A 70,223-nucleotide genomic window follows, 5' to 3' on the forward strand; every position below is an offset into this window, starting at 1 on the left:
AGTGGGTCAGAATGCTTTTATGCATTTACCTAAATCCCACTGAACTCAATGGGACTTATTTCTCAGTGGACGTGTATAGAATTTCTCTGTTAACAGTATAGTTCTTCTTAACCAAAAGCCCCCCTCCCCCCAAAAAAACATGCAAGTGGTTAAATTAGAATAGAAAATATTTGTGTGTGTAGCTACACATTTCTCCCTCCTTTTGTCCTAGTGCATATTGCTGCTATGAATTAGCAGTCACATACTGGCACCCATTTAAAGGCACAAATCTTAAAATACATGTCCTTAAAAGAATCAAACGTTTGTTTCTGATTCATCAAGGAAGGAAGACAGTTGTTGGGGCTTTTTTAAGGGATTCAGTTAAGTGGAAAATGTAGGCCTCCTTTCCATAAAACCATCCAATACTGAAGATTTACTGCTATGGACAGCTCTGTTGAAAGACAAGCCCCCTCCCCTCTGCCCTTTTAAAGAATGGTACCAATTATAGCTATCTTTGATGCTGCTGACTTTTCTTCCTCCCAGTGGGTCCAATAAAGAGGAGCATGCTCAGATTGATTTCATGAGCTCTGCTGCAATATGTGTTAGTCTTGCTCAAGTGCATCTGCAACTTCATGTCAAAGTGAGCATAAGAAAATAAGAGGTGCCTGATCAGATCAAAACTAATGGTCTCTCTAGCCCAACATTCTGTTTCCTACATCAGCCATGCAGATGCTTCCAGCCAACACATTACAAGGCATGAAAGCATCATGTCTGCCCCACAGCTTGTTTCCTAACCATTCATGCTTAGAAATGTAAGATGGATGAACCACTCAGACCTATTCCAGCCTTTCCCAAACTGGGCGTCCTCCAGATGTGTGAACTTCAATCCCCATAATTCTCAGCAATGGCCCTTCTGGCAGGGGAATTCTAGAAGCTGAAGTCTATACTTTGGAAAGGTGCCCAGTTATGGTAAGACTGAACTATTCAAATGACCTATTTATTATCTGCTGCAGGGAAAGGAGACTTTTTGTGGCTGAAAGGCATACTTTAAAAAAAAGTCTCCAAAGTATGTAGTTATCACTGGAGTAGACAAGGTAGACATATTCAGTCCGTTTTGTGCTTCAGAAGGGGGAGTGTTTCAAGGGTTTCAATTCAAACCAGGTATATTAAACTTAGCAGAGGCTTGTTGAACGTTTACTATTTGCTTGTTTGTTTACTCAATTCATACCTTATCTTTTCTCACCAGCAAGTTCTCAAAGCAGCTAATTAAATTTTCATCAGGGTGGGCAACACATGAGCACACCATCAGTGGACTTTCAGCACCCCAAAATCATGGCACCAAAATGACTGAATTTGGTTGACACTTCAAAAAAAAATTAAAGAAGGTTCCAAATCACATTTTCATGGTCAATTTTGACTCATTTCTTTGCATTTTACCAGGGTTTAAGGGTGGGAATGAGAGACAGAAGTCTCTGGAGGCAAACTACTGTCATTGACACCCTTAAATCCTTCAAGAACATCCCCCAAAACAAAACAGAGCCAAAATGTTATCTCTGCCTCTTCCAGTGTGATGTCGCCATATCATTAGATGGCCTCCACTGCTCTTCGAACAGTTTATAAAGTTGAGTTGCATCCCTGACCCCTCAAAGTTTGCCTGCCCCTACTTTAGATAGTGAGGTCATGGGCAAATTAAGACTTTAAACATTCCACTTAGTATTGTTCCCAATTAACAACTGGCCAACAGTGATGATCTCTCAGAAATGGCATCAAGTGATCACTGTAACTCACAATGGTAAGTAATCTAGTAATTGCATTTGCAATTTTTGGACAATTTTTAGCAGTAGCTTACATAACATGTATTACAGTAGTCAATATGGGTTAGAATCAAGGTGTGGATCATTATTACCAAAACTGACTGGATCAGAAATGTCCCAGCTAGTGGACTAGGTGTATCTATATGAAATCTATATTTGCCACAGCCACCATCTACAAATCAAGTAACAACAGAAACCTAAATATTGGACCTGCTGTTTCAAAGAGAGTGTTTTCCTGCCCCAAAGTAACTAAAGCTCAGTCTCTGAGTCCAATTTTCTATTTACCATCAGCATTTCTACCTTGTTCTCCTTCAACCACCCATTATCAATGTGGGCAATGTTCAAGGATACCAACTGCTTTCTTGGAGAAAGATAGTAAAGCACAGTAGAGTTGATACTTCATCTCTATGATGATATCTCATTCCAAAGATCTGAATGTCCTTCCTCAGCAATTTCCTGTAATGTTGAACAACACTGGGGAGGAAGGGAGGAATACTACTGGAAAATACCTGTATTTTGAACAGTAGTCTCCCAATCCCATCCTTCCGGATACAACTGAAGAGAAAGGCACAGATCCATGTCAAAACTGCCCATTAAGCCCAAACTTGTCAAGCAGTCCAGAGGGATAACATGATGGTACTGAAAACCTCCAGGAGTCCAAAAGGCCCCATTCTACCTCTCCTATTCATTTTCTGGAACAGTTCATCTGCCATCAAGGTGACCAAAGCAATATCAGTATCATCTGAGCCGAAAGCCCAGTTATCTAAGAATCTAAAAATCAGTTCCAATGAAAATAAAGCGACTGTTTCTGCCACTGAATTTTGAAGAGAAGACTTTGGGGTTGCAAAAACAGGGTCTGGTCACCAAATATCAATGTTTGGCTGTCTAAACTCTGTTTAAAGTCACCTGTTTAAACCAGTGACCTAGAGATCTTTGCCACAAAGGTACTGGGTAGTACTTCTGCTGAAACACTGCTTGTGAGTGAAAGCAATATACAAGCATTCTTGAATACATCTCAGTCCGTCCCTATTCTTCGTTTAGTTAACCAATTAGGTAAAAAAAAATCTCTGGCCAATTAGCTACTTTTGAAATATCAAAGTAGCCCACACATTCTTATTATTTCCAGAGCAGCATCAAATGATGTCCTGCTTTTGCAGGCAGGCAGCTCTGTTTCATTGCTTCCACACTTGAGGTGGTCTTATTTTTGTACATATAAAGGTGATGGAGAAGGCTAAGAATGCATTCTGTTTATGGTTCTGTGCCTGGAGTGATCCAGGAGTCTCCCAGAAAAAGAAAAATCTCCCTTGGAAATGGGAGGATATGTACCCCTGCTGCTAGGATTAGCTGCCATATAGGGACAGCTAAATCAGATACTCCAACCTTAATAGGATTACTCACTTGGGAACTCCAATCAACTCAAAGCTCACCAGACGGTCTTTCAGCTCAAAGCATCTTTCTTTGCTGACTGGGATGCTGAAAACTTCCCCAAACATGAGACACAGTCACTTTCAATTGAAAATGTCATAACAAAAGGGGATTTGATGAACATTTGGTTTGGATATACAGGCAGGGAGCAGGAAGAGCAGCTTGAACTCCTATTATGTTCAGGTGGATTAAACCCATCTTTCTGTGCACAAGCAACATGAAACATCTCTCCTGCCCCTTTGCGAATGAGGCCCTGAATACAAGAGCTAGAGGAGAGGTGATTAAGAGAGATAAACTGTGCATATTTCACTTTGTTGATAGTCTGTACAGTATTATAGTCAGAAAATCACACCATGCAAAAGGCAAACACCATTGTCCCAAAGATTATTCTTTTCAAGAGATATACATGCCAACTGTCCCTCTTTTCTAGTCCGAGGTCTGGCAAATCAACTGTCCTTGTCATTTTAGAAGAGGGTGGAGGGTTTTTGCAGATGCCACATTAAAGTTTCTTTGAGAAACTTGTTCATTTAAAATGTATTACATCAGTTACATTATGCAAAATGGCAATCCGTGTTTTGAATGAACAAGATCTTAGAATGGTGGTGGTGGTTTTTTTCCTAGCATTTTATTAGCTTTCTCCTCCTCCCCCCTCAATTTTTTAATTTCCCTCCAAATTTAAATACTGATGCAGCTTTAAAATTAATGGGGTATTGCAAAGGAGCATTCTCCACATGGTTTTGTTCATAGAGCAGAGCCCCAGTGTCACAAACTTTCTACTATAGTAGATTTATAGTAGCAGCTTACAATAGGAAAGGCAAGCAGGAAAGAGGGAGAGAAAGATCTCAATAGCTATATCTCAATAGCATGAATAGTATAGTTTAATTCATTATCATATTAATAGGTCTGATATCTTTCGATTAGGCTTCAAGTTAATTATGAACAGTAAGTTTGTGAATGTGAATGTGTGTGAGAGAGAGGTGGGTATATGCATCTGTACATATATATGTGAATGAGGGCTGTGCAAAGCTTTGATTCAGAGACAAAATTATAAAAAAGGAAAAAAGAATATAGAAAGAAATAAAAACATACTAAACATATATTCATAGGTACAGATACACAAGCATTTCAATAAATGATAGCCATATTTCATTATAATGTGCATTGATAATTGTTCATATCAGGGTGTGTTATAAACAACATTTTTGTTTGTTTATAATATTAATTCTACAATGAGATGAGTTGAATTCCTAAATGGAATTAGATGTCTGTTTTGTAAACTGAATGTCTCTCTTTCCTGAATTTAATTAGAAAACTAATTGATCCAAACTGGTTTGGAGCCAAACTGGGTACCCTTAATGGGTATGTATGTTGATTATAGACTCCACATGTTTTTAAGAAATTCCAGGGAATTAAATTCCACTGTATATGGGAGCTGTTGTTAATATTTCTCTTTACATTAGTGTTATCCAAATAGTATACTGTACACCAAAATGCGAATCAAGAGGATATGCCTAATTAACCAATTAGTTAGCAATACAAATCTAAGAATGAGTCATTCTCTAAAAAAGTTTGATGGCTGAAAATTACAATACCTTAATAGATCAGAACTTCCACCAAGGCCTTAATCAAAGCCTTCTATGTATAGCAACCCAGAACATGGTTCTTTGAGTTTTCCAGTTCTACAAAAATTGGTATTTAATATTATCGAAGTCTCCAGTTAGTTGCACTTCCAGCCAGAGCAAATAGTTGAGATCTTGACATGGAGAGGCTGAAAAAATATGCTGCTTTGATTATCCCTGATAACTATATATTGCCAGTTGGAAAAACAATTGACTCAGTTTGAAGAAAAGTACAGCTACCAAATCTGGTGAAGCATAGCTGGCAGCAAAAAGATACAAACTCAACCCCTGGCTGATATCTAGTGGTGATCCAGATTTTTGCAGCCCAGCTCTAGTAGGAAAGATTCATCCATTTAGCAGAGCAATAGATGCCTGGCTCTGTGGGGAAAAAAAGCAAAACAAAACTTTGTGGGTCAAATTATGATAAATTCTGGTGCTTTAAAATGACATTCTTGTTACTGAATATGGCTGGATTCCCATACGGCTAATGAGGTTTTATGGATTTTAGCATAGCATCTCCTGTAAACCAATCCACTGTGTTTTATTCAACATGCCACAGCTTAATGCAATGAGTAATCTAGCCATAAAATCTGTCTTCTTCTTCCCTAACAGAAAGAAACTTATAAGAGGGAAGTTCTTCCCCATTAGTATACTTAGAGTTGATTCTCATGCTGTATCTTACTAAGCCTTAATATCATTTATTTCATTTTGATTAACTATATAAACTCAGTCATTATGGTATAAACCAATGTATGACTTCACATGCTATATGAACCCAATCTGTATTTTAAGCTCCTTGAGATATCTGTACAGACTATATATTGACACTGGTTAAACAGGTTTCACAGGTAGTGGATGTAGTAACCTTTCAGGGATATCCAAATCTCTGATAACCGTAAGTACAAAATTATAACTTGAACAACTGCTCAAATACCTTGGGTTCACCATTAGAGTGAGAATACATCAAACAGCAGATCTTTGAGACTTAGAAGGAGCCTTGCATATGTTCAACTCTCTGCAAATCTGCCTCCGATATGAGAGAAGTTTATATTATTTTTTCTGATTGTTATGGTCTAGATTGCTGTTTTTCTTGTATATGAATCAGATATCTTACAAGGAAGAATGGCATAGGATACTTCATAAAATAGCGCCCATGGGTAGATAATTGGTGCAATCTATTCACGCAAAAAGAAGGGAGTCCTATTGTTGGATAGGTCTCTGATCTTTCTCCCTTTTCATTCTGTCTAGGTGTTCAAGGACAATTTTATTTTGAGATTTGAGCATAGTCCGGTTAATCCTAGTGGACTATCCTGAGATGGAAAACAATGGATTTGTGATATATAGAAATAAGATAAAAGGGGTTTATTGAGGGGTTCATTTAATTTCCATGAGCAGAGGTGGGAAGCAGACAGTAAGATATCATATACTGTCCCTCTTCCCTAATCTCCATATGTGCAGTTGAAGGGCAGAAGTTGAACAGAATTTATACAAATGCTACAATAAGAAATTAGATCTTTTTTTAAAAAAAAAGCTTCAGATCAGTTGCCCTCTGGATTCAAAATCGATTGCCTTTTAGATGTGATGGGAGTCATAATTCAATATTCCTGGAGAGACCAGGTTAGGTATATTAATTTTGCTGTATTGATTCTGTAAGGAAAGCAAGCATGGATTCCAATAGAATTCTGTATTTGAATTAGATATTTTGCATATATTCAATTTAGATTAAAAAGAAAAAATCAATATAATTAATCAAAAGTAATGGGAAGAATGTTTGTTAATCTTAGATCCACAAAAATCTGGTCATTTATAAAATCAGACTTGCTGATTCTCTTATGCCTACAAATGTGAATTTAACTCTGAGTTGTTACAAGAGAGTAAGAGCCATTGAGTCTCATTAAGTATCTGTTTTTCTCAGTTTGCTTCTGTAATGCCCAACCAGAAGCTTATTGGAACTAGCTCATCAGTTGTATAATATGCTCTTGTGGATATCACCCAGCAACTTGAATTTTAAGAAGGCTGTGTCCTCCCATACATGGCCAACACAACTGCTGGGAAGTCTTATTCTCCAAGATTTGTCTAAACCCATTTTGAAGGCATCCAAATTGGCAGCCGTCACTAGCTCTTCTGGAACTGAACTGCTCTGCTTATACAAGTAATGAAGGACAACAGTTTATTAAACTTCTCTAAATTCTAGGAAGATAGCTCTTGAAAGCAACACATGACAATATTTTTGTCCAGGCCTCACACAAACCGTATCCCATGAAATTCAGAACTTGTCTGATAATTCCATAATCTGCTTGTATCACTCTACTCCTAGTTTTCTCCCTTTCTAAAACAAATGTTTACAATAAAGCATGTATTCAGTTAAACTCATGAGCTCACCACACAATGGACCCTGCCTACTGAGAAGGAGAGACCTACCACATTACACTCAACCCTGGATATTATCTTGACCAGCCTTCTTTGTAATTAAAAAGATCTGCCACAACCCAATAAATGTTCCAGTCTCAGCTTTCTCTCCCTCCTGCTGTCAAGAAGGCTTTGCAAAGCTTGAAAATCATTATGCTGCATTCTGGCCATTGCTATGGCATCACACTGGGGTACTATCACTTTAAAAATGGGAGAGCAAATTAACTTGGGAGGCTATTATCCCAATTCCCCTGTTTTAATTTCTGATGCTATTACGATTTGCTCTCAAACAGCATTATTGTGAGGCTGCCTATGAGGTAGTCCTAGACCACGTTTGCCTGTCTAGTGTCTAAAACTTTATCCTCCACAAAGACAGAAAGAAAACAGCAGGACCAGAAGCAATCACTGATTTCAAAATTATGAGAGATAGCACTTGATTTGGGTACAAATAAACATCACCATGCCTAGCTATGTGATCCAGACAAAGAGATCTCAAGATCATAGAAATATTCCATTCTAAGGGGCCAATTAGACCATTCAGTCCAATCCTTTGCTCAAAGTAGAAATCTAGAACAAAGCACCCCTGACAGATGGTCACTTAGCCTGTGCTTAAACACATCCAGTGAAGGGGATTTCAGGTAAAAAAGATGTAGAAAGAAACCTCCCACACCTCCAGCAGAAGTGTCCTACAGTATCTGTTTTGTCCAGAATAGTGCACTGATTTGATTTTTCACTTGCAACTATAAACATCACCCTAACTTTAATAGTAAGGGGACTCTCAAGTAGAGAAACCAGGTGCAAACGAGGATCAGGCTCTACACTTTGTTGCTATTACATAGTTATGCTTGCTAAAAATTTCCTTTTTCTCTTGTAGCATTAACAACCATTCATCCAGAGCTACAACATGACAACTTCTATTGATTTAGACATAACACTGCTAAATCACAGTTCAGCATTACAGGAAATGCATTCTTGTAAATAAAGATGATGCTGGAGGCAGGCACTTGGCTTTATAGCTTGCTGCATGCTAACTTCCTTTTTGTCTGTTTTAGTAAAAGAATTGAAAAAATAATTAAAGTTAAGTGGAGCAGAAAACTGGATGAATACCCAGGGAGATGCCTGAGAGGACATTGTTGCCTATGGGCACTGTATGGCCTGTTCTGGCTTATATCCACAAACTATTGTGAGTTCCTAGTTTGACTATAATGAAACACTTCAATTATTTCAAATTAGGAAATTGATGCTTCCAGTTCCCCTTTTGCAGCCATGCTGGAAAAATGGGAGGTGATACAGAGCATATTAAGTCAAAAGCTGGATTCACACATGACCATGGTTTACCAACTACAACAGTTGATTTCATATAACAAATTAAATTAAAACTAAAGAAACCACAATAAAGCTTATGGGATGTGTGAACTAAGCCCAAGGCTTGTTCCTGTAGCATTAATTTACAAATTGTTGTTACATCAGAAAAGTGGGCTATTGTCTGTATTCTACATCAGCCTTCCCCATTTGAATGTCCACCAAATAAGCGGAATTCAACACCCAGAATTTTCAACAGTGGCCACATCAGCTGGAGAAGTGCTACCATGTCTAGGATTTAAAAGTCCTGATGGAGGCAAAGATTTGGCATTATCTGTGTCTCTCTGCTGCCCCATCTAATGGTGGTCCAGACATTTGCAGCCTAAATACAGTATCCCAGCCACCATCAACCTTGGAATTAGACAGAAAAGCCCATATATGATGTCATTCCAAGATCTGACACTGGCCTAGCAGCTTACAGTTCTCCCAGCTTAACTGACGACAGACAAATTAAGTTAGTTGTACCATTCATTCCCAACATAGCAGTACACTTTGAAAAGGAAAAAAAGAACAGAGCACTCTCTTCTCAGTCAGCCCCATATTTTATCTCTAAGTTTTACCCATCCTGATCACATCCAACCCTTGCTTAAAACAAATCACAAATGTCTTCCGATGCAACCTGTGTTTGGAGTACAAGTTCCATCAGCCCCAACTAGTACTGGAGTGGTCAGGGATAATGAGAAACATAATCTGAAGTATTTGAGGGACCCAAGCTAAGAAAGCTGGTCTACTGAACCCCTGCTTTAAATATCAGAAAACATCTGTTCTGTTGTCAGCCTCTGAGTACTGAGATGGGGTCTTCCAACCAGCCTTAGTAGGGTTGTGCCAAATATCTTCTAAAGAAAACTTTCAACAAGTTGAGGTGCAAGATAAATGGAGGGGGGGGGAGAAAAATGTGAAGTAGGAAGCTTCAAATTACTTTGGAGGTGCTTATAAGTCTGCCTAAATGGCAGCATCAAGCTGACCTTGGCTGATCTTGAAAATCTAAGCTGGGTCAGACATGTCCAGTACCTGATTATCAGGAAATCCCAGACCAGGGGACAAGACTGAGAAATTGAAAACGAAGCACCTGCAAGAGAGCAATGGCACACCACTTTTATCTTGTTATCAAGAACACTACATGGATACGTCTGTGAAATCTTCAGAAGTTATGCTCAGCTTAAAGGAAACTTAACCTTTACGTCAGTGTGTGTGTATGTGTAGAACAGTATTTTTCAAACTTGGCAACTTTAAGATGTGTGGACTTCAACTCCAAGACAGCATGAAAAACACTGGGGTAGAGTATTGGCATAATCAAAGGCTCCTTTAAAAATGCTCTCTCCCCCAATTTCATGCTTGCGTTATGCAGGTTTTGCTTTCCCACCATAGCTATACTCCTAAACCATCTGAAACTGTCTTACCACACAATGCATCTCAAGAAGGATCTTGCAACCAGCATCCTCTGGCAGGTACATTGGGAATGGTCTTAAATGATATCTAACAGAGGAGGGCCGCTGCCGCCGCTGCTTCTAAACCACAACAACTGAGAAAAAGAAGTCTCAGAATGTGCTGCTTTCTTTGTAAAAATGCGTGTTTCTCCACTTGCAGCTTGCATTTTTCCAGCTCATTCTCCACTTTACACATAGGGCTTCCTCACAAGAGAACGCACGAAGAGGGAAGCATTTCCTTGCCATTGCTTTGTGAACTTTGTGAGCCCTACATGGCATGGGGCCAGGTTACCTATGGGACCGCCTCTCCCCTATGACTTCAACCCGTCCCACCTGGTCACACAGAGAGGGCATGCTTCGGACCCCCTCAGTAAAAGAACTCCGTCTAGCGGGATCCAGAAGGTAGGCCTTCCCTGCGGTAGTCCCCGCTCTTTGGAACATTCTGCCCCCGGAGGTGCGATTGGCCCCCTCACTCCTGGCCTTCCGAAGGGACTTGAAGACCTGGCTCTGCCACTTGGCCTGGGGTGGGGAGGGAACATCGCAAGCAGGGGGATGGCTAGCCCCGTAGTGGCTGGCTGTCCTCAGCCCGATTTTCCATCTTCTTGGATTTTCCTTTTTTAATACTGTTTTTAAATGTATTATGTATTTTATATATATTTATGGTTTTAATGTTTTTGTAAGTTGCCCAGAGTCCCGCATTGGGGGGAGATGGGCGGGGGAGAAATTTGATTAAATAAATAAATAAATAAATAAATAAATAAATAAACTGCTATGAAAAATGCAATAGAAGAGTATCTCATAAATGTTCTAAGTAAATTAATTCAATGGCATAAACCTATAATCAAAGAGTGGAGGATGGGTGGTTGAGGTGGAGATGGACATAATGCTCACATTGAGCCAGAACTTAATGGTTGAATCAATATAGGGCAATGCACTGATAATTTTTATATATTCACTCATTCAGTATAGAAACTCCCCTTCAATAATAGAGTTTTCAGACAGTAACAATGCCTCTGAGCATGTGTGAAGTATAACTTGCTAAATACTGCATAATTCTGTCTAGCTTCTGTATGCCTTAGATTAAGAAAAGTGATTTATTCATTAGCCACCTTCTAGGAAACCCTATTCTTCAGCATCCAGAATCTGATTATATGATTATGAGTTTAGTTACAAAAGCAGGTCCTGGCCTGAGATAAGCTTCTGATCTGGAGATCCCCATATGTTCCATATTCCCCATATGTCCCCATGGTTTGCCTATTTGAAAGGGACTATTGCTCTTCATCCTACTTGCTTCCCTTGAAGTCCAATGAGCCAACCTTTCCAGATACTTACATATCTAAGCATGGTATATATTTTTGCAGAATCTAGTATCCAGCTGCTGCTAAGATTTTTTTTTTCTGGTTCTGGAATGCACAGCAGTTTCTGCACTCTCTGCTTGACACCTGGTGTGCAAACCTAGGAAGAAGCCTCTCTGGGAAATTCATTCCTAGGAGATTAAAATCACCTTAGCTGGCTGAACATAGTCATGGTCTAAATAAGAACAACCCCCTTCATGGATCACTGCCTTGTCGTGGCGAAGGGGCTTGCGTAACTCAGTGAAGCCATAAGCTATACCGTGCAGGACCACCCAAGACGGACAGGTCATGACAGAGAGTTCTGACAAAATGTGGTCCACTGGAGAAGGAAATGGCAACCCACTCCAGTATCCTTGCCAAGAAAACCCCATGGACAATGTTAAAAGGCTAAAAGATATGACGCCGGAAGATGAGCCCCTCAGGTCGGAAGGTGTCCAATATGCTACTGGGGAAGAGCGGAGGGCAATTCCAAGTAGCTCCAGAAAGAGTGAAGCGGCTGGGCCAAAGCCGAAAGGATGTTCAGCTGCGGATGTATCTGGAAGCGAAAAGAAGGTCCGATGCTGTAAAGAACAATATTGTATAGGTACCTGGAATGTAAGATCTATGAACCAAGGCAAGCTGGATGTGGTCAAACATGAGATGACAAGATTGAACGTCGACATCTTGGGAATCAGCGAACTGAAATGGACGGGAATGGGTGAATTTAATTCGGGTGACCATTATATCTACTACTGTGGGCAAGAAACCCTTAGAAGAAATGGAGTTGCACTCATAGTCAATAAGAGAGTGGGAAAGGCAGTAATGGGGTACAACCTCAAAAACGACAGAATGATCTCAGTGCGTATCCAAGGCAAACCATTCAATATCACAGTCATCCAAGTCTATGCCCCAACCACTGATGCTGAAGAAGCTGAAGTTGACCGCTTCTATGAAGACCTACAACACCTTCTAGAACTAGCACCAAAAAGATGTCCTTTTCATCATAGGGGATTGGAATGCTAAAGTAGGAAGTCAAGGAGTAATCGGAATAACAGGCAAGTTTGGCCTTGGAGTACAAAATGAAGCAGGCCAAAGGCTAATAGAGTTCTGTCAAGAGAACAAGCTAGTCATAGCAAACACTCTTTTCCAACAACACAAGAGACGACTCTACACATGGACATCACCAGATGGTCAATACCGAAACCAGATTGATTATATACTTTGCAGCCAAAGATGGAGAAGCTCTATACAGACAGCAAAAACAAGACCAGGAGCTGACTGTGGCTCAGATCATGAGCTTCTTCCTGCAAAATTTAGGCTTAAATTGAAGAATGTAGGGAAAACCACTAGACCACTCAGGTATGACTTAGATCATATTCCTTGTGAGTACACAGTGAAGGTGATGAATAGATTTAGAGGATTAGATTTGGTAGACAGAGTGCCTGAAGAACTATGGACGGAGGTCCGTAACATTGTACAGGAGACAGCAACTAAAACCATCCCAAAGAAAAAGAAATGCAAGAAAGCAAAATGGCTGTCTGATGAGGCTTTACAAATAGCTGTGGAAAGAAGGAATGCGAAAAGCAAGGGTGAAAGGGAAAGATATAAGCAACTGAATGCAGATTTCCAGAGAATAGCAAGGAGAGATAAGAAGGCCTTCTTAAATGAACAATGCAAAGAAATTGAGGAAAACAATAGAATGGGGAAGACTAGAGATCTCTTCAAGAAAATTGGAGATATGAAAGGAACGTTTAGTGCAAAGATGGGCATGATAAAGGACAAAAAAGGCAGGGACCTAACAGAAGCAGAAGAGATTAAGAAGAGGTGGCAAGAATACACAGAAGAACTATACAAGAAAGATTTTAATGTCCCTGATGTCCACGCTGGTGTGATCACTGACCTTGAGCCAGACATCCTAGAGAGTGAAGTCAAGTGGGCCTTAGGAAGAATTGCTAACAACAAAGCTAGTGGAGATGACAGTATTCCAGCTGAGTTATTTAAAATACTAAAAGATGATGGTGTTAAAGTGCTGCACTCAATATGCCAGCAAGTTTGGAAAACGCAACAGTGGCCACGGGATTGGAAAAGGTCAGTTTATGTTCCAATTCCAAAGAAGGGCAACGCCAAAGAATGCTCAAACTATCGCACAATTGCACTCATTTCACATGCTAGCAAGGTTATGCTCAAAATCCTACAAGCTAGGCTTCAGCAATACATGAACGGAGAACTACCGGATGTACAAGCTGGGTTTCGAAGAGGCAGAGGAACTAGAGATCAAATTGCCAACATTCGCTGGATCATGGAGAAAGCACGAGAGTTCCAGAAAAATATCTACTTCTGCTTCATTGACTATGCAAAAGCCTTTGATTGTGTGGATCACAACAAACTGTGGCAAATTCTTAAAGAGATGGGAGTACCAGACCACCTTACCTGTCTCCTGAGAAATCTGTATGCGGGCCAAGAAGCAACAGTCAGAACCGGTCATGGAACAACCGATTGGTTCAAAATAGGGAAAGGTGTACGACAAGGCTGTATACTGTCACCCTGCTTATTTAACCTATATGCAGAGTACATCATGAGAAATGCCAGGCTGGAAGAATCACAAGCCGGAATTAAGATTGCAGGGAGAATCATCAACAACCTCAGATATGCGGACGATACCACCCTAATGGCAGAAAGTGAAGAAGAACTAAAGAGCCTCTTGATGAGGGTGAAAGAGGAGAGTGCAAAAGCTGGCTTGAAACTCAACATTAAAAAAACTAAGATCATGGCATCTGGACCCATCAATTCCTGGCAAATAGAAGGGGTAGAAATGGAAGCAGTAACCGACTTCATTTATTTGGGCTCCAAGATCACCGCAGACGGAGACTGCAGCCATGAAATTAAAAGACGCTTGCTCCTTGGGAGGAAAGCTATGGCAAGCCTAGATAGCATATTAAAAAGCAGAGACGTCACCTTGCCGACAAAGATCCGCATAGTCAAAGCTATGGTTTTTCCAGTAGTAATGTATGGCTGTGAGAGCTGGACCATAAAGAAAGCCGAGCGCCGAAGAATTGATGCCTTTGAACTGTGGTGCTGGAGAAGATTCTTGAGAGTCCCCTGGACTGCTAGGAGGTCAAACCAGTCAATCTTAAAGGAAATCAACCCTGATTGCTCATTGGAAGGATCGATAATGAAGCTCAAGCTCAGATATTTTGGTCACCTAATGCGAAGAGAGATCTCTTTGGAGAAGACCCTGATGCTGGGAAAGATTGAAGGCAAAAGGAGAAGAGGACGGTAGAGGATGAGATGGTTAGATAGCATCACTGAAGCAATGAGCATGAAACTGAGCAAACTCAGGGAGGCAGTGAAGGACAGGAAGGCCTGGCGCAATATGGTTCATGGGGTCACGAAGAGTCGGACACGACTTAACGACTAAACAACAACAAATAAGAACAACAACAAAAAAGTGTTGCTTCGTACTGTTTGATAACTACATCAAATCCCTAATGAGAACCTGGCCTGGAAGTAGCTATATATGTGAACACAAAAGGCCACCTGGCTTCTGAATGGCTGCTGAGAATATTTTGCACAAATATTTGCTTGGGGAAAGTCTGAGCTGTATCAAACTAGGACATTTTTTTCTTGAATTATCTTTCCTCATCTTTGGTAGCAACTCCTCTGTTAGATTCTTCAAGTAAAATGATCCATGGACATATAGCAGTAACTGGATTCATAAACATGCTAAGCTAGAATGCAATTTATTTTTCTCTTAGTATGTTGCACAGACCTAGTCATGATGGTTTTCCATCTGTAGCTGATGGCTTCGCATGATGTATGAAAGTCACTGAAACATTCCATACACCATCATTTAAAAATTTTCTCTTCCATAAGCCATGTTCAAGGTACCTTTTTTTTCTTCCTTTAGCCCCAAATTTTTTAAGTTAAATTTTTACGTCGCAAACTTTAGAATGGGCTAACAGGGCTATTTCATCCACTCTGCTAAGCACGTCTACCTGGACAGCATCCAGCTGATCATTATATGATAATCATTATTTAAGAATTAGTACCCAAGCTTCTTTTTTTTCCCCTCTCCCTGATCCTTTTAGATGATAAGGCTTTTATAAGGGACTGTTTTGTTTCCTTGTTTTGTTTGTGTTGATTGAAGGGAATCAATCAGCAAAAGTCTGTAAATGAGATTAAACATGAGAGAGAGAATAAATGCATCAAGATTCAAATGAACCTTCAGCTGAAAATCTGAATATTAAAGGTACTTCCCTTAAGTAAGTGATCTGGATTATGATAATACTGTATATCTTTTGTCTTCTGAATCCACAGTACAGAACTATCACAACAAAGGATTACAAGGGATAACAGTCATCTTTATATATTCTTCACTTTGGGGTACAAATGAACAACATCTTTTCATTTAATATAAATATACAATACTATCTGTATGTGGTTCCCAGCAGCAAATACCATTCCCCTCACCTCTTCCTCCCTCAAAAAATCTTGACAAAGTTCTTTTTAAACAATATTTTTATTGTACCTATAAAAATGTATAATCTAACCTGGTACTTATACATTGCTCAGGGTAGGTAACAATATATGTAACAAATTGTTTAAAAAAACTTGATTAAAAATATACACCTGATAAAATAAGGCTTTTTACCTTTTAGTGAAATACCTTAAGAGAAAATGCCAAACCAGCCTTGAGGCAAGGGATTTGATCATTCAGATGGGGTCCTGAAGAAAATCCATTTTCCTCTTGCCATCAACTGCATTTCTATCAATGTCGGGATATACAGGAGAGAATTTTCACCAGATCTTGGGTACAGGCAGGCTGATATGAAAACAGTTATCTCTCTGGACAACAGATAGTATCCTAAATGCATCTCTGAGCTATCAAGACTACATAGTCCCATTTATAACTCATCCACCACAATGATTCCTATCTCAAATGTGATCCTAATGTGCTATATCTCAAAATGACACATAAAAGAAAATCTGATATTACACTGACTATACAGTTATTGTAGAACCCTAACTTCAGTGAAGTGTACAATTTGAAGTCCTGTCCTTAAACAAAATAATGTATTGTGTTGCTGAGGTTGCCAGCAAAACAAAACATAGTCACCAACAGCAGAGCCACTGTCCAAAACCTCAGCCAAATCAAGTCATCACCTTCAATGTTGATGGAATGTGGAGAAACTCTGAAGGAGCTGACCTTTTATGAAAACAGGGACTTTTAAAGTTAATGAATCACAAAGCATTTGAAAGCGAGCCTTGTTTATTTACACACACTTGCTGTTCATGTGGAGCAAATAGGCCCCCATTTGGTACACACCACTAATTTGAATGAAAGATCAAACTGCGGCAAGCAGAACCATGTGAGGCAGTTAAAAAGGCAAATGTTCTCTCTCCTGTGGCCTCTGCTTATAAAAATTGGGCCAGATTCTGAATCATGTCAAGCATCACTGGAGACAGTTCCTTAGTAATGATGCCAAACAAGTGAAAACGTGCTTTCAGCCTCAGTGGGAGGTTCTTCTTTGTTTACAAAATCCTATACAAGACACAGCATAGACCAGACTGCCAGGGAAAGCTCAACATATTGTGAATATATTCTGGAAAGGATCAATAAAAAGAACAGGAAGCCATTTTTCTGTTGGGGTTGCATTTCTTTGTGGGTTATCTGTTTGCTGACAGAAAGTGGGATCAGTATCAAAATGAATGGGCCGTCCCTTCCTTTAATCTCTTTTTTTATATATATATAATAATTTTTATTAAAGATTACAATTAGAAAACATGAAAACTAATACAAAAAATATAAGAATAAAAAGAAAAAAGAAAAAGTGTAAAAAAAGAATAAAGAAGAAAAAGAAAAAGAGAAAGAGAAAGTATGTAAAGAAGTAACTTCCCCTTCATCACAACAAATATAAACAATTTTAGTAACTTATAATGATTTCTTAAAACACAAGAAAAACTCTCTTTATCCCATATCTCATCTCTTCTATAACTGATGGTGATCAACTGAAATTGAAATAATCTACTACTTTCAGATCAGCCCCCACATCTCATCTCTTAACTATAAACAAAATCCAAATAACTTGTCATTCATTCCTTATCAGCAAGTCCATTAAGAGTTACCAGAAATAACTATCTTAACCTTGATCAAATAAGCCAACCATATATTCCTTCCCTGTACTTTTAACTACCTTGGTTTTTAATCCCTTCAAATAATGTCCTAGAACTTGATTTCACCTGTCTCAGAAAATCCTTCAAGATGTTAACAGATCTCTTTTGTACATCCAGTAAGAAAAGGTTATCCAAATCACTCTTCTGATTTAATACTTGTATGTCCCCTTTAAATATTAAAACATCAACCAGTTTCATTTGTATGTCCAGTATATCATCTTGTTCCATGACATTCTTATAACTTGTCATATTTAAATCCACATCCAAATCAATTTCAGTCTTATCCGGTATAGCTTATTCTTCTTCTGTGATATTATTAACACACCATCTATCTATGGCATCAAACTTACTTAAAATTAACTTTTGAGTCCATTGTTCAAAAACATCCTTCAAAATATCCACTATTAAAGTATTGTGCTCTGTTCTTTGTGTGGAGTCAAAATATATATTCCTCACATTTGTTAACGTCGAATTTAAATATTTGTCTCCTTCAATTGTAAACTTTATTTTCTTCTAGTTCCCTCTAGTCCTTCAAAGTCCCATTCAGTCATTTTTTTCCCCCAAAGAACTCAAACAACCACAGTTTCCCACAGGAAGGATTTTTATAATTAATTTTAAATTTTTATTTCAAATTCATCTGGACCCTTAGTCCATTTTTAACTTTCCAAAATCAACACTCTAAACACCCTTTTGCTATTTATTCCAAAAAATAATATTTCCCTTAAAATCACATTTAAAACTTCTTTCTTTAAGGAGAAGGAGACTCACTCAGTGAATGCAATAAAAACTTGCTGTTCCAAAGGGTCTTAATATTTCCAAAGCAGTAAAAAATAATTCCAAAGGTGATTCAGAAATGAGACTCAGTTGAGTTTTTTGCCCATAAGGGGCTGTGTTACAACTGTGAGCTTAGATGGAATCCCTCAACCCTCAGCCACTCAACTCAGAAGCTGACTGCAAAACTTTGGTTCCTGCAGCCTACACATGAGGAATGGCTGTCCTGAGTGTGCGTGGGCAATCTCATGATCTCACCTCTCTCTGGAGAGATTTCGCCAGCCAGGATCCAGCGTCTAGCCACTGATCTCCACTGTAAACACCGTCCTGCTTCAGCATCTAGCTTGCCATGGTGCTCACTAGAAGTCCCCTTTCCTTTAATCTCTGTGTAGCTCACTCTGACTTACTTTTCTTCCACCTCTTAGAAGCTCATTACTTTGATCCTTTTAACCTGTTCTAAATGTGGGAGTTCCACTACATCTACGGAACTTCCATTTGAATATTGTTGCCATTTGTTTCAATGGAAAAAGTAGTCCTTGCCATCATCATCATCATCATCATCATCATCATCTTGGCATAAAAAGTGCCTTCACTGTGTGAATATATGCACACAATTTATATGTTCTTATATGTTTCAGGATATAAGACCATTTATTTAAAATATACAGGCTCTGTATAAGAAGGGAGAAAAGAAGGGAATACACATCCTCTGAAATGTTCTCCTTATCACTCAAAATTCTAAGAAGATGGGCAGAATGTTTGATTCATCCTAAGTTTCCTTATGATTTATAGCAGTAGGGAAAAAAAATGCTTACTTTCTTCATATTCTTATCCTATAATTTTCTCTGTACAAGGATAGCAAATCAGAATCTTGCTGAGTTGACCTAACATTTCCCACAGTGTGGGAATAAATTTAATAAGGTATTGCTAATGGTTAAAAAGTGAAATGGTAAAATTCTACTCCTTTTAGGTCTTGTTTATTTTTTCCCTCTTTTTTTAGTCAAAGCAAAAACTTAACAAATATTAATCAGAACATAATTAAATGGAAAGCAACTTCTTGTCTTTGAAACTACAGCAGAACATGACTGTTTACTAAAAAAGGAGAAACAAATAGATGAATAAATCATTGAAAGGCTATAAGTATAGTGAGTTTGGTTGAGTTCCTGGCTGTTCTGTTTGATCAGCTTACAAATGACTCTTCTGAGGGTGAGAAGCAACAATGGGTTGGAAGAGAATCTTTCTTGCGAAAGTCTTGGAAGAAAGAAATAGTGTGAAGTTTGCACAGAAACATCATTAAAATTGATTGAAAGTCTTAATAACAGTCTACCAATTATACCTGCATAAAGACAAATTGAGTAAACTAGGTGTAGGAGGTTATATGAAAGCACATTCCCTGTTCATGTGGAAATGTTTCTGGGGTTAAAGAAATTTGAACACTCTATTAAAAGACAGGAGAACCAATAATGATGGAAGAGCTGGCAAATATCCCAAGGGGATAAGTAGAGTTCTCTGGGCTCCAAGGCAAACTGATGGGAGCCACCAATAATGAGACAACCAAGTGCTGAGCTACCCCACTCCCAAGGCTTGGTAGCTGAGAATGGAAAGAGAAAAGAAAGAGGAAGATCAAATTCTCCTCCTTTTTCTTCACTGCAGCAGCAGCAGGCCTGAGCCCTGACAGGGTCTCACCTCATCTACTCAGTCACCCAAAGTATGTCTGCCACCTCCTGCTCAACTTTTGCCATCTAATTAATGATTACTCACTCAGGAGTGGCAGCAGGGAAGAAGTAGTAGCAGGTGGCAGTGGTTCTTCCTTGCTCCCTCCTTCCAGCTGCATGTCTAGTGGTCACTTGGATGTTTGCAATCCAGACATGGTATCCTATACTGCGTGATCAGGTTCATTGAAGGAGAGAAGCAAGGAGTGAGTAGCAAGGGGGACCCCAATGGGCCCCTATGCCTATGGGGTCCAAGGCTGCTGCCTCCCCTGCCTTCACTATATTTATAGGCAAAAACCGTAAATAAAGATAGATTACAAGAAATACTGAAAAAATGTGTGAGAGGCCAAATACACAAGAAATGCAAATGTATTCAATGAAGTACTTTTGCAGCAGCAGCAGCCTTGGGAGATTTTGAATGGCACTGGGTTGATTAACCAAGGTCTGCTTTTTAATTCAAAATCATCTCCCAAAATTTATCTGCAAACATGCAAGAAAGGATAGGGAAGAGAAGAAAAGCAGCTAATGAGACAGGCCCTCCCCATGCTGTTATTTTGCTTAGCATTCCATTTTTAATATTAAAATGTTATGAGGATTTCATTATATGCATAATGGCCTCAGGCTATTCAACATCTACCTCTGATTCCCACAAATCAGGCAATGAAAAGACAATGGGATGGAGTAAAACAACCATGATTGGAGTCATTGTACTACACCTGAAAGTCTTGTTGTTTCTTTTTCCACTGTCACCCATCCTTGATAAGTTATTCTCACTGCTGCTTTCTAGAACTCTAGTCTTCTGGCCATATATAAAGAATAATATAAACATTACAAATTCCATTTAGAAATTTGGCAATATAGCTTTCTCATGATTCTATCAGGATTCTTAACTGACGTGAGACAAAAGTTCCTTCTTTGAGTGATGCAGCTACCCAGAAAGATTTGAGAGTAATTTCAAAGTATAGTAAGGATATGCTAAATCTGTGGCAATCATCTGGGTTTATTAGTGTGATAGTAGGCCTGAGAATCAGAACAGGTTCTAGAGGAAAACATGTTAAGCCCAGTTCTTCCTCTTTCTCCTTCCTGTTTCATCTAGATTTTAAATCTTTTTGATAAGCAGCATTGTCACTTCTAACATCTATACAGCAGCACTTTCCACACTGGTGGTCTAAATCAATATTCAATAGTGTAATAGTCTAAAGACATCCAGAGGATCACTGCACATTGAAGTAGCTTCCAAACAAATGTCCAGGCTTTAGTCTATAAATATCAGTCTTCTCCTATCACATGCTCACCCTTGGATTGTTTTATAAATAAGTTGTTACACAATCACTCAGTTGGATCTCTAACAAAAGCACAAAGTCCAAAAAGGTTTTGCTTTCTAGCATAGTAAATTGAAGAAACTTAATTGGATTATAAGAAGTGTTGGTTTCTGGTCTCAGTTTCTCTAGGGCCAAATAAAGTCATTATTCCACCATAAGAATTGGACTAGGAAGAAGGCCAAAGATTTGGCAAAGGAAGAAGCCACAGATGCCAGAATGCCTGCTGATACTGAAGCTTGCAATCCTGAGAAATTAATTAGGCATAAAACACAATGTTACTCAGCAGAACATTAGCCTTACAAAAGCTAGAAAAGCACCTGCTTGCCTCCTAGAGACTAGCAAAGTTTGTTAATGAACCTCAGGACTTCAAGTGGTGGGCACAGCACCTCCTTAAGGCAAGCTTTGAAAACAGAAAATAATTTTGCTGAAGGTATTAGACATGTGGCATTTTGAACCCAGCTCAGGGGATGCCACCAATTGCTTAGAAGTGCTAAAAGCAGGGGATGGGGCGGGGGGAGGGGGGGGAGAAAGAGAACATGTTGTTTTACTTAAGTGACAGAACTCAGCTGGCTTATCAGTTCCAGTAGATGAATAACAATGGAAAGATGTGGCATGAAAATATGGTAATGTCAAAGGAGAAAAGGAGTAGATGCAAGTTCAGGGAATAAGTTCTAAGTGTATATACAAAGGAGGAAACTGAGTTTTGCATTGGCTGAGTTCACACAACAGCCTAAGTCATAAATCATGACTTACAAATCACTCTGACTGGATTCACATAATATTCCAAGTCAAATCCAGACAACTATGTTATGTTTTAGCATATTGTGTGAACTCAACCAGTATCTGGGGTGTTTAGTCATAAACTAGGACATGGGGAGGGGTGATTTAAGCATATAGAATCTAATTTGCTTTTTGATAGAACTCCAAAATTCATCAGTTGTAAAAAAAGATGTTATTTATGAGCCAACCAAATATTTGGAATTAAGGAACAGGGTATTCTTGGATGCCTGCTGAGTTCATGTACTTATTTATTGTGCTCAATTGAATGAAACATCAGAGATATAGTAACAAGAACAACAAGAACATAGGTGAGGCAAGAGATACTGTAAGGTGAATTTCAGTAGTAGAGAAGTAATGTGGAAAATAGCTCATTAAGGAATAATAAATAAAGGATTAGAAGATATGTATGAAAAAGAGAAAATGTATAACAGAGTTGTTCAGATCTTTGATTTCATTTCAACAACGGTCCCAGCAAAGCATCCCCCTGAAGTGATTGTTTTTGAAGTAATGCAGCCCTCTTGCTTCTGAGATATAAGTGAAGCAGCTGCATTGTTTTGCTTGCTTGCTTCTGCTAGTTTTTGCAATATTTTGGAAGAAGCTTCTACATATGTGGAACACATGTACAGAAGCTTCTTCTGGCTTATCCAAGTGCTTATCATGACAGGTAAATTGTGTCTTTCCTGCAGTGCAAAGCTCTTTGTTGACATAAATCATAGCCACTCCACCCCAGCCTAGAGCATTATTTTATTTATAATATTAATATACTGCTTCCCCTTAAAAATCTCAAAGTGATTTACACTAAAATTCACACAGTTTAAGAAAAAAACTGATATAAAAAATCAAATGTTATATAAAATGTACAAGACAAATTATCAATTAAATAGAAAATAAAAACAGCAGCAGCAAGTTAAAATATTGCAGCAGTGTAAGTCCTGCGAGAATGCAATGGAAAGCTAGTGCTGAAAAACTAAAGATGGTGCCTGGCATTCCCTCCAGACAGAGTATTCCAAAGGTAAGAGCTGCCATTGAAAAGGCCTGTTCTCGGATAATCACTTGTCACACAGCAGATGAAAATGATTTATTGAAACGGGCAGGAACACATCTTCAAATACTCTGAAGGGTTTTGGGAGTTAAACCAGCACTTTGAATCTGAAGTGCCACCTCATCTTCAATCTGGTGCTCTGCCAGCAGGATGGATGCCAACCCAGCCATTAAGTTCAATGGGTGGCCTAGGGTCTCTCACATTGCCTTGAGTACCTAGAGCAAGAGAGGGGAGAGTCTTGTGGAGCTCCAGACTCCAAGATTTATCAGTCCCAAACTCCTGTCCTAGAAGAAAAGCAGAATATAAATATAATAAATAACTAAACCATGCTTCTGGGTTGGCACAATGGGAAAAAGGGGCTAGAATTCTGGGGATAAATTCACACTATACTAAGCCAAGATTTGCTTAAACAAGGCTGGATTCACACCACCCATTAAGCCACAAACCATATTTTGGCTTAGCACTCTGTACATACACATCCAATAAGGTATTAAATGTCAAGCCTGGGTTTGGGTTAACCCCCAGTTGCGTGCTCCCTCCCTTGGGGCTGAGAGAATGGACAACTATAGGAGGCACTAGGACCAGTGGAGAAATGGGATGTCGGGGGAGGCTGTCTGAGTCTGCCAGCAAGGGAGAGTTCAGCACCGTCTCTGATCTCTTCTGGCTTTCCTTCTCGGCAGCAGGTGGTGCCTGGGAGGGAAAAGGTGAGAGTATTCAGCTAGCAAGGGAGGGGAAAGTAAACCCCGATGAAGAAAAAACCAGCAATAGAGAGAGCACAGTCCCAACTGCTTGGCTGGGCTTGATCTCCCCCCACTCCACCCACAGCCTTGTCTTTGTGCCTGGGAGTTTTGCCCAATGAGAGTCCAAGGAGGTGTCCATCTCCCCAGCCTGCCCCCAAGCCCACCCCTCCAGCGTGTCCTCCTCATCTTCATTCCCAGCAGATGCCGGTCCTTAGGGCTGCTCCGCAGACGCTCCTGCCAGCCCAGGCGACGGCCAGTCCATCTCAGGAGGCAATCAGCCGGCCAGCCCAGCAAGCGGCCGCCCGCCCTGGGGTTTAGGTTAGTTTGAGTTGGCCTCCTTCCGAAGCCATGCCTAACGCAGCAGCCCTAGTAAAAGAGCCGTGACTGCCGCCGCCAGGGATAACCTAGGGCCGCCTCCGTTTTCTCTTCCCCACAACAGCCCCCCTCCCAACTGGAGATCCAAGAACCCGTCCTCTTCTCTTTGCGATCTGGGGCTTGTTCTTTCCTCCTCGGCTTCCCGCGAAAGAGAATTATGCTTGGCTCAAGCCGCCTGGCAAGCTCCGTTAGGATTGCTAGCGCTCCCGGAGTCACCAGGCGGGCGTCCCAGAGCAGGCCAGCCCGCTCCTTCCTCGCGTTGCCTTCGCTGCTAACTCTGCTGATTCTCACGCCGCGGGTGGACTCGTCGTGGTGGTAAGTCCGCGGGGTGAAGCGGGAAAACAGGGAGGGACGGGCTGCCCGGAAACTTTCTCTCGCGGCTGGGTAGAAGGTGAGATGCGGCAGCTGACTGGCGGTGCTCGAGTGGGCTCAGTTCCAGGGTGTCTGAGATGTCACAGCTGGTGATATTTAAGAGAAAGAGTGCGCCTGAACATGTGCAGAGCGCCTTGATTCAGCGATGGACAAGCTGGAATCGTTGGGATTCGGAGGATGGGGAGGGTTCTCAGCGACTTCTGCGACGCTTTAAGCTCCGGAGACATGACACCAAAGAGATAGGAGGTTCCTCTCCCAGACACAGCTGGTGATGGGACCTGGCAGCTTCAAAAGCCGGCGGGAGGTGACTGGACCAGAAGCACACGCTTCCTTTCAGAAATGGTTCGATCCGAGAGAAGCTGCCTAAAATCCGGGCGGGCTTGGCATAGAAAGTGGGGTCTGCTGAGAATCAGGAAATGGACCAGACCAGAGATCTCGGAACGGGGATGCGGGCGGAGAGCTGTCAAACGGTTTAGGTTTACTAAGAGCTTCCCATCCGCTTCCATCACCTGGGGTTCGGGGTTCGCGCAAAGCACTGAACCAGAAACTAACCGAAAGGGTTGGCTCCGGAGGACGCACTAAACATACAAGACCTAAACACGATTTACATGCTACAAGTTTCGCGTGTTCGGCCCACAAACCTGTTGGGACTCGACAGCAACCGGCGATTATCATCGGGGCGACGAATCCTAGAATCCAGTCCCTTCCCTGTCGCCTCCAAGGCTTCCGCTTCAAAGCAAAGCCCGGGCCAGCGCCTGAGCAGCGGGGCCTCCGGAGCCCCGCAGTTTTATCCGGAAGCCTCGGGAGACCCCACCGTTGGTCCCCACCTGTCGAAGGGCCTGAAGGCCTGGACTTCTGGAACGGGCTTCAATCTGCAGTAGGCAGCATTTGTACCCCGAAACAAAGCCCTTTAACTCTCGCTAGATCGCACTCAGGCTTCGGTCCCCTTTCTTTCCAAGGGACCATTCCTCCTGCGCTCCCTCGAAACCAGCGGAAGCTTCGGAGGGATCTTGGCGAAAAGCAACGCCATTCCCCTCATCCCGGGACTGGCGCGTCAATTTATAGTTTGTCATTCCGGAGAGACGCGAACGCTGCCGAAGCTCTCGCCCGCCACTTTTCCGTAGATCCACCTGCGTCGCTCCCACCGCAGAGAGAGAGAGAGAGAACGACCGGCTCCCACCTCGCGCTGAGCCAGGAGGTGGGTCGCTTGGTTTTCGGCGAGCCCATTCCGCGGAGAAGCGCGCCTTGGCTTAGCGCGATGTGTGAACCCAGACACGGAAAGGCGCACTGACCGTCCGGTTAACGGAATTCTGGTTTATCCCGTCCAGTCCACACACTGAACCATAATCTAACCGCAGGGCCTGGGCGCGAACAGCACGCTCGGCTAAAATGTGGTTGTCCAGCTGAGGCCACAGGCTGTCGCGGGAAAACCACCGGGAAACAGGCCAAGGGGCGCAAGCCGGACGAAGGCAGAGCAATTGACAGCAAGGGTTCTCGGCTTGTCGGCTGAGGCGCCCTAGCTGATGCGGCGGGCGTAGCTGTTTCCTGCCCTCTCCGCCCTGAGGTGGACATCCTTCGACCTTTCTTCCCGCCATCCCGGCTTGCGCTGGCCTGTGGTGGCTGAGGACAATGGGATTTATAGCCCCCACATCTGGACTCTTCCTCCCTCTCCTGAGCGAGTGATTTTGCCGTACTTCCCAGGTATTTCCTCTCAGGTATTTCCTCTCCTGTGGCGAGGGAACGGGCAGCTCTATCCCTCGCTCCCGAAACTTCGTTTTTCTCCAGCCCTCTTGCACACCCAAGGTAGACAGCCTCGGAGATACCCAGGGCAGCCGTCGACGGAGAGGGCATTCCTTCCAAAGGGGCGGAAGAGCTGCTCTGGGCCTCTGCCCAACTCGCGGGGCTGCCCGAGCCCACGCCGCGTTGATCTCGGCCTGTCACGGTTAGCGCCGCTGCGGGCAGCAGAAAGGCGGCTTCACGGCAGAATCGTTTTCTCTGAAAAGTGTTGTTATTGGTTCTCGGGAGCGGCCGCTCCCTCTTAACCGGCCACAGCTGTCAGTCTGCTTCTCCCAGCCTTCTACTGCCTGCCTGCCTGAGAGTCGCGGCCCGTAGCTGCCGGGAGTGCCTTTGCTAAGGAAGTGAACCGACAATGGTGGCTGAGGGCTGCTGAATCCATAAGTGCACGCTTGGCATTCAAGGACTGTGGCAGCAAGTAAAACTTGTGCGTAGAATGGCCCTATTTCCAGGAATAGGCTGAAGCCTTCTCTCTTCTCCCTTCCTCAATGCTCAGGCTTTCACATGGAATCACCTGGAACAGCCAGTGGTCCTCTGTCATCCACCCCTAATTCATAAGACCTGTTGCACTGATATTGTTTGTTCTGGTACATGAAGTCAGACAGAGTGAACTTTCATGTTCCTTAGTCCAATCTTCTCAGTGAGGGGATTTTTCTAAAGCCAATTCACACATTCAACTAATATTTATTTATTTATTTATTTATTTATTTATTTATTTATTTATTTATTTAGTAGACTTATCCCCACCCATCTCCCCCCAATGGGGGACTCTGAGTGGTTGACATCAAATTAAAACAAATAAATACATAATTAAAATTTATAAAGAAAAACACAAAATGGAAGGAAGAGAAAAAATCCAAGAGGCCAATGGAATTTTTAACCGTAATTTTGGCTGCTTAATTTAGACAACAGTAAATTACAAACATTCAAATGTACAGCAATTTATCTACAAATGAATTGTAGATAGATAAAGCTCTGTGAAGCTTACTTTTTACTGTAATAAACATTATAACTGCACTGTTAAGTTGTTAGGTTCAGCCATTCTGAACCTAAAGGTTCAGCCATCCTGATGTAAAAGGCTTTGCAGGGAGGGGGAATATGGCTCTTCTTTTTCCCTTGAAAGTGGCTTGCCAAATACCCGATAAGGGGGCTGGGAGAGAGACATTTACGATGGATGGATGATGGGAGCCAAAGAAAGACATCTGTTTGCTTCCTTGGGATATCAGCACTTAGCACATATTTAGCAATAAAGAAAGTGGGAGTTCAAAATTTTAAAGCTTAAGATAGGAGCTTATTCCAACTGGATTGTAAACAACACTTGAACTACTGTCTAATTTCAGCTGCAATTGACTGCATACTTGCCTAGGTGTGTGATAATACATCCCAAAGGAAGAAGGAAATCCTGTGATGGTGACACAACATTTTAGCTTAGTACATGTAGAAAACTAGTCTTGAATGTCATTATTTTATTGCTCATTGTGTCATGCAAACACCAAAACCATAAGTTAACCATGGTTAAGTCAACCATGAAAAAGTGAGTCATACCTATCCAGTCCCTGTGTTCTACTGTTTTCTCTCACAAAAGTATGAGTGTTCACTCTGGTTTATTCCCAAGTAAATATTGCAATTTAATCTCATTGCACACAATGGTATATCTTCCCAAGTAAGTTTGATCAGAGTATATAAAGTTTTTTTTTCTAGTTTCCCATCTTTCTGGGGGGGGAAATTGCTTTTCTTTCATTACATACAATCTTTCATTACATTCAATTTTAGAAACCCATTTCTGGTCGAATCCATATCTGTGTGCTCAATCATTACCTGCATTCTGAAAAGCTGATGATGTTAAGTCAGTACTTCTTAGAGAAGCTGAAGAAGTTCATTTTTATCATTCAGTCATGGATCTGGGGAAAAGGAGGGAGCAGTGATTCCAAAATCCTTCCCTATAAATAGCGGGGGGGGGGGGGGGGCGGCAAGAGTCAAACTGCAGTGCCTCAAGTATTATTTTATTAGATGGTGACATATTTATCTTACTATTTATAAGTCCTTGATTTGTAAAGTCTTCTCAGAGCAAAATAGATTGCAGTCTTCTGCCAGGTTGAAATCTAGGGAATTTGCTTCTACAGTGTTGTACTTAAACCCCATTGAAAGCAAACTTTCTTCAGTAGGCCCAAAGGGGCAGTACCACTAATGTCACAGTACCAACTAAATGGAATATTATTTCATTTGGTTTGCCAAGGCTTTGAGGGAAATGATGGGTGATCTCTCTAATTGTGCCTAAAGGAAATGCTTGTCCTTTTCTTCTATCAGCTTTGTGAAGCCAAATCCTAGAGTACATCAATTTCAGTTCTCACTATGCATGAAGAGGAAATATCTACCATATTTTTCTAAACAGCAACCATTTATGAATTTTCACTTATATCGGGGATAACACAGATTGTTTCACAAACCCTGCATGAATTGTGGGAACTCTACAGCATGGTGGTTTCTAAATGGACTGTGTGTGTGCATGTGTATCCTAATAATTCTAAATGAATATTACTGTAGCTCAGTTTTTTAAAATCTGTGATTGTTAAGTCCTATGGGGTAGTTACAGAAGACCTAGCTGGGGAATGCTATCTTGTTATAGTGGTTTGGGTTTTGAAATGGTTATGCAAATAGGAAGAGAATGATGACTTATAGAAAGTACTTTAGAATATATAACAAAGACTAATCAAACGTTATATTCTTAAACTTGAATCTCTAGTTCTGATGTTTTCTTTTGGTAGATCACAAAATGCAGGATTAATAGAACAATTTCATTGAGTCCAGCATGAGTTGTTTACTCCTGTGTAAGTTGGGAAAAGATTGTAGCCTTAGCAACTAGATTCTGAAGGTAAGCCTTAGTTGTTAAATGCTAGATTTATTGGTCAAGGAGATTTTTTTTAATTGAGGTACAAAATTGACATACCTTTCACGGTGTTCATACTATATGATTATGATTGTATAGATGGATTGAATGAAAGAACACCAGCAAATCACAGAAATCTTAATCATTATGTTAAGAAGTAATTCTATGCACATTTACCATGTGTATAGAATTGTACCATGTGTAAACCTCTGAGGTATTACTTCAAAGTCTACCTTCATCAGCTTGTGCTACATGTCTATTAAACATATTGCTTAATTATTAAAACATTCTGAAATTAACAATATGTTTTAGTAAATTCACACCTATGTATTAAATTAGAAGAAGCATGCAGACAAGCCTATCTCATTTTAGGTGAAGTATGTACTTGCTTCTCTATTTGTGTATGTTGATTCTACCCACACTAGCCAAACAAATGTGTATGAGGAGCTACAAGCAGGATATGAGGAGGCAATAGCACCTTCCTCTGCAACTTGTATTCAGAGGTGTATTTCTCTGATTCAGGAGGAAATATATAATTATCTTGCTTCTCACGACTTACATTTCCCAATCCATATCTTGGAAATAGCCTTATACATTATAGGGGAGCAAACTATATAATATTTGGGAAGTAATTAGAAGGTTTCAATAGCCATGGGGATAATTTTTCAAGCATGGTTTGGGAGCTATTACTCTAAGGCCATAACTCTATCATAGAACATCTCTTTTACACCCAGAAAATTCTGAATCCATTAATTCCGCAGTGTCTCTATGTAGAAGTAACTGTCACTTTCAGATATTTGGGGTATAACCTCTGAAATTTCTTGCCATTGGCCATGCTGACTGAAATGCAAAACAACTAGGAGGTACCAGGTGTCTGCTTTTGCTCTAATTAAAAGGATTTCTAGAATCAGAGCTGAGAAATAACTTCTTGTCAGCCATTATTGCTAAGAATGGATAATACAGAGACAAGCAAAGGACCAGGGTTATACTAAAACATCATACATTCAAGGCAGTCAATAAACATTTTAAGGATCTGCCCTAAACATTGGCCGCAAGCTTTGCTTCAGAATTCTTTGGAGCAGATTAGAGCTATGTGGCTTCCAAACATAATCTGTACGATAAACAAGCTTGGTGTAAATAACTAAGTAGAGTTTACTTATAGCTGAAAGTAAAGTGAGCAATTACAGAATAGGAGTTCATTTTAAAGCTAAAAGTCTGGTTTAAGTGAGCCACATGCAAGCACATATGTTTGAGACTGCACTGACACCACACACCAACAGGAATGCAAATACATTTCCCCACCTCATGTAAACTCTCTTTCACTCAGCTCTTTAACTGAAACCACTGTTCTTCAAAGGATCCACTTTTTCCCAGCCTGCACCAGAACAAAGATCAAATTTTCTTGAGTATATATTTTACAGTGTTCAACTTTCCATAGAAGTGCATAAATATGTATAAGTATAATCACTATGATATATACAGAATTGCCAAGATCCATGGTGCTGATGATGTGATTGTACCAGAAATTAGGAGCCCAAGAGTATTATTCTTTCATATGACAATGTGGTGGGGTTATAACTGAGTTGAGAAACATTGCCATCCAGTGAGTTCATAACCAAAGTAAGAATTAAAGTGACATCCTTCCAGATTAATAGTTCAAACTTCCAGTCAGAAGGATAGTAGGACAGAAGCAGGGTTGTAAAAATAAGGGCTTGTTATTTAGAGGAAGTAAATAAGATCTAGTGTTGATCACAAACTCTGGGAATAAAAAAGAAGAGGGAACTATTAGGATTCACAGTCTGAAGTGGAAAGACAGACAGGCAGACAGACAGAAAAGGGGAAATGAACAAACCAGCTATGCCTTTGGCCAGTTTTCCCCAAGCTAGCACACCCTTCGTTCTTCAAGATTGGAGAAGGCTGCTCTTGGCTGCCCATATTGCAGATGCCACACCTATCAAAGGAAGACCCTCAGTGACAGACAAGACACTCTATCACTATCCTAAATGGAAGGGGAAGGGTATGACCAGAAAGATGATGGTGATGATGATGATTACAGCTTATTAACTTTATTATTTTACTTTTCTGACTGTTTTATAAATTGTTTTGAAATGATAAGTGAATTCCCTATATTATGAGGTTAATTTGGAAGTTCAAAGTTCTTGACTGCTATCTATCTCTATATCTCTGTATCTCTATCTCTATATCTGTCTATCAAATTCCTAAGGCTACTCAACTTATTAATAGTTTGGGGTGGCATATGGAACTAAAAACAAAGTTATAAAACAATAAGCACAAACAGAAAGGAAAAAAGGTCATCTCAGTGGAACAAAACCTGTAAAAACTGTCACATACAGCCTATATACCACCCTAGACCAAAGCCTGGGGGAATAGTCAGGCATATTTAATGGAAAGCAGGGTCAGTTCCATCTGAATCTCTGGGGGGGGGATGCTATTCCAGAGGGCAGGTGTTGTTCCAGAGAAATCATATTCCTGGGCCCCATCTGATCACATTGCTTAATGGATGGGATTCAGAGAATGTCAACTCAGTCAGAACCTACAGGATGGGCAGAAGCAATGGGAGAGAGAGATGGTCCCTCAAATTAATAGGTTCTATGCCATATAGTGCTTTGTAGGTGACAACCAGCACTTTGAATTGCACCCAGAAGCCTACTGATAACTAGGGCAGTTTGTGTGGTGGAGATGTACATAGACATACAATGTGATGCCCATAATTGCTCATTCCACTGCATTCTGGATGAACTAAAGTTTTTGAGTGGTCTTCAAGGTCAGCCCCATGTAGACTGTATTGTAATAGCATATATGCAAGGTGACCAGACATGTGACAAAGAAAAGGTCCTCCCAGGTCAGGAGGGGGAACAATTTGCATACAAGAAGAATCTATGTGAAGACCTTCTTTGAGCAGGAGCTAAGAACCTAGGAAAAACCCCTTAATTGTACACTGACTGGAGAAGTGCATCCCCATGCAGACCTAAAGATGGAAGGTCCCGAGACCTTAATGTTTCATGCATCGACAACTGCTCAGACTTACTAGTGTTGATCTTAAGTTTGTTCTTCCCCACCCAGACACCAACTGCCTCCAGGCACTGGGACAAGACTTTGACAGCATCACTTTGACAGCAAGGTGTCAAGATATACAACTGACTATCATCAGAGTAATGATATCTGATCCCATGCCAATGGATTACCTTACCCAACAGGTTCATATAGTTGTTAAATAGGAGGAGCAAGAACATCAAGCCTTGAGACACCCCACAAATCAAAGGTTTCAGGCTTGACCTCTCTTCCTGGAACCAGATATCTGCCCCTGGAACCAGACACAGACAGGGAGGCCTGCTGTGAGAACTAGGTGTGGCTGTGCATGGCTAGTTAAGTGGCTATAATAAACATTTGGTGGTGTATGTGATGCATATTGGGAGTAAATGGATCCTTGGCCTGGAAGGAAGATGTGAGAGGTGGGAGGGATCTGCAGGAAGAAGAGGGGGTGGGCAGGAGCATCAGAACAATGACAAGCAGGGGAAGATATGGCAGGATCTGGGGGTGGGCTGTACTTGGGGATGTTGGACTCTCTGGCTGACAGTAATCTTCCCTCGGGGCCAACTTATCAGATCCCCAGTGGCCTTGGAGTCCAACTGCTGCTATTGAATGCCAAGTCACTCTGCAATAAGTTTGCTTTTAACCACAATTTGATTGTGGGTGAGGCGGCCAACTTGGCTTGCATCACCAAGACCTGGGCGGGTTCAGAGAGGGGTGTTCCCCTCTCAGAAATGTGCCCACATGAGTTTTGGATCTGGTACCAGCCAAAACTTCAGGGGAGGGGAGGGGAGGGGTGTGGCAGTTGTCATCCATGAGTTACTGGGGGCTTTCAGAGCCTCTGCTCTGCAGACAACCAGTTGCTAGGCCCTTTGGTTGAAATTGAGGTTGCTGCTGGTACTCTCCCTGCTACCCATCATCAACCTGCCTGAGTTGCTGGATCCCATTGCTGAAGTCCAAGAGGTCCCTGTTCCTTACGCTTTCCCATCTGGTTTTATCTAACCACAAATGAAAGGATAGGTTGAACTGGAGGATGTCATTCTTGATATAAACTGAATTAGATTCTTTTTAAAAAAATCAAATGTACATTAGTATGATATTCTGAAAGTCTTTGAAAACCGGGATATTCTTCCAGACCTTGGGGTAGGGCAGTTGCTGACCCCAAGTAGGTTGTTTTGGGATTGTTTTATTTGTTGTTGTTGTTGTTGTTTTCTCTTCTGGACATCAATTATTTGTTTCTTACTTTTATTATTCTTGCTTTTAAAATACAAGCTGCCCGGAGTCTTTGGAGTCAGGTAACCTCTAAATTAAATAAACAAATAAATATAATATTTACACTGGGCCTACTAGAGATGGCAGCCAATATAGATGGAATAAAATTAGAGGTATGGGCTATAATTGATGAACCCTAGGTAACAGTCTAGCAGCATCAATTGTGCTTTTAAAATCTCATGTAGAAAGAATTGCAGCAGTCCAGGGCACAATGACAAATATATTACATTTGTCTTTCATTGGAATTATTTAAAATAGTTCCAAAATCATCTGTAGATGCAGAGTACATTTGGACTCATTTAGAAATTAACTAAATGTCTAACTGTGAATATCTTCTTTCCTTATGTAAGCATATTGTCATAGAAAATTCACAACAAAAGTCTGACTTCAGGGGTTCCAGTGATGGGCTGATTTGGGAGTATTTTCAGTATTATAAAAATAAATTATTCTAAATATGTTTAAAGAATGAAGGAGCAAGAAACAAATATAGCCCTTACTGAAATTAAACCAGGTGATTTCAATATATGACCAGCAGCATCAGTTCTGAACTGTAACTATACATGAGTAAATTAGCCTATTAAACATTTCAGATTAAGGCAGGCTAAAATGGCCTTATTTCTATAAAGGCTTTACAAAATATAAGAGTCTGATGCTGCTGTTTATGGAACACTTTGCATCTCAGGATGCTGTACAGCCCATCTGAAACTCAATAGTGAACGCAGAAGAAAGCTCAAAAAGCATTTAGTTGTTTCTCATGCAGAGTGCAAAATGTATCATGTCTTTTCTCCAGTCAGGCTAGCACTAGCAGCTATAAACAATTGAATGACTCAAACAGCTAACTAGAGCTTCTCTACTATAATATTAACATGTTGTCTTTTCCAAGTCAATGGACAGGGAAACTAAGAAAAAAATGTGGCCCATTGCCTAGCAATTGATGAGTGTTTTCCATAGTTCCATGGTCCCCATGTCAACTTTGGTCATCTGCCAAAGAAATAGAAACAGTCAAAGCCAATGTGAAGTTGAACAATTAGAAAGCTTGGAGAAGCTTTTACTAGACTGAATAAATAAAATTAAGAATTTTAAAATAACAATTTATTAACACACTTCTCATTTTTATCATGTAATGTGGGAAAAAATATTTCAAGGGGATTTTCTGAGAGTTTAATTAATAGGCATTTTGAAGGGTTCTTGGGCAGAATGGTCATTTGAGTTCCACCACCACCACTACTTTCTTCCTACTGCATGTTTGTTGTCCTCTTATATCAATGACCCAGTAAATGAGAGGGTGTGGAGAAAGTCCTAGAAAAAGACTGCTTGGATCATATTGTAACTGATTAATTTTATTGCATCACATGACATATATAAATCCATTTAATCATTTCAAATACTGAGACAGATTTTGAATGGAGCCCCGTCCTTTGCCCAAGGCAATTACTTATTCCCTTGAAAAGGACTTGATTACTATAAGATTACCATTTCAAGCAGTTCCTTTATTGGGATTTCAGTGGAGATAGTGGATCACTTCACAAGTCAAACTAAACCATAATGGAGTTTCCTTGGTTTTGATTAAATATATTGAGTGAATCCAGCTGCTTGTGATTTATTCAGTATGGTTAAACAACTGTGGTATGATGTGTGAACTCAGCCAATATGTTTAGTATCAAAGTGACATGATCAGACAACATAGCTGAATTACTAGAAGATGAAACCATTGTATTTCAGGTGACAAAATCTGGGAAGAGGGCATTTTCCTGCCTCTAATCTTCTTGTGGCCTCCAGCCCCAATTAACCACAAATTGACACTATCAATCTTAACACACACAGCCTGCATTTGAGAATCTTAATGATCAACCAGGTCAATACAAAAGTGGTGTCTCAGGAATTCTGGTCCCAAATTTTTTAATGCCTTCTATGTCAAAAGCAAAGCCATGAACCTGGTTTGGTAGCTGTAAATGACAAGTGGTCCCTGAGCTTTGCAGAAGATGTGGTCTTCCCTAACATAATGCATAAAACAATAACTCATGCCATATGTGAGATATTTAATTAACTTTAAGCCTTTAAATAACTTCCTGCAACCTGTTTAACCACCTATCAACCTGAAGTTTAGAAAAAAATCCTGTATATCCTCTTGAACTTCACCAATACTAAATCAGTGGATAAAACTGTAATGTATCAACTTTTAATTATGATGGGATTATATGCTTAATATTTCTTCTAAAGGACACTATGAGTAGTGGTTCAGAGTACAGACCACAAAACACCACAGGCAGTCATTCTCTGTTCTAACACTGGCAAAGAGCAATACCACTGACATTTTAAAAAGTATGTGTGTGTAAAATTAGTCTTATCCAACACTAGATTAGCGGAATGTGGGAGGACAAGAAGAAAGGAATTTTGGTACTTGGAGGCAATTCATTGTATCAATAAGGCATTCTTGATTTCACTGAAAGCTTACTTAAAACAGGAGTGACTCAGTGCGGGCTGATTTTAGCTATGATAGTAATAGGATTGTGCAATCACATCCACACCATATACTGACCACCCTGCATAGGCAAACACCCTTTGTTCTACAACCAGAATAAACAAAATAATCCATGAGAGAGATGGCTATCCTGTTGAAGATACTGTTTATCTTAACAACCCATATGGGTCTTCCAAGTGCACTAACCTATTTGCAGTATAGGAAAACAAACCATCATGATCATTACCACCAACCACAGGCTTAGAAAAAGATTCCTTCTCATATCCAAATTGAAAAGCTTTGTTTTCCATTTTTAATTTTTATACACTGAAGATTGACTTGATTGCATTCTTTTTCATTGAGGTTTCAATGAGACTCTGAGACAAGAATCATAAATAATCTCCTGACTCAAAGTTTAAGAACATTTCTTTGATTGTATCTGGCTGCTCATAGCTGACAACTGAGATAGCTCTTTTATGGAACCAAAGTGATCATTATATGATGATTAACTCCTAATGATTTCTCAATGGGTCTATGGTAAATGTATGGCAAATATTTTCTCTAGAATACTAGAATTTTCTTTTTCTCCTGATTCAAAGAGTGAGCTTAAACTCTCATATCTGGCCCAAAATTTAGGTAGAAGTCATTAGCAGATGCAATGGAACAGAAGTAACAATATTTTGGCTGTTCCTCCAAAGCCTTGAGACCTTCACTGTGACAGCAACACTGTGTGCGCTACTGGCTTGTCATGATCATCTAAACTCACTTTTCATTCTCAAGTGTGATGAAAGTTAACATCCCAACACCAGTGTTGAAGTAAGATCCAAATGGCAGTTAAATTGGCTTCTGTATATGGAGGAGGATGGGGTACTACATTTTCCTTGGCTTCTGAATAAACTGGAGTGTATGCCATATCTTCATAGAGATGGCTTTTTATCTAAGCTTGTTCTGAAACTCTCCACCATAGTTTCTTAACTGAAGACTTCTGGTTTTATTCTATGAGAAGAGAAGAACAAAGGAACAGCATAGTATCAAAATGGTCCATTCATAATTATTCAGACATAGCACATATATTGCCCACACATCAAGAATGGAAAACTGAATCTTGGGAGATACCTGCCACAGGTGTCACTTTTTGCTGTAGAATAGGTGACTGTAGGCCCAAGATTGCACGTGGCCCTAATAGCCTTGCCCCTCCAAAAATGTCTACTGAATTGTAATTTTTAATGTGTCAGAAGGGATAAATTATTAAACCTAGGTGAAATAATAATTAAACCTATGTGGAATAATCAGTCATTTTTAAAAGCTAATCTAATTTTAATTAAACTTGAATGTAATCACATTTAATTTCCCTCTGTCCCTATCCATTCTTTGGACTGAAGCCTTCTCTGAAAAACCAAGTGTAGCCCTCAACTTGAATGGTGCATCTCTATCCCAGGAGTATGCCATTAACTCTGCTGCTTTCTGGGACAAAGAACATACACTTCTTGAGCTGTGAAAGTATGCATCACACAAATTATCTGGCTTCCTACTGCCACTTTTACTGAAACATATTTGACTGACATCCTTTCATTCTGTTCAGTTCAAACTAACTGAACTGGGTAAATGATGTTACAAAGTTTTCAGATGACAAGGAGGACCCAAAAACTCCTTCCTGTCCCATAAACTGGGTTGGATAGCAAGTAACTCTAGTGGTTGAATGGCTGAAATCTACTGAGATTCTGTACCCACTTCCCTCATGGGAACATGCGCTCTCCAGGAATCCATGCTTGTTGGGGTTTAAAATGAAACGTATGTTGCTGAGTAAATAGATGTGGCTGCCTCTGATTGTTTTGTTTATCTAAGAGGCAATTTAGGATTCTCCTTGTTTATTGGAAGAAGACCCAGCAGATTCTTACAAGAAAAAAAAAAACACCAACAACTGGAAGGTGACGTGTGACAATTTTCTTCTGTTATCTTATGGGTTGCATTAAGGGCAGCGTGCATTAAGGGGCCATACAAAGAACCAGTCCTTGGCAGTTGCCTATCCAGATTTGCATTGATAATAGCTTCACTCATGGAAAAAAAGGAAGGAAGAAAAGGAAAGGAAAAATGCAGTAACATTTCCCTTATCAAGACCTATCTAATGTGGATTCTTCTAAAGTACTAAGCAGATACAGAGCAGGGAAAAAGAGAAGCAATTATTTTGAAATAACTTTTAAGTGCTTCCCCGAAATGGTAATCTCAGAGTCAGACTTCACAATACAATAAATGTGTTGTGTTAAACATCTATTTTCTGTTTATTTAAAGTAGAAATCAGGGCAGGGAGAAGACCACAATTGGGATTGTGGCATGTACAAGTTAACTCTTTTCATGCACAACACAGTCCAATTTAAAATTGCTGTCTCAAAGCTTGTATTTTCACTGGAAGAGGGTATAATTTTCATTTGGGAAGAAGCTGAGCCTGTCTCCTGTGTATTAGAATCTGAATTCTTATCCTTTTCCCCCATGGCTGCTGTTTAGAGCAGATAAATTAGACAGGTTAAATGCAAACAGTATTTCATGTCTAATTCAGCACTCAAAACCACGTATAAAGCCCCAGTTCTACTATTCAGCTGTAAATAATAATTCCTTGATAATGCTGGAAATGTTCTCTCTCTCTCTCTCTCTCTCTCTCTCTCTCTCTCTCTCTCTCTCTCACTCACTCTCTCTTTTTACCTCTGGGCTTCAGACATTATATTTAGGTTAGATGAAGAATGTACTGTTATAAAAGCAAGTTACCACCAATAATGGTAGTTCCATATCAGGTCTTCTGCTCTCTGTATCTTGCAGCCATTATGGTGTTTAATTCCTCGCCAGTGATGTGGAATGGGAGTGGGATATCATACAGCATGAGAACACCAGGAACTGGACTCAGATAAATTGCTCTACCCAGATGGGAGGGGATGTATATCAATGGATATACAAATAAGTTAATTTTTTTCTAAGTGGCTTTTTCTTTTAAGGAATACATTTGAGATCAGGGTATCAATTTTTAAGATTGCCTTTTTAGGGGCAAAGATCCTTAATATCTCTTTAGCAGCTACACCTAGAAGAAATTAATACATTAATAAATTGCTTATTGATTGTGAGGAGGGAGAGAAGGGAAAAGCTTTCTGGCTGATTTCTGCCTCTTACCTGTTTGTTAAACAGCAAACAGTTTATTCATAACAATGTGGCAGATCCTAATTTGGCCGTCAAATGAATGCAAAAAAAAAGGGGGTTAAATGATTTATATTTATCAAGGATAAACAAGTGGGCATCATCAGTAGGCATATTCAAGCTTTTCAGAATATGGCTGCTATAAAAGCTTATTATGCATTCATAAAATGGCTGCTGTGGTGGGTGTGGTAAGGTTGCTGTCCACCATCAGCTCTAACAGCCCAGAGAGATTTCCACCATCCCAAGTTACCTTTCTCATTTCTCTGGGCAGATGGGCATATGTGCAAACAAAGCAATAATCTACAACTAACCACACTTATTATTTCTTCTGTAAAGTAGTGTTTATTCTATAAAATAAAGATGAAGGTGGAAGCTGACATTTTGCTTCATGGAATTCCAACTTCCTATTTTATTAATTTTAAGAGAGAGAGAGAAAGAGAAAGAGAAAGAGAGATGATAGATAAGGTGGAACAGGGATCCTGAGAAGCACTCAGTAATACCTACTTGTGGCCTTTAGGGAGGGCCTGAAAACATGGCTGTGTCATTGTGCCTGGAAGTCTGGAAGTAGGGGTGAGCCTTTTCTGTGGTTGTACTGAATAGGATGCATGGTTGTATTCACCTGCTGTGATTATGTTTTGGGTTTAACTGAGCTTTTAGTGGTGGTTTTAATATGGTTATATGTTTGTTGCATTTATTTATATTTTTATTGTCTTTTATCACTGTTGTTTTTAATTGTTGTGAGCTGCCAGGGTCACATAAGTAAGATGAGTGGCTACACGAATCTAATGAATGAATAGATAGATAGATAGATAGATAGATAGATAGATAGATAGATAGATAGATAGATTGATAGATAGATAGATAGATAGATAGATAGATAGATAGATAGATAGATAGATAGATAGATAGCAGCCACAGGTGTCTACAAAGAGGACAAGGAGAAGCAAATAACACAAATAATGTCATCACACAAATGCTGCAACTTATTTTCTGCATTAAATATTGGGATGCAAAGGGCATTTTATGATGACATTATAATGCACGTGTCATGATGGTTTGTGTTGAAGCATCTAACAATAATGTAGCCATTCTGGGTCCTACCAATTAGTTTCTTTGCTGGTGCAGCTCATGTGATTAAATAACCATTCTAAGGCCAACATCTTCGTCAAAAGAAAGTTTTAAATGCTGGGATATTTGCTGAGATGCATGATTCATGGTTTGCATGCAATATTTACTTTGAATTTAGCCCTGAAACCATTCAGTAGTGAGTCCAGACCAAAAACATAAAATAGTAATAAAGAACAGAGAGCATTTCTGGGCATTATTGTTTTTGAAAATCTTTGAGTAATTAAAGCCATGGATGACAATAATTCCAGCTGTTACCCCCCATGGATCCCATTTTATTTCTGGCAAGCAGGTATTTCAGACACCTGCAGCATTTAGTATAAACAGTAACGAAACATAGTCCCACAGAATATTGGAAAGGAATTATGTGAAGGACTCAAAACTCTGTTCATCAGCAAGATAAGACTTTGAAAACAGAAGGGGACTAAATACATCCTCTAAATGTTATTGTCCCTTCTGTTCTTCTGCCTCCATCCCCTCCACCCCAGTCTCATGATTCAGAGTGGAGCTAGTATTGAGGGATCAGAAAGAATTCCAGAAGCTGTGCCCTTTATGCTTTCCCTGTCTTATTTTACTTTTTTCTAAAGTCCCAAATAGGTGAGTTATTCCATGCAATGTTGGGAAGGTGGTGATGTTTATATGTAATTTGAGGGAGACAAAGAAGAACACAAGTTTTCCTTTAGACCAGTGATTCTCAACCTCTGCAAGTTTAAGATGTGTGGACTTCAACTCCCAGAATTCCATAGCCAGCATGTTAAGAAATGGAAATGTGTAGAATGTATAGTTTATTATATTTATGAGGTGTGATATTCTTTGATGAAATACAGGTACTGCTTAGATTATGGAGCATATGTTTGGCTGGAGAAAAGTCTTCAGAGTTTGGAGCAGTTTCAAAAGGAGTACTTGGATCTCTGTTTGAGCAGGGCTCTATATTTCTCTAAAAGTCCTGCCCTTGGATAAGTATCATCAACAACAAGCTTTCACCAATGACTTTAATCAGAAAGTTCATAACATATCACTTTATTTATATTGACCCTAGAGGACTATGCTAGTAATTAAAAAAGAGTACTCAATTTATCCTTTTCTATTCTTATACATGATTACTGTCTCTAATTCTTCACGTTTTCTTAAACTCCTATCTCGAATATTCTTCTCCCCTCTCAATTTTCACATTTTATTTTATTTATAAGCCACCTGACTTCAAAATGACTCTGGGCAGCTTACAGGTAAGAATATACAGTATATAGTTAAGAAGATGATTGATTAGATATAGATAGATAGATAGATAGATAGATAGATAGATAGATAGATAGATAGATAGATAGAGAAAAAATACAACTAACTGCAAGTGGAAGTATTCAAAACCAAAACAAAACAAAACAAAACAGGCAAAAGGACAAAAGTTGGTTCCGGGATCACCTTGTCCCCAGGACAGGGAGAACAACCAGGTCTTCAGTAGTTTCCTAATGACATGAGGATGAAAGCCACACAAACCTCTGGGGGGGAGATCATTCCAGAGGGCAGGAATTGCAACAGAGTAGGCATGCTTCCTAATCCTTCAGTTCCTTTCCTGTTTGGTCTATTTCTTACTCCTGCCTCATCTCACCAGTTTTAGATTTGCTCCTTCTTGCCAAAATCCGGACCACGGGTCTTTCACTTTCTCAGACAACCACACACTGAGAGAGGCTTGGATGCATCGGCAGCAGGGCAAAGAAGGGCCAACTCCATCAGAACTTTCTGAATGCAAAGGGAAAGGCTAGGACAGTGAGTCATCCACAGAATATTCTCCATTCCTACCCCTTCTTTTGATTGACTTGGTTTCCTATAGAGAAACGTGAAATGATTATAATCATTCCAGTATATCCAATATAATCCATATAATCCAATTATATAATCCAGTATAACAATTATGGATATTAGGAATTCCTCCAATGGCTACGATCAGTTGATGGGTTTTATATTGTGCATATATGCTATAACTTAAATCTGATTATTATTGGTGCATCACATAAAAAAGCATATATCCAATCAGATCAGGAAAAATCTTCCAATGGTTTTTATACTTCCTCCTTTGTATATTTTTGCACTGTGCCATATGCAGGCAACTGGTAGTGGTTCTAATTCTTGACTGGGTCTTTATGCCTGCATAAAGGCAAATAGGGTACTTGTCTTCTAATGCTCTATGCAAAGCGATGCCTGAACAGGTCTTTTAAGTTATTTTGGCCTGTCACTGCAGACAGTAATCACCTCACACAGCATGAAGCTGGCGCTTTGGAAGTAGGACTTTGTTAGCACAGTGGACTGCAGGAAAAGAAAGCAATCAGTGACCTTTCTGTATTCTCTTTCTCAGCTTTATCCTTAAAATAATATTTGCCTCAATTGAGACCCTTGGCAGGAAAAGTGGACCAAATGTGTAAATCATTGGCTCTGTAGATACAATATAGACAATAATATAATTTAAAATTGTGCCATTGGGAGGTTCTGCCTCTGCACTTCATATGTTCATTTTTGAGGATAGGAAACAGTTTCCCCTATAATATATTGTCAATCAACTGTGGATGCCATCTTCCAAAGTTTAAAATATCTTTCAAAGTTGGCCTTTACTCACAGTTTTTGAATTGCACAGATGCTTCTGGGTTTCAGTACCTCCCATTTCTGCTTGATAGAGATACTATCTAGACTGAGATGGGATGATGGGTTAAATTGGTGCTATAGGGGTAACCATCATAAGACAAAGAGATCAAAAAGATCAAAGAATAATAACAGTTAGAAGGAGCCATTTACACCATCAGCACTCAGTGCGGGGAATTATGGTCATTGTTATTTTTTTTTTCTTGCAAGTTAGACTGAGATTGATAATATGAACATCTAACATTGTATCTGTATTAATTATTACCTCTGTAGCATCCATTACCTTGTGAACTAGACAGAAAAGAGTAGAAGAGTGAGCCTTAATGGGGGCAGACTGTATCAATTACTCAGTTAATCATTATGCTATCTCCTGTTCAGAGAAGAGCTATTACAGTCAAAGAAAAATATCCTGGACTGCTTATATTCCCAGTGAGAAAAAGATGTGTCCAACAGGGCTTCTTGATATTTTCCATAGCAGATCCAAGACACTTAGAATTGCTATTGATTTACTCTGCTTTCCCAAAATGCCCAGTCAAATCAACCTGGGGATCCCAAGATCAACCTGACAAATGGGTAGGAAGGACATGTGTTTAATGACTCTGGATAGATATTCATTTAAGAGACAAAATAAAATATTTGGATTCCACACACATAATATTTTTAAGCACTTCAGGGAATGAATCAAAGTGGACCAATTTAGCTTTGTGAGTCCTTCAGCACAAGCTGAGGTGAAATGTTGTTCTCATGGGTATGACCTTTTGAACTGATACATGAACAGGCATGTTTACCTGCACTATTGCAAAGGCAGGAATGAAAGAATCTTCCCAAGAGTTGTGGCACATGTACAGCAAACTTATGTATTGTATTTCTAGAAGTGGGAATAGGAACTTCCAGGGAGATAATTAGCTCAAGAGCACATATGTAGCAGAATATTCTAATATTATTCTGCTAATATTCTGCAAGTACTAGCAGAATAAATATTACAAGTGTTATTTATAATGAACATTGTATGAAAGAGAAGAATGTCCCTAATGCATCTACCAAATGGATTATTCCAGTGCATGGAGATTGCATTCACAACTTAAAGTTGTTACCTGCTTAAAGAATTCAGTCAAACTAGTTCTAAGTGATAAAGTCATCAATGAAATGTATATACACTTGCACATGACTAAGCAAGCACTTTTTGGTCTTAGATTTTGCATAAATGTACTGCAGCACATTCCAGCATGGAAAGGTACATCTGGCTGTATGGGAACAGAAGGGGAGGGAAGCCAGTTGAAGAAGTGCTATTGTTTGGAGATAAGAGATGCTATGTCATTGTAAGAAAAACTGGAGACATGGAGGAAGGCTAAGTACATGCTGAAAAACTGAAGAAAAAGAGATATGAAAGTCAGAGTAGCTGAAAAATGACAGGCACAAAACAGGCAGAAGAAGATATGGGAGGAAATCAAAAAAGAATTAGTATAAACAAAGAATTGAGAAATGGAGGGGACAAGAGAGGCTAAGGAGATACTGGTAGGTAGAGTACTGTAAGAGGAGTCAAGAAACCTTGGATAGGATAAAAATGTTTTTATAGACTAGAGAGGAGTCAAAGTTGCCAAATGACAAATAGAACAGTGAGTTAAACCAGTATTTCTCAGCCTTGGCAACTTTAAGATGTGTGGACTTCAACTCCCTGCATGGCATGCTATCTGGGGAATTCTGGGAGTTGAAGTCCACACATCTTAAAGTTGTTGAGAAACATTGGGTTAAACTATGAAATCTTTCCTACAAACCTCTAAACCTGTAGGCAACACAGAGCAAAGGAAGTTGTTTCCCTCTTAACATTTTGATAGTATTAGCCAAAATCTTGTTTCAATAGCCTGATGATTATAAGGAAAAAAAAGAGTATCAGAAGAATGGATTTATTTTCATTTTTATTTTTAAAGAGAGTGAAAGGCAGCCTGTAAAGTTAAGAAGAAAAATATTCTCTCCCTCTCATGCTGAAAATAAAAAAATAGTTTTAAAACTAAAAATGGCTACATGTATATGCACCTTATTTTTATATGTACTATACTATGAAATTATTTAAACAATCTTTAAACACAATTCTGAAAACACAGAAAACAGATAAAGCAAGATAAAACAAGTAATAACTGTAGGAGCAGCACTGCTGGTTATGTTTCTAGGGCTTAAGCTTACTTTTCTAGGAGACAGTTTTGAACTTTACAAGTTTCTAGATCTATTTTCTTTCCATAGCTTTACTATTTCCATCATTTCAAGGCAAGGGTTTTGTGTTCCTTAACAATATCATCCAGATTCTTGAATGCAGAGTGAGGAGCTAGAAAAAAGTATCAGTGAAGAAAAAAAGTTTCCCATATCTTAATTATTTATAAAGGAATTAATACTGTTAGAGGAAGAGCACTTTCATTTGCAGAGTATTGTCTCATAATTTCCAGACTTTTGCTCTGTTCTATAAAATTAAAATTAATCTTTACTCTAGCCTGTTCAAAAGGAGTTCCATCCTGGTTTTTCTAGGTCACAGAAGGATAATAATCTAAAAGGGCTGTGCAGCTTTAGCCATCATGCCATTGGCTGAAAACGTATATTCAGCAGAATAGTCTTCCGTAGCACACATGCAACCACTTGTCTCTGATATTCAGCTAAGTGATGAGAATTTTACCACACATTTACAGCCCGTCAGGAAGCTAGGGAATAATAAAAATCTCCATATCACTTGGCAAGATATCACAGACAATCTACTTTTCAAGTGGTTGCATACACACATTGTGGTAAGTTGCCATTAAGTCAGTGGTGGAATAGGGTCAGTCTAGCTTTTACTGACCTTGAGCCAAAGAAGAAAACATTTTGCCTGTATCATTATATAATAGAGCATGATCCAAACCAACCATGGAGTTGTTGGATTAAGCTTCTTTTCCTAAGGTCATGACTGAATTCCATGGTTCCTTATTTTTCCTACATACTCCATGTTTTGCCTCACTTGACAACAGATTGCTTTCTAATGCCTCTTCTATCCTGTCTTTTCTGTTGAGCAGTTGATCAGCCAACTTGTGAAAATAATGTTATGTTAGCCAAAACAGATCTAATTTGCCAAGGATGTGGGGAGCAATGTTTATCATCTACCATGCCAGCCCTAGATGACCTCAACTTCTCACCAGAGTTTAAACAAAATATTTTAAGAGGAGAAAAATAATGGGACCTTGTCTGTATTCACAGATCTTTCATAAGGATGTGAGCTATCTTCATGACTAATACAAATGATAGCAGATGGTGTGGGAGACAGTGAAATATAGCCCAGCTGTATAGCTATTATTTTTCATTATTATTAAAGGGAGGGTCTTAATTCCAGTCTAGGAACTCGAAACATTTGAACTCTACCCAAAACTTTCATTTTTTCAGCCAGAAATACAGCTTCAGAGATATGTAGCATGATAGCCTTACACATGAAAAATAAATAATTATAATAATAATATTACTTTCTGCCTAGCGTGAAAAAAAAAGTTGTTTGATCAATGTGGAAAATTCCGTACTTGATACAACTGCCTCTATTATTCTTAAAAAGTCAGTGGGAGATATTTGTGTCTCTTGTATGGAAGTCAGAGAATGTCAACAACAAACAAGACAATGAAGATTTATTCATCTAAAGTAGGAATCGTATCTACAATATCTTGGGAATAAGTCCTACTGAACTCAGGTTATTAGTGCCAAATAACTTTCATAAGACTGTGCTGTTTTTGAGGTACTGTACAATGTGTCACGGTCCCTTAAGAACTACTAGTAAGATGGCAGTCCCTGAATGAAATGCCCATCTGACAAAGTGGCAAGCAACTCTTTGTTCACTTTCAAATCCTAACAGGGATATAGACTATCTTTCGGAGCTGTTTTCAAGAAACACTGAGGCAATCTCCATGCAATGCCATGAAGCAATGGGCAATGCAAGTATTGTAGCTAGCCATAAACAAGCTGTCTCCGTGTGTAGACAAAATTATGGAGCAATATGATAACACACTATGAGTTTTATGATATTTTATTTGGTAGTCTCATTCTTGACACACATAAGAATATTTAATCTTATATTTCTTTAAAATAAAAGCCAGGTTTTCAGCATTGTAGTCTGCAGATTCAAAGTGAAGCAACCTATTATATACATAAGGGTGTTTCAAAATCTAGTTCTGGTATGGCTGGCTCATAGCTTTGGAATTTCTTAAGCTGACACCAACAATGAACTTGCAGAATCTTAAACACGCAAAAAAAAAATTGGCATCTTTTAAAACTTATTGCTATATTCCAGCTGCACCTTGATACTTTGCTTTTTAATTGGGAAATTTTGCTCTTCAACTTGTTTGGCTCCCAACAACACTATCAAAAAGATGCATGCTGTTTTGACCTGGGATGCTGACCTGGAATAATTCTGTGTCTAAGCAGTACACCAATTGCTTAGCAATGTCCTGTTCTTTAACCATTTTGTATATATCTGGATTTCAGTATAAGATCAACATGTTAGCAACTCAGAACACATCTAGACTCCCACGAAGTTTCAGTTCCTGTTGAAAGAAACATTCAGAATCTTAACATATGAAAACATTTGCATGTTCTACTTGCTACAACATCAGCTAGAAAAAGTGAGGGCTGAAGAAAGGTTGATAGTAGAATGCTCTTGAATTAAATACGTACTAAAAAGAAAATATTGTTCTTAAAAAAAATCTGGAATACTATAGTTGGATTTTACAGTATTAATTTGCCATGGACAAATCATGATAACATAGGCATGTGTATTTGTCTATTAAAGGCAAAACCCATGCATTCTCTATGCAGAGGAGATTGGTCTAAGATAATTGATCTCTTTTCCTTTTCAAATACCAAGGGATCTATGTATTTCAATAAGAAAGGAGCCAAACAATTATTTGCATGTTTCTTCTTGTCATTATACTTTCCAAGGGCTCTTGGTGCAACCTAATATCATGGCTGTATCTGAAAGTGCCCAGTTGGCATTGCCATAAAATTATTTCGAAGTGTAAGACTATAACCCAGTAAGGACATTCTTTAAATGCCAGTCACATTTCACCCCTCTCCTTCAGCTTTGTTTCCTCAATTTTTAATCAAAGAATTGTAGAGTTAGAAGGGACCACAAGGATCATCTTGTCCAACCTGCTGCAATGTGCAGGAAATCAGTTAAACCAGCCATAAAAGATGACTGTCCAACTTCTTCTTAAAGTCATTCAGAGAAGGAGAACCACAACTACCATAAGTAGACTTTTCCAGTGTTGCATACATCTTACTGTCAGGAATTTTTTCCTTATTTAATCTCCTTTACATGAAGTCTATCTAGCTGCAACATATACCAGAAGGTTATTTCTTGTCCTAGTTTCTCTGGCCATGGAAAATAGTTCTTGACCATCTTTCCTGTAGCTTTCCTTTATATATTTAAACAAGACTATCATATCTCCCCTTGTTTTCTCTTTTCCAGGTTGAATATCCCAGGTTCCTTTAGCTTATACTCATATAGCGTGTCCTCAAGTCCATGTCTCATCTTTGCTGCCCTCCTTTGAATCCTCTAACCACTCAGTACAGTATTCTTCTGGAAATGTGATGCTTATAACTGTATACAGAACTCAAGGGTCTCTCCTGTGCTGAGGAGGATAATAGCTTCATGTGTCTTTGATACAATGTTTCTTCTAATGCAGCTCAGAATTGTATCATTCCTTCTACCAGATTCACACACTCCTGAATTATTTTAGTTTGTTGCCAATGACCACACCCAAGTCCTTCTCGGATAGTGTTTCCAAGCCATGAATCCCCCATCCTGTATGTGTGTCCTACATTTTTTTCTGCCTGAATGTAATACCATATATTTATTCCTGTTAAAGGATATTTTGTTCCTCTCAACCCACTCTTCCAACCTGTCCAGATTAGACTGCAATCTTGTTTTGCTGTCCTGTGTGTTGTTTAGACCTCCTAATTTTGTAACATTTGCAAGTTTGAGAAGCAGCCTGTCAATCCCATCCTTATTAATAAAACTGTTGAATTGAACTGAGCCCAAGAAAAATCCCTGCAAAAACCCACTAGTTAATGCTCTGGAACCTGATGTATAGCTATGAATGCTGACTTTCTGAGCCTAGTTAGCCAACCATTTGTGGACCCACTTTATGATAGTGCTATCCAAATCACACTTTAACAGCTTGACAATGAGAATATCTTGTGGAATTAAAGATTGATTAATAAGCTTGTTAACAAACTTTAAAATGGTATTGCTTATATATATGGATTTCAAAATATTTCCTTTTTAAATCTTTCTGTATTGCCATTGCAAAGCATTTTATTGTTGATTATTGTCTTGTTAACTAGATAAATTTGTCTCTTATCTGTCTGAATGCAACTGTATTTATAACCTTGAATTGCTTCATTGTTGGTATATTTTAATTTATTTTTATGCATTGTAAAAAGTGGGATCCAAAGAATTAGACAAATGTGTATGCACAGGAAACTGCAAAGCAGTTTATGCCAGACTGAGAAGGAAAATCAAACGCTTTAATGAAGTCTGTAGTTTTTCAGCTGCCTATTCATTTCATTCATTAATAGCCATTAGATGTTGAATGAAATATTAACTGAGTTCTGTTGACTTCACAGACATTCTTCCTATTTCTACAGGTACATTGGGGCCCTGGGCACAAGGGTGATCTGTGATAACATCCCGGGACTAGTCAATAAACAGCGGCAGTTGTGCCAGAGTTACCCAGATATTATGCAATCCATAGGGGAGGGAGCTAAGGAGTGGATCCGGGAATGCCAGCACCAGTTCCGTCATCACCGTTGGAACTGCAGCACTTTGGACAGAGACCACACAGTCTTTGGCAGAGTCATGCTCCGAAGTAAGTCCCCTTATCAGCTCAGTGATGCTAATGCAACATGAACTCCTCTCTCTCTGTATGTGTACTTTCTTTCTCTTTCTTTGAAATTGCTTTGATTTTACATCTGAGATAAAAATGTGGGGATGCTGCATTGCTTTAATTTTGTTCTTGGGCACAAAAATCCCATAACAAGTACTGTAGGTCAACAGCCCAAACTGGTCATTCTTCTTCTTCTGTCTTCTTCCACTGACAATAAGATGGCTTTATTGAACCAGGCTTTCTCAGAATACTTTTCCATCAGTGGTCATCCAGATGCTTTGGATAAGCTCACAAACAGGTCATGATGGGAAGTACCCTCCTCTACTTTCTTCTTCCAGCATCTGTTAAGGTATATGTCTACAGAATGTATAGGTTTCATTAGGACATACTGTACAAAGTATCTGTTGAGAAATTTGTGCTCTGTGAATTCTAACCCTTTTAGAAAGCCCTTAAAGCTGGTGATCATTAGAGAGAAAAGCCTGATTAGGTATAGCCACACATTTGTAGCAAACAAAGAGATAAAAGTTGTGAAAGAACAGCCAGTTCTATCTGACTACAGAAATACAATGATGAATCAGTGGCAACCATATCACAGCAGCTTAAATCAGCTCATAAGCTCAACTCTTTTCAAAAGTATGCAGAATTGTAACAGATCTAGACTATAGCACACAAATCCAATCAGGACTACTATAGAACAGCTTATGAACAACTGATTATTGTTTCCAACCTTTTTAGCCATGTTTGAACAGAAAAAAGTTATTTAAAATCAGCAAACCACAAGACTTAGCTAACAGTTGATTCTAGTTAAACAGCATCAATACTTATAGATTCAGATATTGACTTGCTACAGTTTTTAAGGCACAGTTGGCATGGGCAGGTTCAAACTGAAAATAAATTTCCCTGGAGTTGGTTATGTTTATCATGTTGGTAATTTTCCTAGCTTTAAGGAAAGGCTTGCAGCGTGGTGGAAAGGTTTTTGCAGTGAGGAATTATGCCTGTTTACTCAGATGTCCTATTATGTTCAGTAAGATTTACTTCCATGTAGGACTACAACCTGCTTGTAGCAGGAAATGGCACAACTTCTTTGAGGAAAGGACTTTTCTCATTGCTTAATATATGTGATTGGCAGCAAGGTTTATCACTGGTTTGTTTACAGGTTTATAGAGTTTATAAATTGCAAAATACTCTTGAACATGTTAAACATCAGAGCTTGGAGTAGTTCTCCAAGATTCAAATAAAGTGTGTTCTTTATTTAGTAGATTTGATTATATGATTGCAAGAACCTAAGTTTTAATATTTGAGATCAACACGAAGTTAATGATTGGACAAGTTCCCTTCTGAATTCTAATCCCAAGATACGTGGAATGCACCAGATTTGGAAAAAAGTGGCATGCGCATATTTGCTCCAATCCATCAAGTAGGCTTTATTCAATTCACCATTTTGACTGGTAGCCCACTTTTCTACTCAGCTGAGCACTCAAAATAACTGGCAAGAATTAAAATACAGAATACAAAACAAAAATTAAAAACAAATGCAAACATTAAGTTAACTTTAAAAGCCTAGCAAAGGAGATGGCTCTTGGCTGCTCTTCTTAAACCAGAGAACGTGGGGAGGAGCCCTTTTCCCGTTCTACTTTATGTATGATTAAAAACAAACCAAACAATAATGACAGCTAAAAGTCTAATCGTCTTAAAAAATGCAACCGGAAAGGAGAGAGACAAAATGTTGATTAGAAAGCTAAGGGAAGTGGAGATAAGAAGTCTTGTAGCACTGCCCCATCTCCACAGTCAAGAAAGTCAACTGTTGAAGGCAAACTCTGGAGTCACCCAAGCTACTGCAAAAAGCCATGCCACAGAGCTGACCACCCCGTGTTGGGGGTTTTTAGGTCTGTCCTCAGTATTAATATAGTTTTCCTATTTTTGTTTTAAAGCATGTATTGGGTCATGAGCAGAAAAAGATATTTCATTTCAAAATGTGAAGAATGGGAGTATTTTGGATTATCCCCACTTTCACAGCCTTCACGCCTGAAAAAATGTACACATATGCTTTTTTATCCTAAACATTTCTATGGAAAATAATGCATATCTTCATGCCATCATTTGCATGTTCAGAATAACGTGGGATGACGATGTAGTCACACTGTGTAAAGGTTGTTTAATAGAAAGAACACCTAGAAACAGTGGTCTCCTTACATCTCATTGCATTTGTTTCAGATATTTGATTGTTGTCAGGTAGGCTGTTGACAAAATAGCTTGGAGCTGGGATCCACAAAAGCTCAGCTTATTTCTAGCTTTAACCTGAACTCTTTTTCTTATTGCTGTCCATGTCACACTTGCACCAATGAAAAGTACTTCTTTTGACACAAGGTGATTAAGAAGCAGCTGCTGATTCAACTATAAATGTTTTGGGGAAATAGTCTCAGGTTCAGCCCAAGAATCACACGAGACAGTCCGGAAATCAGCTCAGCTTCTTTATTTGCTAGCACCTAAGAGACAGAATCTCGCCAGACTAACTCTAATTCCCCAACGAGAACAACTGTAATCATCAAACCCTTAGGGAGGGGCCAGTCTCTTCCTTCTTACTTTCACACAGTCAAGCTGGGGGCTGAGGGGATGCTTGGAATGTCACTTCCCCCTCCCTGTAACCTTGAAGCTCCATTCCAGAATCCTCCCTGCTCATGCCTTCCATCACAAATAGTGATGATCTAGATCTCTTCCAGTCTGAGTTCTGGCCCAGTTATAGGACAGAATCGGTCTTGACTGCCCTGATGGAGAGGGAATACCACTCTCTTACTCTTACTTGATCTTCAGCAGTTTTTAATACCATCAACCCTTGTAGCTCTAAAACAGCTTCTGCCCCTATCTGCAGGGCATTTTTGAGAGAATAATGTTGGAAAACTATAGAACAGCTTTCTAACAGGCTTGGTAACAAGACACAGTTGGGTGTGATCATTAGGGGATCTGAAGGAAAATGTCTCTCATATATTGATAACACTATATATCTCTAGAGCAAGACAACCTAGACCACAGCCTAAATTGATGCTTGAATAGACTGGCGGGGGCTGCATGAAAACTTAAGCTGAACTTGCATCCTGAGAATATGGAAGAGGGAATGTGCTTTCTAAATCCAGAAATGCGGGAATTCCCTGCTATGGTTGGAGGTTCACACTTTAGGGGTGCTCCTAGAGAATCTCCTTCAAGCTTAGGCTATAGATCAGCTGCACCGTTTCTGGACAGAGATAATTTGCCATGATTAGTCATATGTTCGTAATCTAAAGATTGCAGTGGGTCTGCTTTTGGGACTTATCTCGAAGCTACAATTATGCAGAATACAGAAGCTGGGTTCCAGCATAGGGTTGTTACGATGTTGATATTACACCTGTGCTAAAAGATCTACACTGGCTGCCAATCTGCTATTGAGCCACATAAAAAGTGTTAATATTTTATTTTATTAAGTGCATAAAGCTCTAAACAACGCTGGGACCTTAAAAATTCCCCAAGTATGTCAGCCTCTTAGGATCTTGGCTGCAGTGCCAAAATTAGTTTTTCCATGGTGATTTCTGTCTGGTGATGTGACCTCCCCTTCAGTGCTGACATGTTCTCTGTGTCTTTTAAAAGCCTACCTTTTCATGCAATCCTTCTCCAGCCATAATTCCCACTAAAGTTTTTATTTTAAGGTTTCTTTTCATCTTGTACTTAATTCAGTTTTACTTTGTTTTAGTCTGGAATCTCTTTTGAAATTATTGTAAACCACTTCTGGAACTTCTATAATGAAAAGCAGTATAGAAATATTTTAATAAATGATAAATCTTTTAAAAAGATATATGTTAATTATTTTTTTCTCTGCTGCTTCTGCGGCTAAGTCATGGAGTCTTGCTTTAGTTATAGTCTATAAGTGACAAAAGTCAGGGAATATTCTGTAAGCCAGTGTTTCTCAAATGTGGCAGCTTGAAGATATGTGGACTTCAACTCCCAGAATTCCCCAGCCAGCATGGGTAATTGTTGTAAGCAATAAGCTACATAGATTTAGGATGCTTGGGTTGGAGAAATGAGGAGATAGCCACGTTGGTCTTGCCTTCTGTTCCAGTGTTTCTCAGCCTTGGCAACTTGAAGATGTGTGGATTTCAGCCTCCAGAAATCTCCAGCCAGCATGCTGGCTGGGGAATTCTGGGAGGTGAAATTCACACATCTTCAAGCTGCCAAGGTTGAGAAACACTGCTCTGTTCTGTTAGAAAAGAAACCTCCCTGGTTTCCCTTAAGGCAGACAAAATGTCCCATTTGCTTTGAATGGATCTGATTATACGTAAGCTGTGCCTGCAGAATACAGCGGTGTGTTTTTGATTTGTTGTTGCTTTTACGACCATTGTAAAAGCAGGTGCAAACAGAAAATATTAGGCAGTAGCCTGTGCTATATGGGGACTTGCCAAACAATTTAAAGTTTCTGGCAGAAGTACTTCTCTGTATGTTTTCCCAAACACCTCTCCCCCCCATTCATCCCTGCCAGTCAACTGATTGGGATGAGATGGGACAATAGTTGCTCAGACTCATGGGATACACGGAGAATAGTGTGAAACCAAGCAGCTTCTGCAGTGATAATAAACAAGCAAGAACCCCCCTTGAAAACTGTAATATTAATACTTTGAAGATACAGAGCCAACGATGGCCTTCCTCCCACAAGATGCCCTTCAGATTTGTTTGGATTACAATTCTGGAATTTATGACGTCTTCCCAACCCATCTGAAAGGCATTAGGTTGGGATAGGCTGATATAGAGGCAACACAATTTGAAACAACTAAAATATCCATTCCAATGCATAAAAGGAAAAGGAAAAGGAAATCTTAAATTGCTTGGCCAGAACCTACCTTCTGATTAGGACTCACATCCTTGAATGTTAAGCTTTTTTTGTAAGGTAGTACATAGCTAAGAAATCCCGTTTGTTTGTTTGTTTGTTTGTTTGTTTGTTTGTTTTTGGCATTCTCTCCAGAGGAGCTTTTACAATAACTTGGCTTTTGTCCTCCCTGAGTTAGTCCAGTTCTAATCCTTGTTTAGATCCAGAAAATATTTTAGATTATTTGCTTGGTATGCCTTATTTTAGCTACTACTAGAATATGAACTGATGGTTCATTGACAATAGCAAGCATTACCTCAATTATGCTTTAGCTGGTGAAATGAGCATTTGTAGTGTTACTGTTGTGTCATATTTTTAGATCTCCTAAAAATGTCCTTTTGCAATTAGTAGCTTAATTTTTCAGTCTTTGCTACCTAAGAGCCTTTACTTGGAAGTGAACGTGGATGGGGAAGGCTTTACTTTTCAAATATGTGTTCTACTGTTGAGGTATATATGTCTTCCAAATGACTGATTCAATCATCCACTATTCTCTTAGTTTGGCATGTAAAGATAAAACATCACGTGTGCATAGTTTTTTTATTTCTAATCCACCCAGTTATTGGGCAGATTAAAAATACCATAAGACACCCAAACAATACACAAGTATATGTGCTCTTTTCAAAACCTCCCAGCAGTTTCTTGACTCACTCCATTTTTATTTCTTTGACCTACATGGCAGGTAGTAGAGAAGCAGCCTTCGTCTATGCGATCTCCTCAGCTGGAGTTGTATATGCCATTACCCGGGCCTGCAGCCAAGGCGAGCTAAAAGCCTGCAACTGTGATCCCCATAAGCGGGGGCGCTCAAAGGATGAGAGAGGGGAGTTTGACTGGGGGGGCTGCAGTGACAACATCAACTACGGCATAAAGTTTGCAAAGGACTTTGTGGATGCCAAAGAGAAGACAGTGAAGGATGCCCGCGCTCTAATGAATCTGCATAACAACCGCTGTGGCAGAACGGTTAGTAACGCCAACCTTAGGATGGAGGCAGACAACTTTTTTTGTAGCATAGGGTTGAGACAGACAGACAGACAGATAGACAGACAGATAGATATGGCATCTAAAAGCCACAGAAGGGTTGACTAGTCAGCATCACAAGCAGATGGATTGAGCTGAACTTTTTTTTTTGATGGGTTTGGTAATTAAAATGAATAATCGGTACACTGAAACTTGTGAGAAAGGTGAAAATGGCACAAAAGAAGGACTAACAAAGTAGTTTTACTGCTAAAGCCCACTAGTATGATGTGGGAGTACTGTGAGGGAGGAACAAATTGCCCAACTGGGTCTTAGGGACTAGATAGCAGAGAATACAACCATTCCTATATTATTCCTTTATGCTCCTTAGCATTTTATAATCAACCACTAAGAACTCTTCAGGCAACAAGAAATACCAGCATCTCCATTTTCACAAAGGCCTAGGAATTTGTTACTAGGACATCTGACTTCTTCAGATTCTTAGCCACATTTGAGGAACTTTCAGTTCACTTTGATTAAAAGGTCTGGTACTATCAGTGTCTAAATAGAAGGAAACAAAACAGAGAAAGAGGAAGAGACAGCTCAAGGCAATACTTCAGTTCTCTAATTTTTTATGGTGTAGTACTGCACCAGATCTCACACAGACACACAGACCAGATTGGCAGTTTTTAGCTCCAGTAGCTGGAACTTCAATAAAGCCAATATAGGATATTTATTCCATCCTGGCAATTATTACAGAAAATCTCCTTTCATTGAAGTACTGATCGATATACCTTCCAGCAGAAGCATTTTTGTGAGGTCGCCAAAGGTCACCTTGATTACCTTTCCGTTAGAATGATTCTCAGCTCTAATTGCCCAGATAGAGATGTATCACAAAACAGCAGCTGTAAGTATTGTTCATAGATAGATCTAGAAGGTCATTATTGTAACTAGCAAAATCTTCTAAGTGGAAATACCCAATCTAAGAAACAAGGCAATATCTCTCAGAAACAGAAGCAGCCACCCTGAGTTTTACTAAAGCAATTTTTGTCTGTTCCATCTTAGATTTGATACCAAACCTTCTATTTCAGGCTGTGAAGCGTTTCTTGAAACTAGAATGCAAATGTCATGGCGTAAGTGGTTCCTGCACCTTGAGGACTTGCTGGTTGGCAATGTCAGACTTCCGCAAAACTGGAGATTATCTCCGGAAAAAATACAATGGTGCCATCCAAGTGACTATGAACCAAGATGGCTCTGGATTTACCGTGGCCAATAAGAACTTCCGGAAACCTACAAAAACCGACCTTGTGTATTTTGAGAACTCTCCTGATTATTGTGTGATGGATAAGTCTGCAGGTAAAACAATATTTTGAAATGTTGCTTACATTGGCCTTCCCAGTTTTAGTGCCTGCCCTCCAGAAGGGCAGACTTCAATTTCCCAAATTTTCAACAATGACGACAAAGTTTGGGGAATGCTTGAAGTTGAGATTCGCACATCTGGAGAGTATCCAGTTTGGGAAAGGGGGTAGGAGTAGGAAGTATCCCTTGTCTTCAGAATTCCTATCTGCATGAAATTCCCCATGAAAACTAGTATCTGAAGTATAGTGTGTGTATATCCAAGAATTTCAATTCTACTTCTAGTTAATGTTAAATTATGGGGAAAATTATACCTGGAAAATGTGGTTGAGAGAGTAGAATTGATATTGCTCTGTTGCTCTTGCTATCTGATCACCTTACCGATATCACCAATATTTCTTGTTTCACACTGTTCTTGAGGCAGGAGATCATACATACACTAATTCCCATAAATAGTCATTAGAAATTATTCAGGCTAGATTTTCAGCATATCTTTAGTTGCATTATCGAAGTGAATATCTAGAATTTGCTTTTATGAACTCTATAGAGGAAATCCATTACAGAAGGTGACATCAATTCTATATTTCCAAATTTTCTAACAGGGCATAGAACCAGTGCCAGCATCATGCAAAATTAAACAAAAGTATTCTTCTCTTCTTACAGGTTCACTAGGAACTGCTGGTCGTGTATGCAACAAGGTATCACGTGGGACTGATGGATGTGAAGTCATGTGCTGTGGCAGAGGTTATGATACCACTCAAGTAACTCGAGTCACTAAATGCGAGTGCAAATTCCATTGGTGTTGCGCTGTTCGCTGCAAGGAATGTGAAGACACTGTAGATATTCACACATGTAAAGCACCGAAGCGGGCAGAATGGATTGACCAAACCTGAAAGTGTGCTGGACAGATCCAGAAAAGGAAAGTAAACCTGGCACTGTGCCACCTGTGGGCCTGGGAATTCTGGGAGTTGTAGTTCAACTGCATGGCATTTATTTAACTCATTGTGAAAAACAAAGAGAAGACTATATTTCCCAAGGGGTATTAGTGGGCTCCTTTGCTCACCAAGCAGAATTTCATTCCCCTACTTTTTAAAAAACAAATTGGCAAATGACATTGAACTCTGCAGCTTTCTATCTTTGGTATTACTGTCCAGAGATGGGAGAATGCACTTGCTGATAAACACAGGACACTAAGAATCAGGCTGTGATTTAGGTGCCTCATTCTGAAAAAGTTTGGGCAGTAGACTATAAATAACATATGCACCCAAAAGTAGGAGAAAACAACAACAATTATTCTGTCCAACCTGGAAGAAAGCACACACTGTTTCCCATAGAAAAGTGGCTACCCAATCTTAAGAAAGCACAATGGTTTACTCAGATCTTCTTTCAGAGGTCACCATGCCTGCACTATGGACATCAGCTGAAAAAGAGCAATTTGTGTAAAGGGACTTTCATTATATTCCCTCTTCAACTGAAATTAAATCATGGAATTATAAAATTGTTTTCAAAAAGAAAATCAATCCTACAGAGAGGACAGAATAAAAAAGATGAAAGAAAGTTGAGAGTATGTGTCTATGTCTGGACATGCTGATAGGTTCTAAAAGAAGCTAATATAACATTTGTTTAAAATAAATTCACTTGTTCGTTATATATGTTGCTTTAAATACTTCAGATAAAACATACAAAACTATATCAGAAAATGTTCTTGGATTTTGTGACTTTCTGCATTCATGATCATTCATGACTAATTGAGTAAGTGATGGACAAGTCTAGTTCTTCATTATTATTTAATCTCTGTAAACTGTGCTTTTTGATCACTGAATCAAAGCAACATTCTTGAGAAATAGGACATCACATCATTATCCACAGTCATTCGTCTCCCAACACAATCCTTGATGCTGTCTCCCCCCCCCCCCGCTTTTTTATTTTGGCCATGTCTCATTCTGTGGCCACTATTAATATTCCACCCTTTTCCATAGCCTGAAATGCAATGTTTGGGCCTCCACTGAGCTTACCACATACAACCACTCTCATACCCTCAGCTTCCTTCTGCTTCTAGGCCCTTTGGAATGGAACAAGAAAAAGTCAGTCTCTAACATTATTTCCATGTTACTTTGAACATCTCACAAAAGCACATAAAACTCCAAAGATACCCTGATTATAATTGGTCCAACCGGTCCAGAATGCAGCAGCATGCACGGTTTTGGGTGCCCCGTGGTTCACCCGAGTAGCACCACTGCTGCGTGAGCTGCATTGGCTTCCAGTTGCTTTCCAGGTGCAGTTCAAGGTGCTGATTATCACCCTGCATGGCACAGGGCCAGGTTACTTGCAGGACCACCTCTCCCTGAGGATATTTGCCTGTCCTACTAAGTTAGATAGGGTGGACTTGCTCCAGCTCCCCTCCCTTAAATCCTGCCACCTGATGGGACCTTGGAGGTACACCTTCTTGGTAGCTGCCACAGCCCTTTGGAACAATCTCCCACCTGAAATCCAAGGGAACCCTACCCTTTTAGGCTTCCGGAGGGCTGTGAAGACCTGGCTGTTCTCCCAAGCATTGGCATAGGATGGGGATTGAGCTGCAAGGATGTTTGGTCTGGTGCTGGGGGGAAGGGTATCTTTGTTTTTAACTGTGTTTTATGGATTATTGTGAGCCACCTAGAGTCATTGTATGAGATAGGTGGCCATATAAGTCTGTAAATAAATAATAAATAAGATCTAATCTATTATAGGATTTGACTCCATTGGGTCTAGCTACTGACCTAAGTCCAATAGATTTTGATCATTCAGGTGCTACAAGAGTTGCTATCCAGACTCTTCTGCTCATCCAACATGTAGATGAGGGTGTGCATTGGTAAAAATGATACCTTTGGGAATTATTAAAATACTTGGCTATAAAAGTATTTATCAGAGAAAATTAATCCCACTGTCAGTCTTTCCTGAAACATTATTTCAGAACTGAACGGTACTATGTTGACTTTGAATATGTAACAGAATTTCTCAGGAACTTACCATGACTTCTAAATTCATTTAGATTCATCACATTGCTAATTAATTATTTTAAAGCACTATGGCACTCCCATCTCAATTTTATTAGGATGGTACAAACTATTCAGAAAGGCACTTCCTTTCAGTGCCAATCCCATGATTGTACAAATGTCCTGGAAAGGTCCTTCACTGTCCTTCAGCAGTGCCAAATCTCCTTACTTCATCACTTACAGGGATGTCAGAGTTAAAGATTTTGCTACATATTTGCCCAGGCAGGATACAGTAGTGTCACAGTCAAACTCAATGAACCTGTGCATCTCTCTTAAGAAACAAGTTCCAATGGGAATTATTCCTAAGTAAAATGTATACGGCACTATATCTTACCTAAGGTAATAATTTTATGTAGTGTTAATAACCTGTATGGAACATTTGATGGTGCAAAATCCTCAACAATTTGTAGAAGGTTCCAGCCTTAATCTACAGCATTTCGAAGCAGGTCTAGGAAAGGCAAGTGAAACCCTGGTGAGCAACTACCTACAGGTAGTCCCCGGATTAAGAATGCCTGGTTTAAATTAAGAACAGAGTTCTCATACTTAGACCCATAGTCAAGAACAGAGCCTATTGCAACAAAATAAACAATTATTCAAATTAAATACACAATGGTTCAAGTTAATTACACAATACTACTTATACAGTATTATATAATAATACTATTCCAGCTTACATACAAATTTGACTTAAGGACGGACCTTGGGAACAGAACTCATTCTTAAACTGGGGACTACCTGTACTGTGATGAGTCCTGGGTTAGATGGGCCTGTCATCTGGCCAGAGCTAAGACTGTTTTCTATGTATTAATCCCCTGTCTTCAAATGGCTGCTTTTTCTCAGAAGCAGGGGGATTGGAGATAATACCCTTATGGAACCAAAACAATCTAAAATTTAGAGAAACTTTTGTCTCCTGTCTGGGAACAATGTCTAAAATCAACAGTGGATTGACCTTAATGAAAATTATCAGCACTGTTAACTTCTCTGGTGCTCTAGCTGGTAAAGACTCAAATCCTTTGCTTATTTATGGCTCCACATTTTAATCTGAAAAGAAACTTTCCCATCTTCTGGAAGATGTTTTATATATGTATCTTAAGGAGGTGCAAAGGTATAAAACAGAATGACCCTTTGGGGGAATGGCAAACCTTGTACTTTTCAGTGTGCTGCTGCTGCTAATGCAAGTTCTCACTGTTCAAACTGAAAATAACAGGATCATTTGATGAGCTCTTGCCAGCTGAGAAAGATTAAATGGCAACTGTATATAAAGCAGGCTTCCTATAGTCCACTCACACCTTTTAAATCTTTTTTTTTAACAGTTAGGTAAAATGGATCATCATTAGATCATCTCTTATAAAATGGTCTACTGAAAGGCTGCCAAAGCTATTGTGTGTCTGAAAAGGGATGTTCACAAGAACGGAATAGGTCTAAGAAATGTTAAGACTAAATGACACACAGGTTTCCCACTATCTGTTGCAGAAAATAACAGAAGACCTGGGAACATCATTCTTTGCTTCCATAGCAACACGCAGCTCAACTTTGAAAATGTCCCACCTTTGCAAGGTCATAACTCATATTCTTTTATAGCATTGTATTGGCATAGTTTGCTGTTCATCTATGAAAGCTTTGATTATGAGACTGCATCAGGCAATATGAACAAGCTGGAGTTTGGTACAGGAAAAAAGGAGAGAGAGCTTTAATATCAGTCTTGCATTTTTACATTCAAAGGGTTTCTCACATTTATATTCATTCTGAGAAATAGTGCCTTTAAAATTCCATGGCCTATTTTTATCATGTTTTTATTGGAATCTATAATACATTTCTGTTTTCCATAGCTGATATTTCAAAATTGTTCTTCATTTGTCCTGTTTATCTTTGCTTGGCCTACTTAAGCATAATAATATACAGGTATTTCTTTTGAACAGTCTAAAATATTTCATGTACATTATCTCAACCATCTTTACAACCAACCATGTAACATAGGACAGTGTTATTACTTAAGCAGCAGTGCAGAAGCTGAAGCTAAGAGATGGTAGTTAGATTAGCCATTACTTTAAGTTCTGCACCATTAAATGAACAGAAAAAGGATATAAATTATGCTTTCCATTATCATTGTGGGCTCTCCTTCCATGGCCATTACACATTTTTTTAAAGGCAGAATAAGTCTGAGTTAGCATTATTACACCAAAAAGCAATTCTAAATAAAATATTTATGTCAACATTATATATTTAAATTGCAAAAACTAATAAATATGTATCCCATTCTAAATTAATTTTTCTGTCTTCTGTGTTCTCCCTCAGACTTAGTATTTCTGTAACTTTAATAATTTAAGGAACATGCCCTGTTTGATTAATTTGGTGTTTCACAAAATTTACCATGTTTCTATTGCTATTACAAATGTATTACAGTAATCAAATCATGAATTGGGATTAACTTTTCCCCCTCTCGTGTTTCTACCTAAAAATCTTCATGTAATAAAATCAGGATATATTGGTCATTAATGGCAATTAGCCATGAAACCCAGGATGACTATATTCGACCCCTGTCACATGTCTCTAGATACTATTTGCTGAGGAATGTAAGTAGAAAATGGTATTGCATTGTATCCTGCTTATGGATTTAGCCTAAGCATCGCGTTGTCCACTGCTGGACTAACAGCTGTTGATTAATTTTTTTTGTTTAGGGATATCCCTTGCCTCATTTCTTTTCAAATTGTCACCCGGTATTCCTGTGCCTTGAAGTCTCTATCAAAACACACAATGTTGACATTGATATGATTGTATTTCCAATTCTTCTATTTATTGTCCCTACTTATTAGATTAATATGATGAAATGTAATCATACAATTATCTTGTAATAATGCTACATATATTCATACAAACCGGTAGAATTCTCTTTGGCAATGATTTAACAACAACATTTATGACAATTCCAATATCTTTTGTTCTTCTGGTTTAAAATATCCTTGTCTGTTACAGCCAGGAAACAAAATCAAACAATACATTAAGAAAAGTTGCAACAATGCACCAGTTTCTCAAAATCATTTTAAAAAATCTGTCCTTCTGACTGAGATTATATGATTGCTATTAATTGAAACCATGAAAATAAACATTTTCATTCATGATTTCTTGTAGGATTGTATTAATTCTGTTGGGAAAACATAGCCACAATTTTAATTTGTTAAAAATTTATTAAATGATTTGAAATACTTCACTGACAGTCCTTTAAAATTTAGGACTTTTTTGTGATGTTTGTTAATTGTTGATATGGACTATACAAATTCTGAGAAAAATTCAAACATCATCAACTTTTGAAATGTGTCTCATTCCAAGATAATATTCATTCATCTGTTCTATATTTATTGCTAAGTGTAAGCAATAAAGATCAGAGGTTATACTGGCCATAGGAGTTTCTTTTGCTTTCTTTAGCTACACAATGTGCCAAATATTTATCAGCTTTCTTTTCCGTTTCAAGGAGTTGTTTGGCAAAACCCAGAGCTTTCACAGCTTCAAGAGTATTCATTAATCTATTTGATGTATATGTCTAATTAATTTAAGCCTTTGAAATTAAATTGGTTCTTATGTATTAAAATTAAATCCTTTATCTTTTGTACCAGCTATTACTTGTTCTTTTTTTTTTACTTTTGAAAAAAAACAGAGAAGTTGATAATAACAAAAAAATCACTGCACAAAAGCTTTCTTGGCATCCTATCTCAGATACTGCATTAAAATGAGAAATTGCTCTGTTTTTTCATAACCCTTCATATTGTCTTCCAGTAAATAAATACTTATCTTTGTTACTTAGTATAATTGCTTTGATGCTGATCAATCCACGCATACACATGCATAGAAAATACTTGTCCTTATCAAGTGCGTATGTAAGAGAACTGACACAATATAATTAACCTTACTGGGAATATTACTATTTCCAGACTAATTTTTATTAGAGCTGAGAGAATTTTTAGATCATGACTTACACTCTATTTTTAAATTGTTATACTAGGATTTCTGGAAATGAATTATCTTGATTCAATTTCAAATAATATCCGTTGGTTGAATATTGACTGGATTGGCTCCCATTGTTATTTTTATAGCATCATTTAATTATGTTGAGGTCTTGGCCTTTAATGAGATTTGGAAGAACAACACATGCCACTTCAACATTTTTTATGGATGCCCAGTTTCATTATTTTTAATAGAGCTGTTGCAAGAGAATAGCAATCTATGTTAGAGTCCTTTAATAAGCCTTTCTTCCACAACACTTCCTTTTTTGTTGATGTTGATAAAGTTATTGAAATAGCACAAAATTTACAAATGTACAGATCCATGTATTGTATTACTTCACTTCCAAAAAGATGTGGCTAGTTTTGTTAAATAATAGCATCGCTTCTAACAAGATAGGAGCCAGTAACACTAAATAAAAACAAAGCAAAACAAAAAAAGCTTGTATAGAAGCAAGAGCTCAGCATTTTGTATGTCTTCCTGCTGGATCTTAGACATAATTAGAGTTTTTGGAATTGGAACTAAGCCCAAGCATGACACAAAATAGTATAGCAAAACAGCCATCTTGTTTTCTTGGTGCAAGATTTAAAAAAAGCTTTTGCGTCTGCAGTAAGCAAGACATAAAATGATACTGAGCAAGGCAATGGCAGGACCAATACACCTGCTGTTCTAGCTTTCCCAGCCACTACACAGGCTTTGTCCTTCTTAAACGTCAAATATATTTATTTAAAAGTTCCATGTTAGGCATCTATATGAAGTGGCTCAAGCCACAATAAATTGTATACGGCAACTGTTTTATGATCTAATGGGGTAGAGCGATCAGGTATATATTCTAGATCCTGTTAAGCAACTCATTCTGTGTGACGGTTTTTCTGTAGCCAGAATGGATTCATCCTTCTACAAAAAGGGGAGACGCCCAAGCCCAAGCTGCTTTGCTGCTGCCTAAGGCAGAGCTGGAATCAGCTGCTGTTCATTTGGACTTGCCAAGTTGCTGGTGCCAGAGCAAAATTATCCCAAGTCCACAATATTTAGTAAAACTGTGTGACTGCAGGAACCCTACATATGGCATCTCACAATGGGGCTTGACCCTAGGCTAACAGCTGGCTCTGAGGCCAGTCAGATGCTCCAGCTGGTCTGCAGGTCAAACTGGATGCTGGCAGTTCCAATGGTTGAATTTGAGCCTGTATGTAAGTGAGGCTGGTCTAATGGAGTGCCTGGCTGGCCTGCAGCTGCCAGTGCTGGCTAAGGCTAAGGTTGGGGTGCTCCTTCTGGTGGCTCAGACTGTGCACTAGAGCTTTGGGCAGGCAGTAGAACTAACACTAACTTTGCATAACAGCTTGCTGTACCAATGACTGAAATTCATGCAATCATCCAGAAAGTGCTATACAAATACCAAGCGTGATTAGTCTCTCCCATCCCCTGGTTCAAGTTCATGTCAAATGTGGGTAAGCTGCAGCCAGGTGCCCTCATCTGAGGCCTTCAAAATCCTTCTCCCTTCTCTAAATGAGGCTGCTAGTGCTCAAGCTTGTTGCTCCCTCTCCAAATGGCATTACTGGAATTTTTGCAGGTGAAAGGGGAGAAGGTGAATTTGGCCCAGAGACTTTCAAACCTGCCCTAACAGACATATTAATCAGCACCGAGATCTAATCTATTGGGAAGAACTCCCTTAATTTATCTTCATTATTGCCCCACCTGCCATCAGTTTAGCATTTAAGCCTCCCTTCACAACAAAGCCAGCTCTCTTCTCCCCTGGAGGGAAATGTTCGCTCAGTGGGCTGGAAAAGACTGAGATGTTAAAACTGTTGAGGGGCAACAGGGGTGGCTGAGAAAACACCTCCTCTTTGCAAGTTGGGGGAGGGGGGAGGGAGACACACACACACACACACACTTTATTTAGATTTGCCCCAAACAGTAGTCCAGGAATATTTCTTGGCCTTGTGTAACTGCATACGTTCCACAAGCAGTAAAGAAAAAGCACCCATTGCACACCATCCAGGACAATCAGCATCCTTCCTCAGCGAATTTTGGAAGCATACTGTATTACTAAAGAGAACTCTCCCTGGGAACAATGCAAGGGTGTTTGGTCCAGTTCACGAGAACAGGCTTTTGATGTTTTACTAGGATGAGGCTCTTCTCTGCTTGGTCTTCAGTGGAATGTAGCTGATCCATACTTTGAAGAGGGAAAGTGTGGTGCTGCCCTGACCATCCAAAGAGCTGAGCAGGAGGGGTGTCCTACCTTCCACAGCTTGAAGCACACTGGTCCTGCCGGCTCTGCTTCCCACTGTTCAACTTGCTTCTACCCATACTTGATCAAGAATAGTTGCTGCTTAATTGAGATAACACTCCTGAAACACGGTCTTTAAGATGACTATGCCAGCATTTGACCCACAGTTATTAAGAATTAATTACAGTACCTAATAGAAATAGGGTTAGAGTTAGGGTTATATTGCACATGTTGCTGTTTTAATATTTCAAGGGATCACAACACTGAAGATTCTTGTTTTGGTGGGTAGGGAGCAGTTAAGAAACATAATTTAGTAGGCTGGGTTTTAAGGTATTTATTGCATTAAAAAGATGTAGCATGCAGCAAATCCTGCCATCTTCTATATAGCTAGCTCTTCTATTGAAAGTAAAAGGAAGCATCATGAGCCAAACAGCAATAAATAACATTTTCCTAATTGCAATGTCCACATCCCCCAGTAAAGTTCCTATTTTTATTGTAACTATTGTGTGGAATGAGAGGTAGTTTGGTGTACTGGCTAAGACATCAGGCAAACTGGGAGACTGTGAGTTCTAGTCCCACCTTAGGCACAAAGCCAGCTGGGTGACCTTGGGCCAGTCACTCTCTCTCAGCCCTAGGGAGCAGGCAAAGGCAAACCACTTATGAAATCTTCCCAAGAAAACTGCAGGGACTTGCCCAGGCAGTTGCCGGGAGTCAATACTGACTTGAAGGGACAAAACAAAAATAAAATAGTGTGGAATGTATTTCTAATTGTGGCACAGTCATTCTGTTGAGTTACATCCAACATTATGCAAGCACACTTCTTATGTAAGCTTGTATAATGTGGCTTCCCTTCATTCCTCTTTCTCCAGGCTCCTAAATTTATTTTAGAAGTCTCCTGACCCTCTGGGTCAAATTAAAGAGGACATAAAAGAATGTCACAGTTGGCTATAAATCATAAAGTATTTTTATTTTTTATTTTTAATAGCTGCTAACCACTTCCCCAAATCAACAAAGAAATACTAATTTAGCACTTTTAAAAAATTAGCCACAGTTCCATGATGGAACAAATACTCCATCCCATCAAAGGTTATAAGTCCCAATTGCTAGTTTATTACCTCCAATAAAAGGATTCACCAGTAGTACTACGAGAAAAGACCTCTGCCTAAGAATATGAAGCATTTCCCCAGACAACTAAATTACATTTCTTAAAGAAACCTTGCAGGTACAAGAGGAATGAATTTAATCTCAAAATCTAATTTTGGTATTTAGGCTTTTCTGTACAGCTGCCTTTTTCACTGTTCTTACCCTAAAAAAGCCAACCACTATTGAGGGGTAAACAAAGTTGTTTATTCATTCATTACACCACCCTGTCTGAGGGAGGGATCACAGAATCATAGTGTTGGAAGGGACGTTGGAGGTCTTGTAGTCCAATCCCTTGTCCAGGAGAGGAACCTTCTATCCATGCTAGAAAAATGCTGGCCAATTTTTGTTTGAACATCTCCAGTAATGGAACATCCACAACTCCAGAATGCAGGCTGTTCCATTGCTTAATAGTTTTCACAAACTGGAAATTTCTCCTTAGTTTTGTGTTTGGATCTCCCTCTGTATAGTTTCCACCCTTTGGTTCTTGTCCTAACCTTAGGCACTAAGAGAATAGATCCACACCCTCTTCTCTGTGACAGCCCTTCAAGTATTGGAAGACCTGATTTAGGGTAAACCATTCTTTTAACCACTCATCATAGGATTTAGCCTCCAAGCCCCTTACCATCTTTGTTGCTCTTCTCTGCACTCTTTCCAGTGCCTTCTTGTATTGCTGCGGCCAAAACTAGACCTAGTATCCCTGGTGCAGTCTGACTAGTGCAGTGTAGAGTGATGCAGACCAAGATTGCATTGGCTCTTTTGGCAGCTACATGCATACTACTAGTTCATGCTTAATCTTTGGTCTATTAAAATATCCAGATCCTTCTCATAAGTGCTACTGCTGAGCCAGGTACCACCTCTCTTGTACCTGTACGTCTTATTTTTCCTATCTAAGTACAGAACTTTACATTTATCGCAACTAAACTGCATTTTGTTGGGAAAGGCCCAATGTTCAAGTGTATCAAGATCTTTTTGAACCTTGAGCCTGTTTTCTGAGAAGTTAGAAATCCCTTTCCTCTGCCCCAGCTTTGTATTGTCTACTAATCTGATGAACATACCTTCTATCCACTCATCTAAGTTTTTAATAAAAATATTGAACAGCACAAGACCCAGGACAGAGGTAGAACAAAGTAAGAAGAATCCTCACCAAGAGGAAGCCACCTCATTCCATAGTTTCAGAGAAGTGTAACAAAATGACACTTTTTGTAGTTGTTGTAATATTACCTCTGGAGCAGAAGCCAAGCTGATTAATTTGGCCAAAAGCCAAATTTGGCCAAAATACAAAGAATAAAAGAGCAGCACCAATCTCAAATTGCTCTGTTACTGATATATGGAAGGGGCCTCAAAGCAAGACAATGGTATGACAAAATAAGGTAGATGTACTTTTATCTTACCTGAGAGTTACTTAAACCAGCCTCCCTCATTTTGCTACCCTCCAGTTGCTGGGAAATGTAGGGTAGCACTTCTGGAGGGGTCCGAGGTAGGGAAGGCTACTTTAAACTGTTGGATGAAAGAGTCAAAAGGGACAAATCTTCTCTCTCTTTTAAAAGGAAAACTCACTTAATTGGTAACTCTAATAATAATCAGAGTTTTCTATGTGTGTCTTTACATAATTTATCTGCTGCACTCATTTTTCCACTGAATGTGCACATTTCTCTCTTAAAAAGCAGATGTTTTCTATCTAGTGGTGCTTTTAAAAAGGGATGAGTCTTGTCAGGGATTCTCTGTTCCACTCAGATGGCCTTCCTAAATTATGTGTATTAAGTGTCTAAAACAATCCCCACAGAAGATCATGTTCTAATATGATATAATTTCTACATGTCTGATATAAGCAGCTAGTGGGAGAGTTAATTGGTTTAAGGATGGATCACAAAGAACTGGGACAGAGCACTTGGGGAGTGAATTATGCCAAGTCTATCAGAAATACATGTCAGACTTTGCTAGGTAATTTGATGTACAGATGCAAGTTTTCTGAATATAACATGAATGAAATTAAATATTAGTCACAGCACTGGTAATTCTTAATAATAGGCCACCTTTATACCATTGGTTTTGATGCTAATGAAGAAGTAGCTACAACATGAGCTTAAAAATAAACATGCAAATGACAAATGTTTTAACAAAGTTTTCAAAAAGATGTTCGGGTTTTTTTTTTTTGGAAGGAAGGGAGTTTCAAATTCCTATCTGGCTGACAATACATGTGTACCCAGAAATAAGCCCCACTAAATTCCGTAGAATGTATTTCCAGGTAAGTATATAGCAACTTTCTCCAACATGTGTTTCTGCAAATGAGTTGGGATCAGTGGGGGTCTTAGGGATGAGCAAGTCAGGTAATTGCCCAGGGTCCTGCATTTTGACCCCCCACTCATTTTGGCATAATTTCAGTAAACAAAAAAGTAAACCTTGCAGTGTTTCAATTTCAGTAAACTACAGTGGTACCTCGGGTTACAAACGCCTTTGTTAACGAACTTTTCGGGTTACGACCAGCTCCGGCTGCAAAGATTTACCTTGGGTTGCAAACTCTGCCTCGGGTTACGAACCGGATCCGCGGCCATTTTCCTTGCTGCCGCGTGGTCGTGGCTTCCTGTGGGCAAGATCGCAGTAGCAAGGAGACGTTCGGTGAGGCTTGTGGTGTGTTTTGTGGCGTTTTGGAAGGTTTTTGGTATGCTTGTCAGCATGGCTCCAAAG

General features: G+C 39.3%; 1 protein-coding gene across 1 annotated transcript; it reads left to right on the top strand.

Annotated features, from left to right (window-relative positions):
* The first annotated feature begins 24,041 nt into the window (after positions 1-24,041).
* Positions 24,042-59,760, top strand: WNT2B (Wnt family member 2B). The gene is made up of 5 exons (XM_015891510.3): positions 24,042-24,600; positions 49,707-49,927; positions 55,513-55,790; positions 56,876-57,140; positions 57,804-59,760. The coding sequence occupies exons 1-5, from the start codon at positions 24,443-24,445 to the stop codon at positions 58,031-58,033; spliced, it is 1,152 nt and encodes a 383-aa protein (XP_015746996.2). The 5' UTR covers positions 24,042-24,442; the 3' UTR covers positions 58,034-59,760.
* The last annotated feature ends 10,463 nt before the right edge of the window (positions 59,761-70,223 follow it).

Source organism: Python bivittatus, unplaced genomic scaffold (assembly GCF_059951505.1).
Source record: "Python bivittatus isolate LINGU-HERP-01145 unplaced genomic scaffold, Pbiv_v1 ctg000700_np1212, whole genome shotgun sequence".
Lineage (NCBI taxonomy): Eukaryota > Metazoa > Chordata > Lepidosauria > Squamata > Pythonidae > Python > Python bivittatus.

Bases quoted from the DNA above. Each gene is read 5' to 3' on its own strand.
- WNT2B (XM_015891510.3), top strand. From the start codon at position 24,443: ATGCTTGGCTCAAGCCGCCTGGCAAGCTCCGTTAGGATTGCTAGCGCT. The intron at 24,601-49,706 runs GTAAGTCCGCGG...CTATTTCTACAG, and splicing joins CGGGTGGACTCGTCGTGGTG to GTACATTGGGGCCCTGGGCA. The intron at 55,791-56,875 runs GTTAGTAACGCC...CTTCTATTTCAG, and splicing joins ACAACCGCTGTGGCAGAACG to GCTGTGAAGCGTTTCTTGAA.